A 72,089-nucleotide genomic window follows, 5' to 3' on the forward strand; every position below is an offset into this window, starting at 1 on the left:
TTGACCCCACTGAGGAGGAGACCCTCTTGTTGACCCCACTGAGGAGGAGACCAACTTGTTGACCCCACTGAGGAGGAGACCAACTTGTTGACCCCACTGAGGAGGAGACCAACTTGTTGACCCCACTGAGGAAGAGACCCTCTTGTTGACCCCACTGAGGAGGAGACCAACTTGTTGACCCCACTGAGGAGGAGACCCTCTTGTTGACCCCACTGAGGAGGAGAGCCTCTTGTCTGCAGGCGTGGGAGCTGCACCTGGGAGGAGGAGAGGGAGGCAGATGTGGGTGAGGTGTAATAATGGTGGGAGTCTCTTAATAACACAGCTGCTTTTCAAGGTTAGCGGCCATACCTTCCAATTAGTGGCTCTTACCTGACAACCACTCCGTGACATTTCTATCAGCGCCTGCAAAACGCTGCGGGCTAAAACCATTTGCCGAGGAACACGTGACCCTCCACGAGGGCGATGATACGGGAAGTTAAGAAAAAGTGGCAGAAACTGGCAGCTTACCCGCCAGAATGTTACTGAAAAAATACAAGTGTTACCGTTTTTCTATTTGTTACCGTAATGCACCGGTTTTTAACCTTGATAATAACACTGCCATCCATTTTCTATCAATCAGTCAATGTTCATTTATATAGCCCTAAATCCTGAGTGTCTCAAAGGGCTGCACAAGCCACAACCACATCCACGGTTCAAATCCCACATAAGGGCAAGGAAAAACTCAACCCAGTGGGACGTCGATGTGAATGACTATGAAAAACCTTGGAGAGGACCGCATATGTGGGTGACCCCCCCACCCCCTCTAGGGGAGACCGGATGCAATGGACGTTGAGTGGGTCTGACATAATATTGTGAGAGTCCAGTCCATAGTGGATCTAACATAATAGTGAGAGTCCAGTCCATAGTGGATCTAACATAATAGTGAGAGTCCAGTCCATAGTGGATCTAACATAATAGTGAGAGTCCAGTCCATAGTGGATCTAACATAATAGTGAGAGTCCAGTCCATAGTGGATCTAACATAATAGTGAGAGTCCAGTCCATAGTGGATCTAACATAATAGTGAGAGTCCAGTCCATAGTGGATCTAACATAATAGTGTGAGAGTCCAGTCCATAGTGGATCTAACATAATAGTGAGAGTCCAGTCCATAGTGGATCTAACATAATAGTGAGAGTCCAGTCCATAGTGGATCTAACATAATATTGTGAGAGTCCAGTCCATAGTGGATCTAACATAATAGTGAGAGTCCAGTCCATAGTGGATCTAACATAATAGTGAGAGTCCAGTCCATAGTGGATCTAACGTAATAGTGTGAGAGTCCAGTCCATAGTGGATCTAACATAATAGTGTGAGAGTCCAGTCCATAGTGGATCTAACATAATAGTGAGAGTCCAGTCCATAGTGGATCTAACATAATACTGAGAGAGTCCAGTCCATAGTGGATCTAACATAATAGTGAGAGTCCAGTCCATAGTGGATCTAACATAATAGTGAGAGTCCAGTCCATAGTGGATCTAACATAATAGTGTGAGAGTCCAGTCCATAGTGGATCTAACATAATAGTGAGAGTCCAGTCCATAGTGGATCTAACATAATAGTGAGAGTCCAGTCCATAGTGGATCTAACAAAATAGTGTGAGAGTCCAGTCCATAGTGGATCTAACATAATACTGAGAGAGTCCAGTCCATAGTGGATCTAACATAATAGTGTGAGAGTCCAGTCCATAGTGGATCTAACATAATAGTGTGAGAGTCCAGTCCATAGTGGATCTAACATAATAGTGTGAGAGTCCAGTCCATAGTGGATCTAACATAATAGTGTGAGAGTCCAGTCTATAGTGGATCTAACATAATAGTGAGAGTCCAGTCCATAGTGGATCTAACATAATAGTGAGAGTCCAGTCCATAGTGGATCCAACATAATAGTGAGAGTCCAGTCCATAGTGGATCTAACATAATAGTGTGAGAGTCCAGTCCATAGTGGATCTAACATAATAGTGTGAGAGTCCAGTCCATAGTGGATCTAACATAATAGTGTGAGAGTCCAGTCCATAGTGGATCTAACATAATAGTGAGAGTCCAGTCCATAGTGGATCTAACATAATAGTGAGAGTCCAGTCCATAGTGGATCTAACATAATAGTGAGAGTCCAGTCCATAGTGGATCTAACATAATAGTGAGAGTCCAGTCCATAGTGGATCTAACATAATAGTGAGAGTCCAGTCCATAGTGGATCTAACATAATAGTGTGAGAGTCCAGTCCATAGTGGATCTAACATAATAGTGAGAGTCCAGTCCATAGTGGATCTAACATAATAGTGAGAGTCCAGTCCATAGTGGATCTAACATAATAGTGTGAGAGTCCAGTCCATAGTGGATCTAACATAATAGTGTGAGAGTCCAGTCCATAGTGGATCTAACATAATAGTGTGAGAGTCCAGTCCATAGTGGATCTAACATAATAGTGAGAGTCCAGTCCATAGTGGATCTAACATAATAGTGAGAGTCCAGTCCATAGTGGATCTAACATAATAGTGAGAGTCCAGTCCATAGTGGATCTAACATAATAGTGAGAGTCCAGTCCATAGTGGATCTAACATAATAGTGAGAGTCCAGTCCATAGTGGATCTAACATAATAGTGAGAGTCCAGTCCATAGTGGATCTAACATAATAGTGAGAGTCCAGTCCATAGTGGATCTAACATAATAGTGAGAGTCCAGTCCATAGTGGATCTAACATAATAGTGTGAGAGTCCAGTCCATAGTGGATCTAACATAATAGTGAGAGTCCAGTCCATAGTGGATCTAACATAATAGTGAGAGTCCAGTCCATAGTGGATCTAACATAATATTGTGAGAGTCCAGTCCATAGTGGATCTAACATAATAGTGTGAGAGTCCAGTCCATAGTGGATCTAACATAATAGTGAGAGTCCAGTCCATAGTGGATCTAACATAATAGTGAGAGTCCAGTCCATAGTGGATCTAACATAATAGTGAGAGTCCAGTCCATAGTGGATCTAACATAATAGTGAGAGTCCAGTCCATAGTGGATCTAACATAATAGTGAGAGTCCAGTCCATAGTGGATCTAACATAATAGTGAGAGTCCAGTCCATAGTGGATCTAACATAATAGTGTGAGAGTCCAGTCCATAGTGGATCTAACATAATAGTGAGAGTCCAGTCCATAGTGGATCTAACATAATAGTGAGAGTCCAGTCCATAGTGGATCTAACATAATATTGTGAGAGTCCAGTCCATAGTGGATCTAACATAATAGTGAGAGTCCAGTCCATAGTGGATCTAACATAATAGTGAGAGTCCAGTCCATAGTGGATCTAACGTAATAGTGTGAGAGTCCAGTCCATAGTGGATCTAACATAATAGTGTGAGAGTCCAGTCCATAGTGGATCTAACATAATAGTGAGAGTCCAGTCCATAGTGGATCTAACATAATACTGAGAGAGTCCAGTCCATAGTGGATCTAACATAATAGTGAGAGTCCAGTCCATAGTGGATCTAACATAATAGTGAGAGTCCAGTCCATAGTGGATCTAACATAATAGTGTGAGAGTCCAGTCCATAGTGGATCTAACATAATAGTGAGAGTCCAGTCCATAGTGGATCTAACATAATAGTGAGAGTCCAGTCCATAGTGGATCTAACATAATAGTGTGAGAGTCCAGTCCATAGTGGATCTAACATAATACTGAGAGAGTCCAGTCCATAGTGGATCTAACATAATAGTGTGAGAGTCCAGTCCATAGTGGATCTAACATAATAGTGTGAGAGTCCAGTCCATAGTGGATCTAACATAATAGTGTGAGAGTCCAGTCCATAGTGGATCTAACATAATAGTGTGAGAGTCCAGTCTATAGTGGATCTAACATAATAGTGAGAGTCCAGTCCATAGTGGATCTAACATAATAGTGAGAGTCCAGTCCATAGTGGATCCAACATAATAGTGAGAGTCCAGTCCATAGTGGATCTAACATAATAGTGTGAGAGTCCAGTCCATAGTGGATCTAACATAATAGTGTGAGAGTCCAGTCCATAGTGGATCTAACATAATAGTGTGAGAGTCCAGTCCATAGTGGATCTAACATAATAGTGAGAGTCCAGTCCATAGTGGATCTAACATAATAGTGTGAGAGTCCAGTCCATAGTGGATCTAACATAATAGTGTGAGAGTCCAGTCCATAGTGGATCTAACATAATAGTGAGAGTCCAGTCCATAGTGGATCTAACATAATAGTGAGAGTCCAGTCCATAGTGGATCTAACATAATAGTGAGAGTCCAGTCCATAGTGGATCTAACATAATAGTGTGAGAGTCCAGTCCATAGTGGATCTAACATAATAGTGAGAGTCCAGTCCATAGTGGATCTAACATAATAGTGAGAGTCCAGTCCATAGTGGATCTAACATAATAGTGTGAGAGTCCAGTCCATAGTGGATCTAACATAATAGTGTGAGAGTCCAGTCCATAGTGGATCTAACATAATAGTGAGAGTCCAGTCCATAGTGGATCTAACATAATAGTGAGAGTCCAGTCCATAGTGGATCTAACATAATAGTGAGAGTCCAGTCCATAGTGGATCTAACATAATAGTGTGAGAGTCCAGTCCATAGTGGATCTAACATAATAGTGAGAGTCCAGTCCATAGTGGATCTAACATAATAGTGAGAGTCCAGTCCATAGTGGATCTAACATAATAGTGTGAGAGTCCAGTCCATAGTGGATCTAACATAATAGTGTGAGAGTCCAGTCCATAGTGGATCTAACATAATAGTGTGAGAGTCCAGTCCATAGTGGATCTAACATAATAGTGAGAGTCCAGTCCATAGTGGATCTAACATAATAGTGAGAGTCCAGTCCATAGTGGATCTAACATAATAGTGAGAGTCCAGTCCATAGTGGATCTAACATAATAGTGAGAGTCCAGTCCATAGTGGATCTAACATAATAGTGAGAGTCCAGTCCATAGTGGATCTAACATAATAGTGAGAGTCCAGTCCATAGTGGATCTAACATAATAGTGAGAGTCCAGTCCATAGTGGATCTAACATAATAGTGAGAGTCCAGTCCATAGTGGATCTAACATAATAGTGTGAGAGTCCAGTCCATAGTGGATCTAACATAATAGTGAGAGTCCAGTCCATAGTGGATCTAACATAATAGTGAGAGTCCAGTCCATAGTGGATCTAACATAATATTGTGAGAGTCCAGTCCATAGTGGATCTAACATAATAGTGAGAGTCCAGTCCATAGTGGATCTAACATAATAGTGAGAGTCCAGTCCATAGTGGATCTAACGTAATAGTGTGAGAGTCCAGTCCATAGTGGATCTAACATAATAGTGTGAGAGTCCAGTCCATAGTGGATCTAACATAATAGTGAGAGTCCAGTCCATAGTGGATCTAACATAATACTGAGAGAGTCCAGTCCATAGTGGATCTAACATAATAGTGAGAGTCCAGTCCATAGTGGATCTAACATAATAGTGAGAGTCCAGTCCATAGTGGATCTAACATAATAGTGTGAGAGTCCAGTCCATAGTGGATCTAACATAATAGTGAGAGTCCAGTCCATAGTGGATCTAACATAATAGTGAGAGTCCAGTCCATAGTGGATCTAACATAATAGTGTGAGAGTCCAGTCCATAGTGGATCTAACATAATACTGAGAGAGTCCAGTCCATAGTGGATCTAACATAATAGTGTGAGAGTCCAGTCCATAGTGGATCTAACATAATAGTGTGAGAGTCCAGTCCATAGTGGATCTAACATAATAGTGTGAGAGTCCAGTCCATAGTGGATCTAACATAATAGTGTGAGAGTCCAGTCTATAGTGGATCTAACATAATAGTGAGAGTCCAGTCCATAGTGGATCTAACATAATAGTGAGAGTCCAGTCCATAGTGGATCCAACATAATAGTGAGAGTCCAGTCCATAGTGGATCTAACATAATAGTGTGAGAGTCCAGTCCATAGTGGATCTAACATAATAGTGTGAGAGTCCAGTCCATAGTGGATCTAACATAATAGTGTGAGAGTCCAGTCCATAGTGGATCTAACATAATAGTGAGAGTCCAGTCCATAGTGGATCTAACATAATAGTGAGAGTCCAGTCCATAGTGGATCTAACATAATAGTGAGAGTCCAGTCCATAGTGGATCTAACATAATAGTGAGAGTCCAGTCCATAGTGGATCTAACATAATAGTGAGAGTCCAGTCCATAGTGGATCTAACATAATAGTGTGAGAGTCCAGTCCATAGTGGATCTAACATAATAGTGAGAGTCCAGTCCATAGTGGATCTAACATAATAGTGAGAGTCCAGTCCATAGTGGATCTAACATAATAGTGTGAGAGTCCAGTCCATAGTGGATCTAACATAATAGTGTGAGAGTCCAGTCCATAGTGGATCTAACATAATAGTGTGAGAGTCCAGTCCATAGTGGATCTAACATAATAGTGAGAGTCCAGTCCATAGTGGATCTAACATAATAGTGAGAGTCCAGTCCATAGTGGATCTAACATAATAGTGAGAGTCCAGTCCATAGTGGATCTAACATAATAGTGAGAGTCCAGTCCATAGTGGATCTAACATAATAGTGAGAGTCCAGTCCATAGTGGATCTAACATAATAGTGTGAGAGTCCAGTCCATAGTGGATCTAACATAATAGTGAGAGTCCAGTCCATAGTGGATCTAACATAATAGTGAGAGTCCAGTCCATAGTGGATCTAACATAATAGTGAGAGTCCAGTCCATAGTGGATCTAACATAATAGTGAGAGTCCAGTCCATAGTGGATCTAACATAATAGTGAGAGTCCAGTCCATAGTGGATCTAACATAATAGTGTGAGAGTCCAGTCCATAGTGGATCTAACATAATAGTGTGAGAGTCCAGTCTATAGTGGATCTAACATAATAGTGTGAGTCCAGTCCATAGTGGATCTAACATAATAGTGAGAGTCCAGTCCATAGTGGATCTAACATAATAGTGAGAGTCCAGTCCATAGTGGATCTAACATAATAGTGTGAGAGTCCAGTCCATAGTGGATCTAACATAATAGTGTGAGAGTCCAGTCTATAGTGGATCTAACATAATAGTGTGAGAGTCCAGTCTATAGTGGATCTAACATAATAGTGTGAGAGTCCAGTCCATAGTGGATCTAACATAATAGTGTGAGAGTCCAGTCCATAGTGGATCTAACATAATAGTGAGAGTCCAGTCCATAGTGGATCTAACATAGAAGTGTGGAAATTGATGTATAGGATGGGAAGCGACATGAAGGTGTCGGTTTCTTTGATCTATTGTAATCCACAGGAAGATTTTGTCTCGACCCGAGATCTACAAAGCGGAGAGGAAGCAGGACTTGACCCCCCCTCCAGGCAACCTTTTCTTTGAACTGTTTTGTAACCAAAGACTACAGCTGTTTACGACCCCCCCTTCCTTTAGAAACAGCTGTTGCCATGCAATCAGGGAAAGTCCAAATAAAAGAGGAGGTGTGCAACCTTTTCGTCTGAGCGTGGTGGAAGACTGTCCAAAGAGTACAGCCCAGACGCTTCTCCTCAACGAACTAAATTGAATTCTGTCTCGGTTTAATTCCTTGCTTCTTGTCTTGTTTAATAGATGTCATCAGTGTTTGAACCTGGCAATATGTTACTGCATAGACTAATTAGGAGTCTTTGTTTGTTTACTTACTGATGACATCTATTAACCAGACAAGAAGCAAGGAATCATGCAGAGACAGAGTTCAATTAGCTCATGTTTCAGGCTGTGTTCTAGTTACAGATCCAAACTACGTGCTTCCTCTATTTATTTGGAAGGTCCCTGTTCCATCACTGCAGCTGTCGCTGAGGGAAGGGAGTCATCTCCACAACTCCAGTTAGACACAATATATGATTAGAGAATACATGAAAATGAGTAGACGCTGGTGATATCGCCTTGTCTCTGCTCTGTCTGTGTCACGGCGGTGTTGGGCCTTGGCAGTCAGCAGGCCGAGTCTGGACACAACACTGATAGAGACGGCTGGCAATCTTTTGGATAACAATCTAACTTGAGCACAATAGCTAATAACTATAGCAACGGACTTTAAGCATACTAAAGTTGTGTGATAACTTTACACATAATTATTCTAACACTTACTACTAAAAGACAAGTTGTCTAGTATGTTCACTATTTTATTTAAGGACTAAATTGTTCTTTGATTGCAATAATAAACATATGTTTCATGTACCTTAAGTTTTTTTGGTTAAAATAAGACCAATAAAGTCATTTTTTGTGGTGCCCCTTTTTTAGAAAAATTACCGAAAAGTATCGAAATAAATTTTGGTACCGGTACTACAAACCCCGTTTCCATACGAGTTGGGAAATGGTGTTAGATGTAAATATAAACAGAATACAATGATTTGCAAATCCTTTACAAACCATATTCAGTTGAATATGCTACAAAGACAACATATTTCATGTTCAAACTCATAAACAAATAATAATTAACTTAGAATGTCATGTCTGCAACACGTGCCAAAGTAGTTGTGAAAGGGCATGTTCACCACTGTGTTACATGGCCTTTCCTTTGAACAACACTCAGTTTTGGTTTGGGAAGTGAGGAGACACATTTTTGAAGTGGAATTCTTTCCCATTCTTGCTTGATGTACAGCTTAAGTTGTTCAACAGTCTCCCTTCTCACATTGCAGGTGCCACACATTTTCAATGTCTGGACTACAGGCAGGCCAGTCTAGTACCCGCACTCTTTTACTATGAAGCCACGTTGATGTAACACGTGGCTTGGCATTGTCTTGCTGAAATAAGCAGGGGCGTCCATGATAACGTTGCTTGGATGGCAACATATGTTGCTCCAAAAGCTGTATGTACCTTTCAGCATTATAGGCCTACTGAAAGCCACTACTAGCGACCACGCAGTCTGATAGTTTATATATCAATTATGAAATCTTAACATTATAACACATGCCAATACGGCCGGGTTAACTTATAAAGTGACATTTTAAATTTGCCGCTAAACTTCCGGTTCGAAACGCCTCTGAGGATGACGTATGCGTGTGACGTAGACCGGGGAACACGGGTATGCCTTCCACATTGAAGCCAATACAAAAAAGCTCTGTTTTCATTTCATAATTCCACAGTATTCTGGACATCTGTGTTCGTGAATCTGTTGCAATCATGTTCATTGCATTATGGAGAAGGAAGCTGAGCAAGCAAAGAAGAAAGTTGTCGGTGCGAAATGGACGTATTTTTCGAACAAAGTCAGCAACAACAGAACACAGCCGGCGCTTCTTTGTTTACATTCCCGAAAGATGCAGTCAAGATGGAAGAACTCGGATAACAGAGACTCTAACCAGGAGGACTTTTGACTTGGATACACAGACGCCTGTAGAGAACTGGGACAACACAGACTCTTACCAGGATTACTTTGATTTGGATGACAAAGACGCAGACGTGCTACTGTGAGTATGCAGCTTTGGCTTCTAAACATTTGATCGCTTGACCGTATGTGCGCAACTTTTTTTTGCGTATGTACGTCACTTTTTTAAAATATATAAGCTTTATGAACCTTGGGTTAGGTGAACGGTCTTTTGGGCTGAGTGATTGTGTGTGTTGATCAGGTGTTTGAATTGTATTGGCGTGTTCTATGGAGCTAGGAGCTAGCAGAGGAGCTAGGAGCTAGCATAACAAACACGCAGGTGTTTTTATGCAGGATTAATTTGTGGCATATTAAATATAAGCCTGGTTGTGTTGTGGCTAATAGAGTATATATATGTCTTGTGTTTATTTACTGTTGTAGTCATTCCCAGCTGAATATCAGGTCACCCCCGGCTCTCACAGCATCTTCCCTATCTGAATAGCTTCAACTCCCCACTAGTCCTTCACTTGCACTTTACTCATCCACAAATCTTTCATCCTCGCTCAAATTAATGGGGAAATTGTCGCTTTCTCGGTCCGAATCTCTCTCACTTCATGCGGCCATCATTGTAAACAATAGGGAACTTTGCGTATATGTTCAACTGACTACGTCACGCTACTTCCGGTAGGGGCAAGCCTTTTTTTATCAGATACCAAAAGTTGCGATCTTTATCGTTGTTGTTCTATACTAAATCCTTTCAGCAAAAATATGGCAATATCGCGAAATGATCAAGTATGACACATAGAATAGATCTGCTATCCCCGTTTAAATCAAAAAAATTAATTTCAGTAGGCCTTTAATGGTGCCTTCACAGATGTGTAAGTTACCCATGTCTTGGCCACTAATACACCCCCATACCATCACACATGCTGCCTTTTACACTTGCACCCTAGAACAATCCGGATGGTTCTTTTCCTCTTTGGTCCGGAGGACACGACGTCCACAGTTTCCAAAGACAATTTGAAATGGGGACTCGTCGGACCACAGAACACTTTTCCACTTTGTATCAGTCCATCTTAGATGAGCTCAGGCCCAGCCAAGCCGTTGGCGTTTCTGGGTGTTGTTGATAAACGGTTTTCGCCTTGCATAGCAGAGTTTTAACTTGCACTTACAGATGTAGCGACCAACTGTAGTTACTGACAGTGGGTTTCTGAAGTGTTCCATGTGGTGATATCCTTTACACACCGACGTGGCTTGTTGATGCAGTACAGCCTGAGGGATGGAAGGTCACGGGCTTAGCTGCTTACGTGCAGTGATTTCTCCACATTCTCTTTGATGATATTACGGAGCGTAGATGGTGAAATCCCTCAATTCTAAGGTTGTTCTTAAACTGTTCAACAATTTGCTCAGGCATTTGTTGACAAAGTGGTGACCCTCGCCCCATCCTTGTTTGTGAATGACTGAGCATTTCATGGAATCTACTTTTATACCCAATCATGGCACCCACCTGTTCCCAATGAGCCTGCACACCTGTGGGATGTTCCAAATAAGTGTTTGATGAGCATTCCTCAACTTTATCAGTATTTATTGCCACCTTTCACAACTTCTTTGTCACGTGTTGCTGCCATCAAATTATAAACTTAATGATTATTTGCAAAATCATTTTTTTTAATGAGTTTGAACATGAAATATGTTGTCTTTGTAGCATATTCAACTGAATATGGCTTGAAAAGGATTTGCAAATGATTGTATTCCGTTTATATTTACATCTAACACCATTTCCCAACTCATATGGAAACGGGGTTTGTAAAATATTGTTATCGGGACAACCCTACAACACAATATTGCAGCCAAGCAAAGTATCTTCCTAATCTGTCATGTTGATACATCTGCAGGTCTTTTTTTTTTTTTTAATGAAGTGTTGACTAATCACTGTTGATTTATTGGCTTTATTATGATGCATGGAGATAATTAGCAGGGACTCCATTGCTGTGCAGCTGTATTCATTTACTGCAGCAGGGGGCAGCACAGTGTCATCAACCTGATTCAATCATGTCAACGTGGAAAATGAATAGTCTTTTTGCCATGTGTGTGTGTGTGTGTGTGTGTGTGTGTGTGTGTGTGCGACGACTTACATATTCCTTGCTTTTTCTCCTGCTTCCTTCCCGGTGGTCACAATGGAGATTTTTTTTTTTAATCTTCTCCGAGGCTGCTGGAGGGTCACCTGATCTCATTTTAGATTAAAGCACCTCCACAGGCCAGAAGTGCCACCGGGGCGCTTTGCTCAAGGGCGCCAGGATGATTTGGAGGCACGAGGTGGCGGCGTGGGGTGTTTACTCAGCGTGACTTTCGGAAAAGAAGCAGAGTTGAGAAGAATGAGGCAGCGTGAAGATTTACACGTTTTGTTGAAAGACGGCTTACACACTTCCTGGAAGGCAAGGGTGATTTAAAAAAAACAAAAAAGCAGAGTATGCACACTTCAACGGGTATACCTCACGAGCTTCTTGCCGGTTGGTGAAAAATGAAACCTGCAACACCTGCTTTGTTTGAGCGTGCATGTTTCTTTATTTCACAGCCCAGCCGAGCGCAACAGGACCAATGAACCATGAAATGAGTTTTTCCTCACTTTGAATATGAAGAAAAAAAAGAAGAGCTGGTTAATAATTTGTGATATCAGCATGTTAAGACATCAGTGAAAGTGAAAGTGAAAGTGTCAGATGATCATTGGATAAGACCCTCTTGGTCACACCACTGTCAAAAGTACCACAAAAAAACACATTTCAATATTAAATGACAGATGTGTTGTTATTTCAAAAGCGGGGACAAGCATGGAGGAAACAAAAAGCTATTCATGTGTATCCTGACAGGGGGCAGCAGAGAGCCACACAATAATGATACAATATTTACAACTCCAGATACACCTAATTATTTTAGATGTAGTTACATATTATTTGATCATGATTACACTTCTTTGATGATTGACAGGGAAACCTCACATGTGCAGCGTGCAGCTAAAGCATCTCTGTAAAATTAAGTAATTTATTTCATTAAAATGTAACAATACTTTGTCATTTAATATAAAATAAACAATACACATAAACATCGTTTTAATTAAATTGTATTACATTCATACATATTTGTGATTATCAAAGGTACATCTCTTAAAAAAAACTGTTTTGTATGTGTGTATACTATACATCCACCCTGTACTATAGTTAGATTTGAAAACACAATCTTAAATATTACTATACAATAAAATAAAATAAGTATTTAATTAATATGGATTAAGTAATATTTTAAGTAATGTAAAAACAACAATTAATAAACATAAGTATTGGTTTTAATTATTTTTTTAAGATAGTATTATATTCATATAAAAATTTAATTTTCAAAATTACTTATCTTAAAAAAAAAGTATTATTTTCATAAATAATTACTTGTTTCTTTAAAATAAATAACTTTTTTTGTATAATGTGTGTATATTATACGTCCTCCTTGTACTGTAGTTTGATTTGAGAGCACATAATCTTAAACATTACTATACAATAAAATAAACATTTAATTACGATTGAATAATATTTTTTATTTTATATAAAATAATCAAAACACATATTCTCCTTTAATTAATTTTTAAAAATATTGTATTCATTAAAAGTTATAATTTTCAAACTTATTTATCTTTTTAAAAAAACAACACTTTTTTTGTATGTGTGTATACTATACATCCACCCTGTACTATAGTTTGATTTGAAAACACAATCTTAAATATTACTATACAATAAAATAAAATAAGTATTTAATTAATATGGATTAAGTAATATTTTAAGTAATGTAAAAACAACAATTAATAAACATAAGTATTGGTTTTAATTAATTTTTTAAGATAGTATTATATTCATAAAAAAATTAAATTTTCAAAATTACTTATCTTAAAAAAAAAGTATTATTTTCATAAATAATTACTTGTTTCTTTAAAATAAATAACTTTTTTTGTATAATGTGTGTATATTATATGTCCTCCTTGTACTGTAGTTTGATTTGAGAGCACATAATCTTAAACATTACTATACAATAAAATAAACATTTAATTACAATTGAATATTTTTAATTTTATATAAAATAATCAAAATACATATTCTCCTTTAATTACATTTTTTAAATATTATATTCATAAAAAGTTTTAATTTTCAAACTTATTTATCTTTTTAAAAAAACAACACTTTTTTGTATTTGTGTATACTATACATCCACCCTGTACTATAGTTTGATAGTAGAGCACATAATCTTAATAATTACTATACAATAAAATAAACATGTCATTAATTACAACTATATAAATATTTTGTAATTTGATACAAAATAAACAAGATACATATTCTCCTTAAATTACATTTTCAAATAGTTTTTATGTTCATAAAAAGTTGTAATTTTCAAACTCGTTATCTAAAAAAAACAACACTTTTTGGTATAATGTGTGTATACTATACGCCTACCCTGTACTGTAGTTTGATATGAAAGCACATAATCTTAAACACAATAAAATACAATTAAAATGCATTTAATTAAAATTACACATTATGTAATTTAGTATAAAATAAAAAAGATACATATTCTCTTTTAATTATATTTTTTAAATATTATATATGGATAATGTGTGTGTACTATACATCCTCCCTGTACTGTAGTTTGATTTAGGAGCACATCATCTCAAACATTACTATACAATGTGTGTACAAAGTGAGTCGTTTTAAAAGTGTTGCGTGCCATGAGTGTTGTTTTTATTGTCATTTACAAAGATTAAAAAACAAAAAGACATATTTGTTACTTCCACTTACAGACTGAAGCATGCAGCGAGCCATGTTAGCGTACGTCTGCGCGCTCACTGTGCACGGCCGAGTACATAAATAGGACGCGGGGCTGAGTCATTGTCTTCTCGCCGCAGACCGGCGGCGTCCGTCTCCTCGTCCTCCCACTCGGTCTCTGGGAATGAGGCGCAGCTCTGAGCCGTGTTTGAGGAACACGTTCCCTGCAACACGAGACAAAACCTCCATGAGTCAGTGTGTTAAAAAAAAAGCCAATTAGCGTAAAACTACATTAGTGGAAAAAGTCTTACTTGTGTTTATTTAAGGCTGTAACATGTTATGTTACAGCCTTATAATCAATCAATCAATGTTTATTTATATAGCCCTAAATCACAAGTGTCTCAAAGGGCTGTACAAGCCACAACGACATCCTCGGTACAGAGCCCACATACGGGCAAGGAAAAACTCACCCCAGTGGGACGTCGGTGAATGACTATGAGAAACCTTGGAGAGGACCGCATATGTGGGTAACCCCCCCCCCCTCTAGGGGAGACCGAAAGCAACGGATGTCGAGTGGGTCTGACATAACATTGTGAAAGTCCAGTCCACAGTGGATCCAACACATCAGCGGGAGTCCGGTCCACAGCGGGGCCAACAGGAAACCATCCCGAGCGGAGACGGGTCAGCAGCGCAGAGATGTCCCCAACCGATGCACAGGCTAGTGGTCCACCCGGGGTCCCGGCTCTGGACAGCCAGCACTTCATCCATGGCCACCGGACCTATGCAACTCCCCCTCGCAAGGGACAGGGGAGAAGAGGAGAGAAGAAAAGAAACGGCAGATCAACTGGTCTAAAAAAGGGGGGGTCTATTTAAAGGCTAGATTATACAAATGAGTTTTAAGATGGGACTTAAATGCTTCTACTGAGGTAGCATCTCTAACTGTTACCGGGAGGGCATTCCAGAGTACTGGAGCCCGAATAGAAAACGCTCTATAGCCCGCAGACTTTTTTTTGGCTCTGGGAATCACTAATAAGCCGGAGTTCTTTGAACGCAGATTTCTTGTGGAAATGGAATAAATGCATTGTAGTCCTCACAATTCTACAAACAATTCCCCTTAATGACGATGTGAAAAGGTTTATTTTCAATATTTTTGCAAATGTATTTAAAAAAAAGACAAAAATCAGCATGTACAGAGAAATCTTGATGGAAACCAACACTTCCCATCCAACCTGATTAAGCTAAAAAGGTGCTGCAAAGACGAATGGGCGAAAAATATATGAGGTTGTAACTGCTGCCAAAGGTGCATCAACAAAGTATTGAGCAAAGGCTGTGGATACTTATGTACATGTTAGCTTCTTTTTAGTTTGAATACATTTGCAAATTCTACAACAAAAAAAACATTTTCACATTGTCATTATGGGGTGTTGTGTGTAGAATTTTGAGGGAAAACAATTCCATTATGAAGTAAGGCTGTGACATGAGAGAATGTGGAACAAGTGGAGCGTTGACAATTAGGGATGATACTCGAAACCGGTTTTCCTGGTTGTTTGATAAGAAAAGAACCGAGTCCCCGGACTCAAATCCCTTTTTGAGAACCGGTACCCGTTATCGAGACCACTATAGTAAAGGAAAAGAGTTGATTCTTTATTCGAATCCCGTCCCGACCAGAAATGCTCCGTGGGACATCACAAGAAATGACGTCACGTAGCTCAGTCATTAGGCGCAGATAGCGAAAGCAGGAAAACAATGGACGGGAAAAAGCGCTCCAAGGTGTAATAAAGTTCAAAACAAAAGCTATCATCCATCGAATAACTTTACTGAGAGATTTGAGCAGACTACAAACACATGACCAACACTTTTACCACCAAGCGGAAACATAGCAACCAGGCTAGCAACGCACCTCCTTTACGGCAGCTGTCACAACCTTCTTAAAACAACCGCAGCACATACATATATATACAACACTGCAGCACATACATATATATACAACATATACAACACCGCAGCACATACATATATATACAACACTGCAGCACATACATATATATACAACATATACAACACCGCAGCACATACATATATATACAACACTGCAGCACATACATATATATACAACACTGCAGCACATACATATATATACAACATATACAACACCGCAGCACATACATATATATACAACACTGCAGCACATACATATATATACAACATATACAACACCGCAGCACATACATATATATACAACACTGCAGCACATACATATATATACAACATATACAACACCGCAGCACATACATATATATACAACACTGCAGCACATACATATATATACAACATATACAACACCGCAGCACATACATATATATACAACACTGCAGCACATACATATATATACAACATATACAACACCGCAGCACATACATATATATACAACACTGCAGCACATACATATATATACAACATATACAACACCGCAGCACATACATATATATACAACACTGCAGCACATACATTTATATACAACATATACAACAGCGCAGCACATACATATATATACACAACACCGCAGCACATACATATATATACAACACTGCAGCACATACATATATATACAACATATACAACACCGCAGCACATACATATATATACAACACTGCAGCACATACATATATATACAACATATACAACACCGCAGCACATACATATATATACAACACTGCAGCACATACATTTATATACAACATATACAACAGCGCAGCACATACATATATATACACAACACCGCAGCACATACATATATATACAACATATCTCCCTTTTTGAACTTTTGTTTTTCTTTCCTTGTAAACGTTACAAAATCACACTGTAGATGTGTTGTCTGTCTAATTATAAATAATGCAGACGAGGCGTGTTGGCTGAGTTCTTGACGTTTACTTTCACAGCGTGGCAACATGCAACACTTTTCGGGGCTACTGCGCATGCTCGTCACTCCCGTTGCATGCTGGGTAGTGTAGTTGTTATATTCTCTAGCTCATAACATTTTTCCCCCATAAAGAAATAATGTTAACTCAATAAAGTGTATTTCTTTTTTTAGCTTTAACTTTTCATTTTTTAGCATTGTAACCACATTTGCAAACAACTTTTCTCTTCATAGAATTTTCTTTCAATAAAGAAATAAAGTGCAAAAATGTCAAAGCATCATAACAAACAGTTATGTTCCAATAGCAGCAGAAGTGCACTTTTTGGAGAGCTGTATTATTTTCACTTTTGTGCCCAAGGGACTGATTTTATTTAACACTATATTATTATTTATACACCTATAGTGATCACAGAGACATCTTGTTTTTGTGTTACTGTATATATTTGTTTCTCTGAAAAATCCCACTTAATATACTTTGGGTAACAACAGTCAATATTTATTTATTTTATTTTATTTTTTTAGGTGGGTAACAGTCAATATTTATTTATTTATTAGATTTTATTTTTTTCTTATATAATAAAAGTGAGCTTTTGTTAAACCAAATATTGTGTGTTTTTTTCCATATACAACAACCTATCTGGACTCCATAAGAGAATCCATAAGGAATCGGTTCGAAAAGAGGATTCGATAATAGGCTCAAACTCGATCATTTCTTATCAAACATCATCCCTATTGAGAATACTGTACGCAGCAGATCTGGAAGGACTGCCGCTGGCCGTGGTGCTGAAGTAGCACTTTCTGCCTTCCAGAACTAAACCACAAGCTGACACCACGTCTTCTGATAGAAACTCTGATCTCGGATAGTCGAAAGCTTTCAGACTTGCTAGAACAAAGTGCGTCATTGAAAAAGTTTTGGACATTTCAAAAGGCGAAGACAAGAGGCCAGGGTTGACTATGGTAACATATTTGCGTGAGTATTGGTCAGACATTGATTATTTATTTCAAGTTTCATTCATTCAGACATTTTTTTTTATACAAATAGTCTGAAATGGAAGAGGCAGAAGCTGAAGTTTATTACACCTATCACAACTACTCATGTCTTCTGCATGCAGTTGTGCATTTTTTTGTAAAGTTTTCCGTACATCACCAAGAAACTCATGAAAAAGCTCCATCCTGTTCATTTGACATCCATTGTGAATATATTTTTTTACAATTGATTTCTTCAAAATTATTTTAAATTGAATTAAAGCTCTTATTCCATAAATCAATCCCAACACAATGCTTGTTCTCGCGTATGTCTTTTTTTTAAACATTTCTTTATTTGGGGAATTATAGTCTGTATTTATCTGATATAAGTGCATGACGTCAGCCTCGTAATAAAACAATCAAAAAGGTATACATGCTTTGTTTATTGTCTTACTCAGGCCTAATAATGCAGGGGCCGTACTTATCAAGCTTCTTAGAATGACTCCTAAGAAGTCTGCTAAGAGTTGACTTAAGAGTAAATAAATTCTTGGCTGAAAGCTGCACTTAAAAGTTAGTTATCAAGCGTCTTACTCACACTTTCAGCCAAGTGTAGGACTGAATCTTAAGTGTCACACTCAGAGCTGAATGACGACATTACTATGTGCCGTAAACGCAGTTTTAGGTGACGTCATTTCTGTGTCCATAGAAATGACCAATCACGGAAGGGAATCCCTTGTCTAAGAATAAAGAAATATCTTGGAAATATTGAAGTGGACAATGGGAGTGTATATTTTGACAATAAACTACAAAATAATACAAAACAAACTAGTCCCCGCCGGCACTCACGCTACCGCTCCCTCTCTTCTCTCGCCCACACACTCACTGACGTCACTCACCTCACGGCCACACACATACGCTACTCTCATAACATTTTCTTTCCAATTCATTAATTAGGCAACTAATTTGAAACTGGTGTGGGTGGCTCTATATATACTAGCCCACTGCAGACACATGCAGAAATCAACAAGGAATCGAAAAGTATTAAATCTGTGACAAAAATAATACCCGCTCTGTCTAAACCAGGGGTGGGCAATTAATTTTTACCGGGGGCCGCATGAGCAACCCGAGCACTGCTGGAGGGCCACATCGACAATATTTCAATTAAATTTTGCTCAATATTATTTTTGATATATACCGTAAGATAAATAATAATAATAATAATAATAATTAATAATAATAGTAATACTTCAACATAGTGTGTGTAACAGCATTCCATGACTAATATAAATAAATTAACATTAATAATAAATGACAGTAAAATAAGCACACGTATGACTGAGGAGTCATAGTGTAACTTTGTGTGGTGTTTGAGTTGTCCGACTTTTTGTGTGGCCTTAAACGCAGCAGTGGTTTAGTGCTATGCGTGTTGGTGACAGATGACAAGTTGGTTTTGGCCTGGTTTGTACGGCAGAAAATGACTAGTTTTTCGAGATAGAATTGTTTTACTCATATTTTTGGTGTGGTTATGTCCGAATATAAACAGTTTTGCTCAATAAAGTGATCGATATAATTCCTGTCCTCGAAGCATCTCGATAGACGTTACAATAATTGAACGGTGTTCAATTGAACGGTGTTGACGAACACCGTTAGGGCCGCTTGTTGTCACTGTCACTCAAAGTTGCATTGCAAAATTACATAGAATAAATATGTTTATTTTGTTTAGAATTCAGATGGGATTTGATTTGGTGCGCGGCATATATTTGCTGTGCGCAGCGGACGCCTGAGCAGTGCGCAATTGCGCAGGCGCGCACCTTAGAGGGAACGTTGCATGGCAGTCCATGTCTTGTTGAAAACATGCCATTCTTCATCAACTTTTCTCTTTTTAGCGTCTCGGGTGTAAAGCGTGCATCCCTTGTCGCTGCATGTGCACCTTCACTCACAGGTTACACACGGACACACGCCCATAAATAATACTTTTCAAAATAAAAGCAGCACAGTTGTATTGCGCGCACGACATAGATGTTTTTTCAACTTTATTTTGTAATTAATGATTGCAGCTGTTCACATTCACTCACAATCACGCACACGCATACGTCCACACGGAAGTAATACAAATAACGATTTTCAAAACAAAAGCAGCACCGTTGTATTGCACACTCGACATAGATACTTTTTAAAATTTATTTTGTAATTTATAATTGGCCTCACGCGGGCCGGACAGGGACGCACAAAGGGCCGGATGCGGCCCGTGGGCCGCAGAATGCCCAGGTCTGGTCTAAACGATACCGTTTGATCAGCTGCTCGTCATCAAACAAATCCAGGACATCGTTCCGCTCCCTGAACGTTGGCGCACGTCTCTCTCGCCTCAGTGCCATCCCCCGCTGGCAACTCCTAACCACCTTTGAAGGTCTCTTAAATATGGTGGAGAGTAGGAGTGATTCTTAGACTTAAGAACGTTGATAAAAAGCTTTTATTCTTAAGTTTGAGAGTAGGACTAAATTTCGCAAATTCTCAGGACTTAAGTGTAAAATGGCACTCTAAGAAGCTTGATAAGTACGGCCCCTGGTCTTTAATAATGATTAGTAAAATAAAGCACAATTCTGAAAAGTATGTGAATCTTGATCTTGTTGGTCAGAACTGAGATTCTCTGGGAGAACATTTGAGCTCATATGTTCAATAAATTATTATAATATTTTTTTTGGAATGTAGTTGGACTCCTCCCGGCCTCGTTGTGCTTGAAAAGGAACGTCCAATGGTCTTTTTCTGTCCTGGAATGACCTTCATTCTTCTAATAATTATGTCTCACAATCAATGTTATGAATTATTGACCTGTTTAAGGCTCCAATATTTCCCTTTTGAATTTTTTAATTTTTTTTTTGGGGTGGGGGGTGGGGTGGGGGGTGGGGGGGGGGTGCGGCGGCATATCTTTTCTTGACAAAAAGGGTATAAAATAGAGATGTCCGATAATATCAGACTGCCGATATTATCGGCCGATAAATGCTTTAAAATGTAATATCGGAAAGTAAAATGTATGACTTTTTAAAAGGCCGCTGTACGGAGTGGTACACGGACGTAGAGCAGTTGCTCTCCCAGTCATACTTGCCAACCCTCCCGACTTTCCCGGTACACTCCCCAATTTCAGTGCCCCTCCCGAAAATCTCCCGGGGCAACCATTCTCCTGAACTTCTCCCCATTTCCACACAGACAACAATATTGGGGGCGTGCCTTAAAAGCAAATCACATAAAATGGACGGCTTTTCACACACACAAGTGAATGCCACGCATACTTGGTCAACAGCCATACAGGTCACACTGAGAGTGGGCGTATAAACAAGTTTAACACTGTTACAAATATGTGTGAACCCACACCAAACAAGAATGACAAACACATTTCGGGAGAACATCCGCACCGTAACACAACATAAACACAACACAACAAATACCCAGAACCCCTTGCAGCACTAACTCTTCCGGGACGCTACAATATACACCCCCCGCTAGCCCCTACCCCCCCAACCCCGCCCACCTCAACCTCCTCATGCTCTCTCAGGGAGAGCATGTCCCAAATTCCAAGCTGCTGTTTTGAGGCATGTTCAAAACAATAATGCACTTTGTGACTTCAATAATAAATATGGCAGTGCCATGTTGGCATTTTTTTTCCATAACTTGAGTTGATTCATTTTGTAAAACCTTGTTACGTTGTTTAATGCATCCAGCGCGGCATCACAACAAAATGAGGCACAATAATGTGTTCATTCCACCACTATATATATTGGTATCGCTTGATATCGGAATCGGTAATTAAGAGTTGGACAATATGGGAATATCGGCCATCTCTATAAGTCCCCATGTTGCTTGTGTTGTGTTGTGTAGTGCAGGCTGAAAGCAGAACACTCACCTGCAGTTTGTGCGGGGTTGATTCCTATACCGTCTGCAAGGAAAGAACGCCAGTCAAACGTGCGCACAAACGACAAACATCATTGCTATGTAACGAGAAGCAAACATAAAGGAGACATCGGTGACACAACCACACACCTGCCTTGGATTTACCTTGTGGTGCACACTGGCGGGCCACAGCATTAGGCACACCTTTCAGTCCAATGAGATTAGACTTGGACAAACTTTATGGATCCTCAAGGGACATTGTTCCACACAGTAGCTCAGTTACAAATGATGGAAAGGACAATGCAGATATAAAATGAGATGCCGAAGATCACTCATTTATATTGTATTTGTCTTTTGGTCAAAAGGTTACTCTCTAAATTGTTTTTTTTGTGTGATTGATACTGTATTACTGCCTCACCCAATATTTAACACAAAAAAATAGAAAAAAAACAGGCCACTTCTCACCAACCCCTCTACTCTCTTCTTACATTCCCAAGGCGGATACAAAGATCAGGGGCCGTACTTATCAAGCTTCTTAGAATGACTCCTAAGAAGTCTGCTAAGAGTTGACTTAAGAGTAAATAAATTATTGGCTGAAAGCTGCACTTAAAAGTTAGTTATCAAGCGTCTTACTCACACTTTTAGCGAAGTGTAGGACTGAATCTTAAGTGTCACACTCAGAGCTGAATGACGACATTACTATGTGCCGTAAACGCAATTTTAGGTGACGTCATTTCTGTGTCCATAGAAATGACCAATCACGGAAGGGAATCCGTTGTCTAAGAATAAAGAAATATCTTGGAAATATTGAAGTGGACAATGGGAGTGTATATTTTGACAATAAACTACAAAATAATACAAAACAAACTAGTCCCACGCTACCGCTCCCTCTCTTCTCTCGCCCACACACTCACTGACGTCACTCACCTCACGGCCACACACATACGCTACTGTCATAACATTTTCTTTCCAATTCATTAATTAGGCAACTAATTTGAAACTGGTGTGGGTGGCTCTATATATACTAGCCCACTGCAGACACATGCAGAAATCAACAAGGAATCGAAAAGTATTAAATCTGTGACAAAAATAATACCTGCTCTGTCTAAACGATACCGTTTGATCAGCTGCTCGTCATCAAAAAAACAACAACATTGTTCCGTTCCCTGAACATTTGCGCACGTCTCTCTCGCCTCAGTGCCATCCCCTGCTGGCAACTCCTAACCACTTAAGACACCTCTGAAGGTCTCTTAAATATCGTGGAGAGTAGGAGTGATTCTTAGACTTAAGAACGTTGATAAAAAGCTTTTATTCTTAAGTTTGAGAGTAGGACTACATTTCGCAAATTCTCAGGACTTAAGTGTAAAATGGCACTCTAAGAAGCTTGATAAGTACGGCCCCTGGAAGTTTCTTTGTCTTGCTCTTTTTTTCCCCCCTTCCTCTAAGCAGCATAGACTTGTTTCTCTGCAAACTGATGTTATTTTAGATTAGGGCTGCAACCAACCCTTATTTTCAAAGTCGATTAGTCAACGACTATCTTAACGATACTACGTTATATCTACTAATCAGATAATAAAGTGTACGTGTATTTAATGGCTCAAATTTTTCCATCCACCTTTAAAACCTCTAAAGGCTTAGTGGCCACATCCGTGGACATCACCTTTTAGCTCTTATTTCCAAAATTGTTTACACTACTGAATTGGGGTCTTATGGCCACTTATGTGGACACTTATACTGCCATCTGGTGGTGTCAGAAGAGTATACCATACAATGGAATTTGGGGGGGGAAAAAGTGTAAAAATAAGATTTAGCATGTCATTAAACATCAAGTACACGTTTGTGTACTTATGGACTAAGTACATTATATCAAAAGATGATTCTTACTTTTTATTTTAATTAGGGTCTAATAAGCCCAAATAGCAAAGATAAATAAAATAAAAAAGCATGTAAACAAACAGCTTGAGCCTTAAGAGGTTAAATGCAGCTGAAGTTATTTTAGACTTGTGCTTACGAACAACAAAGATGACTAATTCATTCAATTCAATTCAAATATTTATTTATACTGCTCATTCAGCTGTTACAATGATTATCAAATTGTTTCCATTAAAAAGAAAGTGAAGGCAAAGTGCTAAAAAATTATTTTTTTTACCTTGTTTATTAGACTTCGACTTCCTTTTTATTGTCATTCAAATTTGAACTTTGCAGTACAGATAAGAACAACATTTGGTTGCATTAGCTCATGGTAGTGCGGGATAAAAAAATCAATAAGGTGCAGATATAAATTAAATAGATTACTGTACAGATAAATATATGGCACTTTTGCATATGCATCCACGTTTATGGATGTATGTTATATTGTCTTTATATGCCAGCCAGTTTATACATTTTTGGGGGGAATTGAGGGGATTATTTATGTATTATGTATTAAAAACTGTTAAAATAGCAGCAATGAAAACAAACAACAAAATCTAACTTCCTCTAAAAGAGAAGCATTGTGTGATGTTTCAAAAGCTGCACACTGATATATTGACTATTGATTAACTATTGGCAATTGACGCTGCTTTGAAACGCACTTAAAATTGATGTAGACAAAGTCTAGCTGGCTGATTTAAGCTAAAAAGAGAGTTATTTTTCACACACCGAGGTTGAGAGGCGTCTTCCCTTCAGAAAAAAAAACAAGGTCTGCTTTGCAAAATGAGCAAGAGATTGATGTTTTTAGCATGAATAGGAAGAAATGTTAATGTTATCACTGGGGTGGACCCACCTCCTGCCTGGAAAAACGAGTGACTATTGTCAAATCAAATTGGGCGGCAAATGTTATTGTCGACTAATCGTTGCACCCCAAATACTTAAAAGGCCATAGCTTCCTCTGGACATGTCTTTATTGAATAGGAAACATTCCAAAACACTCACCATTGGTGATGATGGCGCTGGTGGCTGGGGGCACTTTGAACTGCGGGGAAGTCAAGCAGAGAATGAACGCAAAATACGAATATATTTAAAATTGATCTCGAAATGTTAGCGTTCAAAGTATATGACAAAAAATAATAATAATAATTACTTGAAACACTTTTGAGTGGGACCCTTGAGGGTCGAAGGGATGTTATTAACAATGTGGATTGTTAATAAAAATGGACAATGCTAAAAAATGATTAAGAATGAAAATAAATGTTATGAATTATTGACCTTTTTAAAGCTCAAATAACTTCACATCAAATACTTGACTTTTGAATTTTTTGGGAAGGAATATTGCATATTTTTTTGGACAAAAAGGCCAAAATTGGTATACAACATTTAAAAAAAAAAAAAAAAAAAAAAAAAAAATAATTAAATTCAACAAATATATTTTAAATTGATCTAGAAATTTTTTACTTCAATATATATATATATATATATATATATATATATATATATATATATATATATATATATATATATATATATATATATATATATATATATATATATATATATATATATATATATAATTTATGAATTAAATACTTTTGAGTGGGACCCTTGAGGGTGGAATGGACCTACAATGTGGATTTTTAATAAAAACAGTCAATGCTCAAAAAATAGTTAAGAATTAAAATCAATGTTATGAACTATTGACCTGTTTAAGGTTCAAATAACTTCACATTAAATATTTGACAAATTAATTTTTGGGGGAGGAATATTGCATATTTTTTTGACAAAAAGGACAAAATTGCTATAAAAATACAAATAAAAAAAAACCTACTTAAAATCAACAAATATATTTAAAATTGATCTAGAAATTTTTGAGTTCAATGCCATCCATCCATCCATTTTCTACCGCTTATTCCCTTCGGGGTCGCGGGGGGCGCTGGAGCCTATCTCAGCTACAATCGGGCGGAAGGCGGGGTACACCCTGGACAAGTCGCCACCTCATCGCAGGGCCAACACAGATAGACAGACAACATTCACACACTAGGGACCATTTAGTGTTGCCAATCAACCTATCCCCAGGTGCATGTCTTTGGAGGTGGGAGGGGCCTATCCCCAGGTGCATGTCTTTGGAGGTGGGAGGGGCCTATCCCCAGGTGCATGTCTTTGGAGGTGGGAGGGGCCTATCCCCAGGTGCATGTCTTTGAAGGTGGGAGGAAGCCGGAGTAGAACCCACGCAGTCACGGGGAGGACATGCAAACTCCACACAGAAAGATCCCGAGCCGGGATTGAACTCACGACTACTCAGGACCTTCATATTGTGAGGCAGACGCACTAACCCCTCTGTCACCGTGCTGCCCTTCAATGTATATAAAAGAATATATATATATGAATTAAACACTTTTGAGTGGGACCCTTGAGGGTGGAATGGACCTATAATGTGGATTCTTAATAAAAACAGTTAATGCTCAAAAAATAATTAAGAATTAAAATCAATGTTATGAATTATTGACCTGTCTAAGGCTCAAATAACGTCACATTAAATATTTGACAAATTAATTTTTGGGGGAGGAATATTGCATATTTTTTTGACAAAAAGGACAAAATTGCTATACAACATTCAAAAAACAAAACAAAAAAAACCTACTTAAAATCAACAAATATATTTAAAATTTATCTAGCAATGTTAGAGTTAAATGTATAAATATATATATATGAATTAAATACTTTTGAGTGGGACCCTTGAGGGTGGAATGGACCTGTAATGGGGATTATTTTATTCTTTTTTAAAACAGTCAATGTTCAAAAAATCATAAAGAATTTAAATCAAACGATTAACTATTGACCTGTTTAGGGTTCAAATAACTTCACATCGAATATTTGACTAATTATTTTTTTGGGGAGGAATATTGCATAATGTTTGACAAAATTGGTATACAACATTGAAAAAAAAAAAAAAAAAAAAACTTAAAATCAACAAATATATTTACAATTCATTTACAAATGTTAAAAAAAATAGTTATATAAAAATAGTCAATGCTCAAAAATAATTAAGAATTAAAATCAATGTTGTTATGAATTATTGACCTGTTTAAGGCTCAGATAACTTCACATCAAATATTGAATAATTTAACTTTTGGGGAGGAATATTGCATATTTTTTGGACAAAAAGGCCAAAGTTGCTGTACAACATTCACTTTTTTTTTTTTTAATTACTTAAAATCAACAAATATATATATATATATATATATATGTATGTATGTATGTATGTATGTATGTATGTATGTATGTATACACACACACACACACACACACACACACACACACACACACACACACACACACACACACACATATATATATATATATATATATATATATATATATATATATATATATATATATATATATATATATATATATATATATATATATATATATATATATATATATATATATATATATATATATACACACACATTAGGGTAGCAACAACTAATCGATTAAATCGATTAAAATCGATTATTAAAATAGTTGCCGATTAATTTAGTCATCGATTCGTTGGATCTATGCTATGCGCATGCGCAGAGGTTTTTTTTTTTTTAATAAAAAAAAATAAATATATATATACATATTTTTTTACTAAACCTTTATTTATAAACTGCAACATTTACAAACAGCTGAGAAACAATAATCAAAATAAGTATGGTGCCAGTATGCTGTTTTTTTTCAATAAAATACTGGATAGGATAGAAATGTAGTTTGTCTCTTTTATCCGATTATTAATCGATTAATCGAAGTAATAATCGACATATTAATCGATTATCAAATTAATCGTTAGTTGCAGCCCTAATATATATATATATATATATATATACACATTTTATTTTATTTTTTATGTAACCTTTCTCTGATTATATGCCCTCAGCTATCAAGGCAGAAAGGAAATGTCAACACAAGCATGGAAAACAAACAATGTAAACAACATTGAAGACTTAACAATACGATCTTAAAATAGGGAATGTGTAAGAAATGCTTCATAAAGTATAAGAAAATAGTGCAAAGTGTCAAAATGTAAACAGAGAAACCTGAGAAGAACTATTTTCTGCTGATTTAGTGGCAGGAAATAACGTCTGTGTAACATGATTTTGCCGTTATTCTTATTTAACTATGAAAAGGAATTTTTGTTATGCAGTAATTATTTAAATTGTATTGTTATTATATCGGTCAATATCAATTATTATTGATATTTCTTATGACCTATGGAAAATAAGAAGGAGGATAAAATATTTTTATTTGAAATGTAACTTGCTCTGATTATAATGCCCTCAGCTATCAAGGCAGAAAGGAAACACAAACATGGAAAACACTCAATGTCAACAAAATAGTAAAATCCCATTGAAGACTTAACAATAAGCTCTTAAAATAAGGAATATGTAAGAAATGCTTCATAAAGTGTAAGAAAATAGTGCAAAGTGTGAACATGTAAAAATAGAGAAACCTGAGAAGAACTATTTTCTGCTGGTTTAGTGGCAGGAAATAACGACTGTGTAACATGATTTTGCCCTGTTATTTTTATTTAACTATTAAAATTATTTTTTGTTATGCAGTAATTATTTAAATTGTATTATTATATCGGTCAATATCAATAATTATTGATATTTTTTATGACCTATGGAAAATAAGAAGAAGGAGAATAAAATATTCTAGATTTGTATTTAAAATGTAACTTTCCTCTGATTGTAATGCCCTCAGCTATCAAGGCAGAAAGGAAACAAACAATGTCAACAAAATAGTAAAATCACATTGAAGACTTAGCAATAAGATCTTAAAATAAGGAATATGTAAGAAAATATTTATAAAGTGTAAGAAAATAGTGCAAAGTGTGAAAATGTAAGCATAGAGACACCTGAGAAGAACTATTTTCTGCAGGTTTAGTGGCAGGAAGCTACAGTTGTGCTCTAAAGCAGTGGTCCCCAACCACTGGTCCGGGGACCGGTACCGGTCTGTGACGCATTTGCTACCGGGCCGCACAGAAACATTATTATTTTAGAAACTACCGCATTTTCTCCGACTTAAATTTCGCCTCTCCCACTAAACACACCAATAAGTTTGTTAATAGATATATATTACAACTCCTTTGTTATAGTACATTGGACAACGCACATTATTTGACATATAAGATGTTAATGTGCCAGATTGTAACCAAAGGCTCATTTTTTTTGCTGTTTTTATCTGCCACACGTAGAAAGCTGGTCCGTGAAAATAATGCATACATTAAACCGGTCCCTGGTGGAAAAAAGGTTGGGGAACCCTGCTCTACAGGGTGAGCGCGGCTAAGGTAGTGTGGTATCAGCAGGTCTTGCCTTGCATCACGTACAGACCACATTGGTCTGACTACGGTCCCTTTAAAAACTATCCAAAAACCTGTCCGGGTGACTTTTCCTCTTTTATCTACATTTTTTTCATTGTGACTTTCTCTTCTCACTCCATGCAAAGAATCAACCAAACAAACGTGATAGTCGATACTGTCACCTGATTGGCTGTCAGCGTGTCACACTTCACTTCCTGAGAGCGAGTGCCTTTTGTTCATGCAACCAACCTTGCTACCGTCAGACGGAAAATAAAACATGTTTTATTGGTATCGAGCACGTGTCCATCAGGATATATTTTGATATTGTTTTATCGCCCAGCCCTATGTTACATTGCTACACAAGTGCAGTGGGGATGAGATCCAGATGAGCAGTTTGTCATCATCAGTGCATTCAGCCACAATGTATTGTAAGAACCAAGGAATAGACACACGCTATATTATCTCACAGTATTATTCATTCATAATTCTTATTATTCTTACCTCCTCAGCAGCAAACTTTAGAACTGCTGTGAATGGTGTGCTGTCAGGGACACTCAGTCTGCAACAAAACAACATTTAAAACATAAATACTCCATCTTTGATGCCATGATGTCCATTAATTGCAACTCTATGGCGTTTACTAGTGTTTTCAAAGTGACATTTCATCTGTCTTTTATTTCATTTACACTCCTGGATAGACACATCAAATCAAAACATGCAGGGGCCATTTTGATATTTTTCATTTTCACAACTAATACAATATATAGATTTTTTTTTTAACCTTTCGGGCTCTCCTCAAGTTCGGTCCCAAGGACCTGGAAGGGTCAAAATCAAGGCCCGGGGGCCAGATGCGGCCACTTCATTTTATTTGGCCTTCAAAACCCTGGAAATAACATGCATCAATAAAGTACTGTAACTTTTCTCACTAAATGTATTCTTTCTTTCTATTTTGGGAGGGGAAAAACAATACATGTACTCCATGTAACCGCAAATGATGTTAACTTAAATATTGTCTAATTATGCAAAAATATATTATCAAACCTTCAAACCATTTTTTTAAAAACGGAAATAAATACTAATAATAATGATTTCAAAGCAAGCTATCCATCTAATTGTGCAATGTAAAAGTAGCAATAGATTTCATGGTAAAATTGTGAAATTTACTTTGGTTTTTACAGCATTTTTCTAGCAATGAAAAAAACTGTACTTTTTTTACTGCAATAAACTGTGGTGCCGTTTTGGCATTTACAGTAATACACCCAAAAAGCTACAGTTATTGATTTGCGGTAAAACAAAAAACAACAACTGGCAGCTCAGGTGCCAAAATATTACTTTAAAATTGCATTTTTTTTTATTTACAGTAAAAAAAAACTCATGTACATTTTTCTGGCAACATAGCTGCCTTTTCTTTATTTATCATAAAACGATAGTACTGTTTTTCCATTTACAGTAATACACTAAATTTTGAGGTGAAACTATTGCAACTTACCCTATTTTTTTTTTTACATATTTACTTTTTTTTTTTAAAAACTACTAATAAAATGAATTAAAAATTGGTGTAATAATACTACTCACTGTTAGAAGCGGGCCTCTGGGGCCAAACATAACTGCAATGTGGCCCTCAGTGAAAACATCTTTGACACCTCTGGTCTAAGTCATGGTTTTTTTTCTAAATAAGTCATATATTTTTATTCAAAAAAATATAACTTCAGGTCTATCTGTCTATATAAAGTTGTTTTATTCTTATGTTGTATCCCCTTTTTGTCAAAACCCTATTTTTGTGGTAAAAAAACACAAAATATGCAATATTTCCCACGTATGATACAGTAGGTAAGGTTGTGTTTTTGCCTCATCCTGGTGAGAATCCTGCGTGTGCCTAAAGCATTAAGGAGGGGGACTATATATGCATTCTTTACGCTTTCTTCACTCACGCTTTAAGTGAGAGCTGAGGCTTAAGTGCAACCTTACTTACTTATTTGAAGTAATTGGAGCCTTAAATAGGTCAATAATTCATAACATTGGTTTGAATTAATTATTCTTTTTTGAGCAATGAGTTTTTATGAATAAATCCCACTAATATTATTGGGGATCCTAAAGGGTCCAAGTAATAAAAGTGTTAAAAATAAGGCACACATTTTTTAATTATTTTTACTTTTAACACTTAAATCTCTAGATCACCTTCAGGTCTAAGTTTTTATTATTATTTTTTTTATCTTTTTGTTGTATGCCCTAAATTTGTAAAAAAAATAAAAATAAATAATAACACACAAATTACGCAATATTTTCACCAAAAAATATTTAAAAGTGGAATATTGGATGTGAAGTAAACAGCATTGAATAGGTCAATATTTCCAAACAATATTGACTTTAAAAAACAAAAACCGCCTGCATAGCAGCTTTGTTATTAGGGTCAACATTGCAACTTTTTCTCGTTATACCTTTTTGCTCTTTTATTCCACTTTTTATGTTTTGTTTTTTAATAGTATGTGTAGAATGTTAATTTAAAAAAAACACTTAAATCTCTAGTTAACTTTCAGGTCTAAGTTTTTGTTAATTGTTCATGTTTTTGCTGTATGCTCTTTTTTGTCAAAGAAAACAAACACACATAATACGCAATATTTTCACCAACAAATATTGCAAAAAAGTGGAATATCTGATGTGAAGTAAACAGCATTGAATAGGTCAATATTTCAAAACAATATTGACTTACATTTTTTTTTTTTAAATTTAAACTGCCTGCATGGCAGCTTTGTTATTTGGGTCAACATTGCAACTTTTTCTCGTTACATTTTACCTTTTTGTTCATTTATTCCACTTTTTTTATGTTTTAAAAAAAAATAAAATATTTTAATAGTATTTGTAGACTGTGCCGCAAATGGCCCCCGGGCCACGCGTTTGACACACTGATTGAAAGTATCGCGAGAGTTCGCATATGCTAGCACAAATGCTAAAATAATACAAATGTATGGACGAGTTGTTTACATCTAAAACCAGGACGTAAAACAACCTTTTCAGCGTATAATAAAGATGCCAGGAGATTATTAATAAAATAAACATATGTTGCTGAGCTGTCAGTGTAATACTCACACTTTGAACGGGAGCCGGGGGTCCGACGTCAGTGTGATTTTAAACGTAACTTTGGACCTGGACAAGCCGACACAAAGAGCAGGTTTCATTGCGTCTGTTTTAACAACACAATTCTCACATTTCAGAGGAAAAAGTGAACGATTAGAGAGAAGAAACTTACATATTTCAGGCGAGGCGACGCTGGTTTGTGAGCTGTTTACACACACCCGGAAGTCCGAAGGACCCCTTCATACACGTCATCAATTTATTTGTGTTTTTTTATTAATTTTTTTTACACATAATTACACTCATTTGATGTTTTATAAAAACACGAATTTTTGGTGTGATTGAATATATATTATTTTACAGGAGAAAACACTGAAAGTGCGGTAACGTTTTAAAACAGGCAGTCTTGCCGGTCTACTAACATTACCGTAAATGACAACAGTGAGGCGCACTGACATAATGACGGTGGAAAGTGTTGGACTGGCCTCACATTTGTTTTTATTTTTTCCTTTTTAAAAAAAAAATATTAATGCATTCTGACAGTGAATGTTGAACAATTGTAAACCTAAACACATACATAATTATAACTTTATGAACAGATGTGGCATTACTCTTTTCGAAAAACAGCGCAGATGCAAAATTGCAATAGAAAAATGGGAGCATTAACAAAAAAATAAAAATAAATAAAAATAACAAATAAATTAGATTATATCTAAATAACCAAGAGACAAGAGGAGAACATACTAGAATATAGGTGTATTGCTAAGTACAGGACTGTACAGGTACATTGGAATTTGTGTGAGTTTCTACCTGAGTCAGCTTCTACCAAAAAACAAAAAAATTAAAAAAAAAATATTAATAAAAAAAAAAAAGATGAATGGCATTGTAAGAGAAAGGGAAATAAAAAGGGGTACAAAAAGTTTAAAGTAAAAAATATAAGTTGCATTAACAACTAAGCAAATAAACTGTAAATGTTTTTACTGTAATAAACTGTGGTGCCGTTTTTGGCATTTACAGTAATACACCGAAAAATCTACAGTTGTTGATTTGCGGTAAAAAACAAACAAACTGGCAGCTCAGGTGCCAAAATGTTACTGTAAAATTGCAAAAAAATTTATTTACAGTAAAAAAACTAATGAAAATTTTCTGGCAACATAGCTGCCTTTTTTAAATTTATCATAAAAACGATTGTACTATCTTTCCATTTACAGTAATGCAGTACATTTTGAGGTGAAATTATTGCAACTTACCCTATTTTTTATTTTATTTTATTTAAAAAAAAATCGACTAATAAAATGCATTAAAAAATGGTGTAATAATAGTATTCACTGTTAGAAGCGGCCCTCTGGGGCCAAACATAACTGCGATGTGGCCCTCAGTGAAAACCTCTTTGACACCTCTGGTCTAAGTTATGTAGAAGTCATATATTTTTATTCCAAAAAATATAACTTCAGGTCTATCTGTCTATATAAAGTTGTTTTATTCTTATGTTGTATCCCCTTTTTGTCAAAACCCTATTTTGGTGGTAAAAAAAACACAAAATATGCAATATTTCCCACGTATGATACAGTAGGTAAGTTTGTGTTTTTTTTAAATAACCAAGAGACAAGAAGAGAACATACTAGAATATAGGTGTATTGCTAAGTACAGGACTGTACAGGTACATTGGAATTTGTGTGCGTTTCTACCTGAGTCAGCTTCTACAAAAACAAAACAAAAAAACAAAAAAATAGAAGGCATTGTAAGAGAGAGGGGAAAAAAAGGGGTACAAAAAGTTTAAAGTAAAAAAATATAAGTTGCATTAACAACTAAGCAAATAAACTGTACTTTTTTTACTGTAATAAACTGTGGTGCCGTTTTGGCATTTACAGTAATACACCGAAAAATATACAGTTGTTGATTTGCGGTAAAAAGCAAAGTGCAACATAGGTGCCAAAATGTTACTATAAAATTGCAATTTTTTTTTGTTTACAGTAAAAAAACTAATGTAAATTTTCTGGCAACATAGCTGCCTTTTTTAATTGATCATAAAAACGATAGTACTATTTTTCCATTTACAATAATGCACTAAATTTTGAGGTGAAATTATTGCAACTTACCCTATTTTTTTTTTTTTACATTTTAGTTTAAAAAAAATCTACTAATAAAATGCATTAAAAAATGGTGTAATAATAGTATTCACTGTTAGAAGCGGCCCTCTGGGCCCAAACATAACTGCGATGTGGCCCTCAGTGAAAACCTCTTTAACACCTCTGGTCTAAGTTATGTAGAAGTCATATATTTTTATTCCAAAAAATATAACTTCATGTCTATCTGTCTATATAAAGTTGTTTTATTCTTATGTTGTATCCCCTTTTTGTCAAAACCCTATTTTGGTGGTAAAAAAAACACAAAATATGCAATATTTCCCACGTATGATACAGTAGGTAAGTTTGTGTTTTTTTTAAATAACCAAGAGACAAGAAGAGAACATACTAGAATATAGGTGTATTGCTAAGTACAGGACTGTACAGGTACATTGGAATTTGTGTGCGTTTCTACCTGAGTCAGCTTCTACAAAAACAAAACAAAAAACAAAAAAAATAGAAGGCATTGTAAGAGAGAGGGGAAAAAAAGGGGTACAAAAAGTTTAAAGTAAAAAAATATAAGTTGCATTAACAACTAAGCAAATAAACTGTACTTTTTTTACTGTAATAAACTGTGGTGCCGTTTTGGCATTTACAGTAATACACCGAAAAATATACAGTTGTTGATTTGCGGTAAAAAGCAAACTGCAACATAGGTGCCAAAATGTTACTATAAAATTGCAATTTTTTTTTGTTTACAGTAAAAAAACTAATGTAAATTTTCTGGCAACATAGCTGCCTTTTTTAATTGATCATAAAAACGATAGTACTATTTTTCCATTTACAATAATGCACTAAATTTTGAGGTGAAATTATTGCAACTTACCCTATTTTTTTTTTTTTTACATTTTAGTTTAAAAAAAATCTACTAATAAAATGCATTAAAAAATGGTGTAATAATAGTATTCACTGTTAGAAGCGGCCCTCTGGGGCCAAACATAACTGCGATGTGGCCCTCAGTGAAAACCTCTTTGACACCTCTGGTCTAAGTTATGTAGAAGTCATATATTTTTATTCCAAAAAATATAACTTCATGACTATCTGTCTATATGAAGTTGTTTTATTCTTATGTTGTATCCCCTTTTTGTCAAAACCCTATTTTGGTGGTAAAAAAACACAAAATATGCAATATTTCCCACGTATGATACAGTAGGTAAGTTTGTGTTTTTTTTAAATAACCAAGAGACAAGAGGAGAACATACTAGAATATAGATGTATTGCTAAGTACAGGACTGTACAGGTACATTGGAATTTGTGTGAGTTTCTACCTGAATCAGCTTCTACAAAAAAATAAAATAAAATAAAAATAGAATGCATTGTAAGAGAGAGGGGAAAAAAAGGGGTACAAAAAGTTTAAAGTCAAAAATATAAGTTGCATTAACAACTAAGCAAATAAACTGTAATTGTTTTTACTGTAATAAACTGTGGTGCCGTTTTGGCATTTACAGTAATACACCGAAAAATATACAGTTGTTGATTTGCGGTAAAAAACAAACTGCAACATAGGTGCCAAAATGTTACTATAAAATTGCAATTTTTTTTTGTTTACAGTAAAAAAACTAATGTCAATTTTCTGGCAACATAGCTACCTTTTTTAATTTATCATAAAAACGATAGTAATATTTTTCCATTTACAGTAATGCACTAAATTTTGAGGTGAAATTATTACAACTTACCCATGTTTTGTTTTTTTCTCTAAATAAGTCATATATTTTTATTCCAAAAAATATAACTTCAGGTCTATCTGTCTATATAAAGTTGTTTTATTCTTATGTTGTATCGCCTTTTTGTCAAAACCCTATTTTTGGGGTAAAAAACCCCCACAAAATATGCAATATTTCCCACGTATGATACAGTAGGTAAGTTTGTGTTTTTTTTTAAATAACCAAGAGACAAGAAGAGAACATACTAGAATATAGGTGTATTGCTAAGTACAGGACTGTACAGGAGTCAGCTTCTACCAAAAAAATACAAAAAAATAAAATAGAATTGTAGGAGATAGGGAAAAAAAAGGGTACAAAAAGTTTAAAGTAAAAAATATAAGTTGCATTAACAACTAAGCAAAAAACAAAAAGACCTGCTAATACAACTTATCTATTTTTACTTAAAATTAATTTTGATTTAACAGATACAACAAAAGCTATTTTACCAAAATAAATTGACAAAATGAGTAAAAACTTCAAGGGATTTTAAGATACAAATTAAAACAGTTTTTAAAAGCAAGTATGTTTGGGAAAGTTTTTTGCGAGGCATAATGAAATGCAACATGAGAGTTCTTTTTTTTTTTTTTTGGGGTGGGGGAGAAGATTGGACCAAATAAAATGTCGCTGAAGCATACATTTGTAAACAATGATTGAAAAACAGCTTTTAACCAAATATAAACAAAAGTGACTCAACGTTGGTGAATTAAAACAAGTTTATATGTCATTACAACACAACTTACAAATGACATCATTTTCTTGATGTTACCTAATTAGGTGTGATTAGTTTGAATCACACCAGAAGTGTGTGACACTATCTACAGAAGTGTGTGACACTATCTACAGAAGTGTGTGACACTATCTACAGAAGTGTGTGACACTATCTACAGAAGTGTGTGACACTATCTACAGAAGTGTGTGACACTATCTACAGAAGTGTGTGACACTATCTACAGAAGTGTGTGACACTATCTACAGAAGTGTGTGACACTATCTACAGAAGTGTGTGACACTATCTACAGAAGTGTGTGACACTATCTACAGAAGTGTGTGACACTATCTACAGAAGTGTGTGACACTATCTACAGAAGTGTGTGACACTATCTACAGAAGTGTGTGACACTATCTACAGAAGTGTGTGACACTATCTACAGAAGTGTGTGACACTATCTACACGCCTTTGCACAAATGAAACATGCTTCACCATTTGGGGACCGGGATGAGCTAATAGAAGAAAGGTACACAAAATATGAAGCATCCACAAAAGCCAAAAGCAGTGAAGTTGTCACGTTGTGTAAATGCTAAATAAAAAGAGAATACAACAAATCCTTTTCAACTTATATTCAATTGAATATGCTACAAAGACAACATATTTCATGTTCAAACTCATTATTTTTGCAAATAATAATGAACTTAGAATGTCATGGCTGCAACACGTGCCAAAGTAGTTGTGAAAGGGCATGTTCACCACTGTGTTACATGGCCTTTCCTTTGAACAACACTCAGTTTTGGTTTGTGAAGTGAGGAGACACATTTTTGAAGTGGAATTCTTTCCCATTCTTGCTTGATGTACAGCTTAAGTTGTTCAACAGTCTCCCTTCTCACATTGCAGCTGCCACACATTTTCAATGTCTGGACTACAGGCAGGCCAGTCTAGTACCCGCACTCTTTTACTATGAAGCCACCTTGATGTAACACGTGGCTTGGCATTGTCTTGCTGAAATAAGCAGGGGCGTCCATGATAACAACATATGTTGCTCCAAAAGCTGTATGTACCTTTCAGCATTAATGGTGCCTTCACAGATGTGTAAGTTACCCATGTCTTGGCCACTAATACACCCCCATACCATCACACATGCTGCCTTTTACACTTTCACCCTAGAACAATCCGGATGGTTCTTTTCCTCTTTGGTCCGGAGGACACCACGTCCACAGTTTCCAAAAACAATTTGAAATGTGGACTCGTCAGACCACAGAACACTTTTCCACTTTGTATCAGTCCATCTTAGATGAGCTCGGGCCCAGCCAAGCCGGCGGCGTTTCTGGGTGTTGTTGATAAACGGTTTTTGCCTTGCGTAGGAGAGTTTTAACTTGCACTTACAGATGTAGCGACCAACTATAGTTACTGACAGTGGCTTTCTGAAGTGTTCCATGTGGTGATATCCTTTACACACTGATGTGGCTTGTTGATGCAGTACAGCCTGAGGGATGGAAGGTCACGGGCTTAGCTGCTTACCTACAGTGATTTCTCCACATTCTCTTTGATGATATTACGGAGCGTAGATGGTGAAATCCCTCAATTCCTTGCAATAGCTGCTTGAGAAAGGTTGTTCTTAAACTGTTCAACAATTTGCTCAGGCATTTGTTGACAAAGTGGTGACCCTCGCCCCATCCTTGTTTGTGAATGACTGAGTATTTCATGGAATCTACTTTTATAGCCAATCATGGCACCCACCTGTTCCCAATTAGCCTGCACACCTGTGGGATGTTCCAAATAAGTGTTTGATGAGCATTCCTCAACTTTATCAGTATTTATTGCCACCTTTCACAACTTCTTTGTCACGTGTTGCTGCTATCAAATTATAAAGTTCATGATTATTTGCAAAAATAAAAATGTTGATGAGTTTGAACATGAAATATGTTGTCTTTGTAGCATATTCAACTGAATATGGCTTGAAAAGGATTTGCAAATGATTGTATTCCATTTATATTTACATCTAACACCATTTCCCAACTCATATGGAAACGGGGTTTGTAGCGTTTACACAACGTGACAACTTCACTGCTTTTGGGTTTTGTATGATCCAAGACCAAAATGGTGTTAGGGCCACACAAAATGTTAGGTAACATAGATGGAAGTCTGCTCTTGGCACTGCACTATAAATAGAGATATATGACTCAAGAAGCACTATAAATAGAGATTGGTGACTCAAGAAGTACATTTCTGCAGGGCTTCTGGCCCACAAAAAGCATCCGTGTGAAAGTTGAAGGAACAGGTTTTAAAAAAACAACAACAATAAGGCGTGCATCAATGAAATGCAAGTAAGAAAAGATGAAGCTTCCCTTGTGAGGATCCAATCAGGGTGCAGAATATGGCGGCCGCACACAATGGATGAAAAGAGCTCATTAACATAGAAAAAGGGTGAATATCCCCGTCTGTAATCACCAGTAATGCTGCAGCACAAAGCATGAAGTGCATTAGATCTACAACTCATGTGGACATCATTGCTTAGTCACGTCCTTCCCCGAAAGGGCGCAGCTGCCAAATAATAACAAACGAGCGCACTTTGTGTACAACAAGCAGCCGTGCGTCTATATTTACCCCCGCAATCCCTACGCTCACTTTTCAGTCAGAGGATTTGGGGTTTGTTTTTTTGTGTGTCTCTCCAGGCGACAACTGCATGGGCATCACAGTGAAATATATCCCAGTGCTTCAAACGTCGGCCCTCACGGCCGGGTAATTCATGCTAAACCAGGGAGCTCGTTACCTCGCTGCTGTAGAAGCAGGGGTTGCAGTTCATGCTGGAGTCCAAAGTCCCTGACAGATAAAAGCCGCATCAGCACATAAAAGTGGAAGTCGTTTGACTTGGAAAACAGAGAAATACGAGTAGAAACGTTGTTGTTGTTGTTGTTGTTGTTGTTGTTGTTGTTGTTGTTGTTGTTGTTGTTGTTGTTGTTGTTGTTGTTGCGACGTTATGATAAGAATAGATGACCATGTAATGGTAGTGATGGGTGCCGTTCATGTGATGCACTGAGAGCTGTCACATAATCCTGTTGCGCAATGTCCTACTCAGTCTTTCGTGCTCCCCCTTACAGTTTTTCCCGCTCCTACTATATTGCAAAAAAAGTGTCTTCCTGTTGTACTCATGTGATTTCTCTTAACGCAGTGGTGCCCAACCACCGGGCTGCGATTGGTAAGAAATAAAAAAATAATTTAAAAAAAAAAAAGTATTTTTTATTTTTTTGATTAAATCCACATAAAAAACACACTTACAATTAGTGCACCAACCCACAAAACCTCCCTCCCCCATTCACACTCATTCACACAAAAGGGTTGTGCAAATGAGTGTTTGTTAAAGTCAATTTGTTTTTCTCAATAAATTGCTACTTTTTCCTGTAAAATTACAACATTTTCCCTGTAAAATTACAACCTTTTTTTCTGTAAAATTACTTTTTTTTCCTAAAATTATGATTTATTTTCTTGTAAAATATTAACAGTATTCTGTAAAATAAACATTTGCCCGAAATATTCCGGTGCTTTTGTATAAAATTGAAACATTTTGTCCTCCAAATTTTTACTTTTTTTCGTCAAAGTGCAACTACTTTTTTTGGAAATCTCCACTTTCATCTTCTAACTTTTTTCTCTTACACTAAGTTCCAACTTTTCTCTCTACTACAGGATTTTAAAGATCTTTTTTTTTTTTCCTCTTTCATTTTTTTTTTACCTTTTTCCTCATAATTCAATCCTCATAGAATGGCAATATTTTGTCATTAAATGATTACTTTTTATTGTAAAATTAAAAAAAAAATATTGTAAAATTACAACTTTTTTCCTGTGAAATTACAACTTTTTTTGTAAAATTACAATTTATTTTCTTTTAAAATATTAATATTATACTGTAAAAGTAAATTTGCACGAAATATTCCGGTGCTTTTGTATAAAATTTAAACATTTTGTCCTCCAAATTTTTACTTTTCTTTGTCAAAGTGCAACTACTTTTCTTGGAAATTCTCCACTTTCATCTTCTAACTTATGTCTCGTACACTCAGTTTGCCCAAAATATTTTTTGTATAAAATTGAAACATTTTGTCCTCCAAATTTTTACTTTTTTTCTTCAAAGTGCAACTACTTTTTTTGGAAATTCTCCACTTTCATCTTCTAACTTATTTCTCTTACACTAAGTTCCGACTTTTCTCTCTACTAAAGGATTTTAAAGATCTTTTTTTTTTTCCTCTTTCATTTTTTTTTTACCTTTTTCCTCATAATTCAATCCTCGTAAAATGGCAATATTTTGTCATTAAATGATTACTTTTTATTGTAAAATTAAAAAAAAATTATTGTAAAATTACCACTTTTTTCCTGTGAAATTACAACTTTTTTTTGTAAAATTACAATTTATTTTCTTGTAAAATATTAATATTATACTGTAAAAGTAAATTTGCCCGAAATATTCCGGTGCTTTTGTATAAAATTGAAACATTTTGTCCTCCAAATTATTACTTTTTTTCATCAAAGTGCAACTACTTTTCTTGGAAATTCTCCACTTTCATCTTCTAACTTATGTCTCGTACACTAAGTTCCGACTTCTTTTTCCGCCTTCATTTTTTTTACCTTTTTGTCATAATCTCAATTCTCGTAGAATGGCAATATTTTGTCATTAAATGATTACTTTTTATTGTAAAATTACAATTTTTTTCTTGTAAAATTACAACTTTTTTCCTGTAAAATTACAACTTTTTTTGTAAAATTAAAATGTATTTTCTTGTAAAATATTAATATTATACTGTAAAAGTAAATTTGCCCGAAATATTCCGGTGCTTTTGTATAAAATTTAAACATTTTGTCCTCCAAATTTTTACTTTTCTTTGTCAAAGTGCAACTACTTTTCTTGGAAATTCTCCACTTTCATCTTCTAACTTATGTCTCGTACACTAAGTTCCGACTTCTTTTTCCGCCTTCATTTTTTTTACCTTTTTGTCATAATCTCAATTCTCGTAGAATGGCAATATTTTGTCATTAAATGATTACTTTTTATTGTAAAATTACAATTTTTTTCTTGTAAAATTACAACTTTTTTCCTGTAAAATTACAACTTTTTTTGTAAAATTACAATTTATTTTCTTATAAAATATCAATAGTATACTGTAAAAGTAAATTTGCCCGAACTATTCCGGTGCTTTTTTGTGTGTCTCCAGGCGACAACTGCATGGGCGCCGATCCGTGGCATCACAGTGAAATATATCCCAGTGCTTCAAAAATTCCAACGTCGGCCCTCACGGCCGGGTAATTACTTTTATGTGCATCAGCACATAAAAGTGGAAGTCGTTGGACTTGGAAAACAGAGAAATACGAGTAGAAACGTTGTTGTTGTTGTTGTTGTTGTTGTTGTTGTTGTTGCGACGTTATGATAAGAATAGATGACCATGTAATGGTAGTGATGGGTGCCGTTCATGTGATGCACTGAGAGCTGTCACATAATCCTGTTGCGCAATGTCCTACTCAGTCTTTCGTGCTCCCCCTTACAGTTTTTCCCGCTCCTACTATATTGCAAAAAAAGTGTCTTCCTGTTGTACTCATGTGATTTCTCTTAACGCAGTGGTGCCCAACCACCAGGCTGCGATTGGTAAGAAATAAAAAAATTTAAAAAATTTAAAAAAGTATTTTTTTATTTTTTTGATTAAATCCACATAGTTAACCCACTTACAATTAGTGCACCAACCCACAAAACCTCCCTCCCCCATTCACACTCATTCGCACAAAAGGGTTGTGCAAATGAGTGTTTGTTAAAGTCAATTTGTTTTTCTCAATAAATTGTTACTTTTTCCTGTAAAATGACAACTTTTTTCCTTGTAAAACTACAACATTTTTCCTGTAAAATTACAACTTTTTCCCTGTAAAATTACAACCTTTTTTTCTGTAAAATTACTTTTTTTTTTCTAAAATTATGATTTATTTTCTTGTAAAATATTAACAGTATTCTGTAAAATAAACATTTTCCCGAAATATTCCGGTGCTTTTGTATAAAATTGAAACATTTTGTCCTCCAAATTTTTACTTTTTTTCGTCAAAGTGCAACTACTTTTTTTGGAAATTCTCCACTTTCATCTTCTAACTTATTTCTCTTACACTAAGTTCCAACTTTTCTCTCTACTAAAGGATTTTAAAGATCTTTTTTTTTTTTCCTCTTTCATTTTTTTTTTACCTTTTTCCTCATAATTCAATCCTCGTAGAATGGCAATATTTTGTCATTAAATGATTACTTTTTATTGTAAAATTTAAAAAAAATTATTGTAAAATTACAACTTTTTTCCTGTGAAATTACAACTTTTTTTGTAAAATTACAATTTATTTTCTTTTAAAATATTAATATTATACTGTAAAAGTAAATTTGCCCGAAATATTCTGGTGCTTTTGTATAAAATTGAAACATTCTGTCCTCCAAATTTTTACTTTTTTTTGTCAAAGTGCAACACATTTTCTTGGAAATTCTCCACTTTCATCTTCTAACTTATTTCTCTTACACTAAGTTCCAACTTTTCTCTCTACTAAAGGATATTAAAGATCTTTTTTCTTTTTCCGCCTTCATTTTTTTTTTACCTTTTTCCCAAATTCGCAATTCTCGTTGAATGTCAATATTTTGTTAAGTTAAGTAAAGATTTGTATTACTTTACTGAAGATAATCCTGTACAAAGAGTATACAAAAAGACTAACGCTAGAGCAGACAGAGGCAAAAATCATTCATTAAAGGAAATCACATGAGTACAACAGGAAGACGCTTTTATGCAATATAGTAGGAGCGGGAAGAACTGTAAGGGGGAGCATAAAAGACTGAATAAGGTTTATGTAGGTTAGATATCATTATTCAATACCATTAAAAACCAGAGTAAGACTATAAAATATACCGGTACTGAGTATACATCCCTAATCGCTAGCCATGATTCCTGCGACCCAAAGTCTGCATTTGTTCACCACATGAACACTTCCTGTCCATGTAGTACATCAAAGCCCTAGACACAACTTTGTCCAGACTGTTTAGTGCACGGTTTGTGTAGCGTGAGGCTAAGAACTAAATAAGAACAGTCCGGAGAATTTATGATTAGTTGGCGAGGCGTCGCACATTTAGTTACACCCTCCTCCATCACCCCGCGGCTTCTCTTCAGCATCCCCCGCGCGCACCATTCCTCATCCGGCGTGGCCGTGTCATCCTCTGCCTCCCTCGGAAATGACAATCAAATGCGGCGCGGTGGAGTGCCGCCACTTGCTCCTCTTCTTAGTCATTAAAGGTCAAGAGGCGCAACACTACACACACATTTCAAGTGTGTGTGTGTGTGTGTTCTTGTATTCCTAGCCTTCTGCAGACATGAAGAAGGAAAAGTATCTTCCATATGAGGAGGTGTGAACAAGTGATGACATAAACAATAACATTGCATCTAATAGACAATGTCTCATTTGTGGTGACATCCATCAAAACGAGGGTGCTCCCAAAAAGGAGGGATTTTTCACATGGACTGTGTGTCGCTTTTAAAAGTGCTCCCCCTCTGGTCAACATATGAAATAACAAGTGTAAGACATTGAAATGCGCCCCCTTTGGTCAAAATGTTGTTTTTTTAAATAAATAATAATGTATAAAGAGACATACTGTAATAACTTGAAGTAAATAATGAAAATTAAAAACCAATTACGAACAAAAGATTCCAAAAAAAAAAAGAAAGAACTAAAAGCAGTCTTTTTCTCACAATATGTCGACTTTTTTCTTATAAAATTGGGAACAATTTCTCATATTCTTTCTGTTTCTGTAATGTCGCAATATTTTCTCGTAAAATGTTTCCTTTTTTTGAGGAAAAATTATTCCTTTTTTTTTTTAGGAAAAATTATTCCTTTTTTTTTTTAAGGAAAAATTATTCCTTTTTTTTTTAGGAAAAATTATTACCTTTTTTTAGGAAAAAATATTACTTTTTTAAAGAAAAATTATAACTTTTTTTTAGGAAAAAATATCACTTTTTTTAGGAAAAATATTACCTTTTTTTTAGGAAAAATTATTACTTTTTTTAGGAAAAATTATTACTTTTTTAAAGGAAAAATTATTACTTTTTTTAGGAAAAATTATTATTTTTTTTAGGTAAAATTATTACTTTTTTTTAGGAAAAAACATTACTTTTTTAAATTAAAAATTATTACTTTTTTAAAGGAAAAATTATTACTTTTTTTTAGGAAAAAATATTACTTTTTTTTAGGAAAAAATATTAAAAATTTTTAGGAAAAATTATTACTTTTTTTAGGAAAAATTATTACTTTTTTTTAGGAAAAAATATTACTTTTTTTTAGGAAAAATTATTACTTTTTAATGCAAAATGGCGACATTTGTCATATAAAACTCAGACTTTTATCACAATATTGCCAATTTTTTTGTTGCTCTTGTAAGACGGTGACATTTTTTGAGTAAAATGATGACTTTTGTCATAATTTTGCCAAGTAAAATTCAGATAATTGTTATAACATTGCCAAACATTTGAAAGTTCTCTTGTGAAATTGTGACTTTTGTGGAGTAAAATCACGACTCTTTTCATGAAATCGCAGAAATTTTAAGCTTTTCTTGTAGAATTGCAACTGTTATTGAGTAAAATTCCAATTTGTGTCATAATATTGCACAAATATTCCGTTTTTCTTGTAAAATTTTGACTTGCGTTGAGAAAAATTACAACTTTCATTATAATACTGACAAAATTCAAAGTTTTTCTTGTGAAATTCCGACTAATTTTTCACAACAAGCTTTTTTATATGTGCATAGTATGTATATATTATTAATGTTGTAAATACACTTCTTTATATATCTAGAAAGGCTGGTCCTAAAGAGGGAGGCAATTTTCTCACGTCTCAAGAAGGTAACAAATACATAAATGTGTGTGTGTTTGTGTGTGTTTTTCTTTTTTTAGCCTTCTTGAGACATGAAGAAGGAAAAGTATCTTTCATATGAGGAGGTGTGAACAAGTGATGACATAAACAATAACATTGCATCTAATAGACAATGTCTCATTTGTGGTGACATCCATCAAAATGAGGGTGCTCCCAAAAAGGAGGCATTTTGTGTGGGTTTTAAAAGTGCTCCCCCTCTGGTCAACATATGAAATAACAAGTGTGTCTAAAAAATTTGAAGTGCTCTCCCTCTGGTCAACATATGAAATGACAAGTGTGTGTAAGAAATTGAAATGCGCCCCCTTTGGTCAAAATATATATATTTTAAATAAATAATAATGTATAAAGAGACATACTGTAATAACTTGAAGTAAATAATGAAAATTAAAAACCAATTACGAACAAAGGATTCCAAAAAAATAAATGAACTAAAAGCAGTCTTTTTTCTCACAATGTGTCGACTTTTTTCTTATAAAATTGGGAACAATTTCTCATATTCTTTCTGTTTCTGTAATGTCGCAATATTTTCTCGTAAAATTATTACTTTTTTTGAGGAAAAATTATTCCTTTTTTTTTTAGGAAAAATTATTACTTTTTTTTTTTTTAGGAAAAATTATACCTTTTTTTTAGGAAAAATTATAACTTTTTTTTAGGAAAAACTATTTCTTTTTTTTTAGGAAAAAAATAATACTTTTTTTAGGAAAAATTACTACGTTTTTTTTAGGAAAAATTATTACTTTTTTTTTAGGAAAAAATATCACTTTTTTTAGGAAAAAATATTACTTTTTTTTAGGAAAAATTATTTTTTAGGAAAAATTATTACTTTTTTTTAGGAAAAATTATTACTTTTTTAAAGGAAAAATTATTACTTTTTTTAGGAAAAATTATTAATTTTTTTAGGTAAAATTATTACTTTTTTTAGGAAAAAATATTACTTTTTTTAATGAAAAATTATTACTTTTTTTAAGGAAAAAAATATTACTTTTTTTTAGGAAAAATTATTACTTTTTTTTAGGAAAAATTATTACTTTTTTAGGAAAAATCATTACTTTTTTTAGGAAAAATTATTACTTTTTTTAGGAAAAATTATTAATTTTTAATGCAAAATGGCGACATTTGTCATATAAAATTCGGACTTTTATAAAATTCGGACTTTTATCACAATATTGCCAATTTTTTTGTTGTTCTTGTAAAATGGTGACATTTTTTCAGTAAAATTATGACTTTTGTCATAATTTTTCCAAGGAAAATTCAGATTATTATTACAACGTTGCCAAAATTTGAAAGTTCTCTTACGCAATGGTGACTTTTGTGGAGTAAAATGACGACTCTTTTCATGAAATCGCCAACATTTTAAGCTTTTCTTGTCAAATTGCGACTGTTATTGAGTAAAACTCCAACTTTTATCATAATATTGCCCAAATGTTCCGTTTTTCTTGTAAAAATTTTGACTTGCGTTGAGAAAAAATACAACTTTTATTATAATACTGCCAAAATTTGAAGTTTTTCTAGTGAAATTCCAACTAATTTTTTACAACAAGCTTTTTTATATTTGCATAATATGTATATATTATTAATGTTGTAAATACACTTCTTTATATATCTAGAAAGGCTGGTCCTAAAGAGGGAGGCTTTTTTCTCAGCTCTCAAGAAGGTAACAAATACATAAATGTATGTGTGCGTGTGTGTGTTTGTATTTCTTGCCTTCTTGAGACATGAAGAAGGAAAAGTATCTTCCATATGAGGAGGTGTGAACAAGTGATGACATAAACAATAACATTGCATCTAATAGACAATGTCTCATTTGTGGTGACATCCATCAAAATGAGGGTGCTCCCAAAAAGGAGGGATTTTGTGTGGGTTTTAAAAGTGTTCCCCCTCTGGTCAACATATGAAATAACAAGTGTGTCTAAAAAATTTTAAGTGCTCTCCCTCTGGTCAACATATGAAATGACAAGTGTGTGTAAGAAATTGAAATGCGCCCCCTTTCGTCAAAATATATATATTTTAAATGAATAAAAAATGTATAAAGAGACATACTGTAATAACTTGAAGTAAATAATGAAAATTAAAAACCAATTACGAACAAAAGATTCCAAAAAAATATATGAACTAAAAGCAGTCTTTTTCTCACAATGTGTCGACTTTTTTCTTATAAAATTGGGAACAATTTCTCATATTCTTTCTGTTTCTGTAATGTCGCAATATTTTCTCGTAAAATTATTACTTTTTTTGAGGAAAAATTATTCCTTTTTTTTTTAGGAAAAACTATTCCTTTTTTTTTAGGAAAAAATAATACTTTTTTAAAGAAAAATTATTACTTTTTTTTTAGGAAAAAATAATACTTTTTAAAAAAAAAATTATTACTTTTTTTTAGGAAAAATTACTACGTTTTTTTTAGGAAAAATTATTACTTTTTTTTTTAGGAAAAAATATCATTTTTTTTAGGAAAAAATATTAATTTTCTTTAGGAAAAATTATTACTTTTTTAAGGAAAAATTATTCCTTTTTTTTTAGGAAAAATTATTAATTTTTTTAGATACAGTTATTACTTTTTTTTAGGAAAAAATATTACTTTTTTTTAGGAAAAATTATTACTTTTTTTTAGGAAAAAATATTACTTTTTTTAGGAAAAATTATTACTTTTTTTAGGAACAATTATTACTTTTTTTAAGGAAAAATTATTAATTTTTTAGTAAAAATTATTACTTTTTTTTAGGAAAAAATATTACTTTTTTTTAGGAAAAATTATTACTTTTTTTTAGGAAAAATTATTACTTTTTTTTAGGAAAAAATATTACTTTTTTTTAGGAAAAATTATTACTTTTTTTAAGGAAAAATTATTACTTTTTTTAGGAAAAATTATTACTTTTTTTTAGGAAAAAATATAAATTTTTAATGCAAAGTGGCGACATTTGTCATATAAAATTTGGACTTTTATCACAATATTGCCAATTTTTTTGTTGTTCTTGTAAAATGGTGAAATTTTTTCAGTAAAATTATGACTTTTGTCATAATATTGCACAAATGTTCCATTTTTCTTGTAAAAATTTTGACTTGCGTTGAGAAAAAATACAACTTTTATTATAATACTGCCAAAATTTGAAGTTTTTCTAGTGAAATTCCAACTCATTTTTCACAACAAGCTTTTTTATATTTGCATAGTATGTATATATTATTAATGTTGTAAATACACTTCTTTATATATCTAGAAAGGCTGGTCCTAAAGAGGGAGGCTTTTTTCTCACGTCTCAAGAAGGTAACAAATACACGAATGTGTGTGTGTGTGTGTGTGTGTGTGTGTGTGTGTGTGTGTGTGTGTGTGTGTGTGTGTGTGTGTAAGCCGCACAGCAGAGCAGACGAGGCCCACAACAGCAATCAGCTGGCCTGTGACTCCGCTGTCAAGCAGCCGCGTGTTTGCCACATCTGCACGCTCCTGTCTGACGCTCATCTTGACCGCCAACGCCGTCTTCCCCGGCCAGGTGGCGTCCTCAAGAAGGTTCTTGACACCAATGAAAGACGCAGGCTGTTTTCCAAACACCGTCGTCGCGATGCTGGTGTTTTTAGACGGCTGATAATGTTTGATGTGTTGAAGCACGATGGGTTTTTTTCCCCCTGCCCGTGAAATGTTTGGGATGGAACGGAACTTTAACGTCGTTGCTGTTAGGAATGCTCTTCATAGTGGAGGTCGTGACCTCAAAAGGCACACGACATTGATAGAACGTTGATTATACGTACTTTCATGCAAGGTTGAAGAAATAGTTGTATTTGTAAATTGACACAACGTTGATGTCCGACGTTGGATCAACGTTGTTGGTTGGGAAATGACCCAATTTCAAAGGTCAAATCAACATCAGAACCCAACATTGATTATAGGTTGTCAAAAAGCATGTTGTTTCAACGTTATGTTTGAGTTGCGCAACATCAGGACCTAATTCAACAACTTTTCAACGTTGTTTCAATGTCTTGTGCCTGCTAGGGGAGAGTTTAATGTCCAAAAATGTAAAACCCAAGGTACACTGTAAAAAAAAAAAGTCACATTTTTATGGTTAATTTACTCTAAATTACTACTGTAATTTCTCTATTTTTTAAAAATAGTCTATAAAATTGTAGAATTGAAGACATTATCTGTAAATAAACAATCCGCCTGTTATTTGAAGTAATATGCCAGTAATGACAAACTATGTATATTTCTATTTTTTTTTACAGAAAAATACCAAATTAATTATACATAGCATTTTCTGTTTTCTTAAATTACTTTCATATTCATGTAAAATGACAGTAATTATCTTTCATCAAATATGTAGCTTGTTATATAAAAGTCTATGTCCATACTAACAATCTAAAATAAAGGTATTTTTCTGCAGAACTGTTTGCATCGTCACTTTATTAAAGATCTTAATAATTTAGTAAAAATCTGTAAAATTACGATATTTTTCCGCAAAATTCATGAACATTTCTGTAAATATAATGTTTTTGATCATTATTTGGTTTACAATGTTTTACTTTAATTTTATGTTTTTTTCGTTTGGCAGCCGCAGCTGCCAGTAGATGACCGTTTTTTTTACAGAATTTTTTTTTACAGTGTAGCGTGCAGCAGGGATGAGCACAAAACAATCACAGGGAAACTGTGCATGGGAAAAAAAATTGTAAAAAACAAAGAAATGCAAAACAAAAAGTCAAAAATGCTAGGAACCGTGAAAGTTCCTCCGACAAATAAAACACTCAACTTTTGCATTTCTTTGTTGTTTACTATTTTTTCATGCACAGTTTCCTTGTGTTCGTTTTGTGCATATTCATAATAATAATAACAATAATAGATTGTATTTGTAAAAAGCACTTTGCATTGAGTAAACAACCTCAAAGTGCTACAGTGTATTAAAAAAAAAAAAAATAAATAAAAAAATAAATAAAATAAAATAAAATAAAATAAGATAAAAAATTTAAAGATAATAAAAAATTAATTAAAATAAAAACGAACAGCCAAATAGCTAAAACTAGTATGCATATATCTTAAAAAAGGCTTTTTTTTAATTTTTAAAAGAAGGGTTTTTAAGCCTTTTTTTTTAAAAGCATGCACAGTCTGTGGTGCCCTCAGGTGGTCAGGGAGAGCGTTCCACAGACTGGGAGCGGCGGAGCAGAAAGCCCGGTCTCCCATTGTTCGTAGCTTTGTCCTCGGAGGTTGGAGGAGGTTAGCCTGTCCGGAGCGGAGGTGTCGTGTGGGGAATTGATTGATTGATTGATTGATTGATTGATTGATTGATTAAACTGCAAGCTTCCTGCTGTCTTCTGCCTTTCGAGGTCGCGGCCTCCACTGAGAAGAGCATTACTAACAGAATGAGCACGAGTCTGCGCTGTCCAAAGGGAAAGACAAATAAAGCGAGAGAAAAACAAAATAGAACATTCCAGATCTTTACATCAGCCTTGGGAATGTGAGGTGAGAAAGGAGGAAATGGGGCAAAGTGGCTCCTTTTTCGGGATGGGTGGGGCAAGATGAGCAGAAACAGACTCTTATTGTTAACAGGAATGTTTTGGTTAAACGTTGGGGGGGGGGAAGGCAGTAATACAGCATCAATCACAAAAGAACCCCATTTGGAGGGTAACCTTTCGAAAAAAGACAAATAAAATATAAATAGGAGATCTTGGGATGTGTGGGAGATCATGTAACAACAAAACTAGCGAAGTTATCTCCGCACGGCCCATGGAATTTAGCGGGGTTGGCTACAAAAGAGTTGTGTCTTTAAAACACAGCACAAGCAATTGCAGTGAAGAGAAGCAACACAACATAAATCCCATGAGGACTTTTACAATGTTGTTGGACAAGCAATGTTTCATTGTGCCACAACACCCATTAAACGTAGTGGCAAAGACTACTTCCTGAAACTTGCAAATGATACTCACAAGTGTGATAAAACAAGATAACAACAACAACTGGTCAGCAAAGTTCCATATAATCATCAGCTCGAAGTGTTACATAACACAATGAGATTGTACCGTACCACGTGAACACACACCAAAGTACCACGTGAACACACACCAAAGTACCACGTGAACACACACCAAAGTACCACATGAACACACACCAAAGTACCACATGAACACACACCAAAGTACCACATGAACACACACCCAAGTACCACATGAACACACACCAAAGTACCACATGAACACACACCAAAGTACCACATGAACACACACCAAAGTACCACGTGAACACACACCAAAGTACCACGTGAACACACACCAAAGTACCACATGAACACACACCAAAGTAGCACATGAACACACACCAAAGTACCACATGAACACACACCAAAGTACCACATGAACACACACCAAAGTACCACATGAACACACACCAAAGTACCACATGGACACACACCAAAGTACCACATGAACACACACCAAAGTACCACATGGACACACACCAAAGTGACAGATGGTACCGTTGAGTCCCACGGGTACCGGGAAATGGTACCGTATCGGTTCCAATGTCATCAATCAATCAATGTTTATTTATATAGCCCTAAGTCACGAGTGTCTCAAAGGGCTGCACAAGCCACAACCACATCCTCGGTTCAGATCCCACATCAGGGCAAGGAAAAACTCAACCCAGTGGGATGACAATGAGAAACCTTGGAGAGTCCAGTCCATAGTGGATCTAACATAATAGTGAGAGTCCAGTCCATAGTGGATCTAACATAATAGTGAGAGTCCAGTCCATAATGGATCTAACATAATAGTGTGAGAGTCCAGTCCATAGTGGATCTAACATAATAGTGTGAGAGTCCAGTCCATAGTGGATGTAACATAATAGTGAGAGTCCAGTCCATAGTGGATCTAACATAATAGTGAGAGTCCAGTCCATAGTGGATCTAACATAATAGTGTGAGAGTCCAGTCCATAGTGGATCTAACATAATAGTGAGAGTCCAGTCCATAGTGGATCTAACATAATAGTGTGAGAGTCCAGTCCATAGTGGATCTAACATAATAGTGTGAGAGTCCAGTCCATAGTGGATCTAACATAATAGTGTGAGAGTCCAGTCCATAGTGGATCTAACATAATAGTGAGAGTCCAGTCCATAGTGGATCTAACATAATAGTGAGAGTCCAGTCCATAGTGGGGCCAGCAGAAGACCATCCCGAGCGGAGACGGGTCAGCAGCACAGAGATGTCCCCAACTGATGCACAGGCAAGCGGTCCACTCTGGGTCCCAACTCTTGACAGCTAGCACTTAATCCTGGACCACCGAATGTGGAACGTTAGGGGGCTTGAAGCACTGAGCGGATCTGATTGGATGACTACTTTGAGCTCACAGGAGCCTCTTAGTTCCAGGGACCATAGTTACCAGGAACTCAATGTTCCGGGACTTTTGGTGTAAAAGGAGCTTCATTTGTGCGCGGGTCTGTGGTCTTTGGAGGGATCAAGTACTCCCTCAATCCAATCAGCAGGAACCAAATACTTCTTCTGCTCCGGACGTTGGAGATCTGAGCATCGCCGCGGCCCGCTGGCGTGGTGCTTTCAGGAAGCTCTGATAAAGTTAGTCCGGGCTAGACCAGCTGCAGTCCAAAGACTGAGGGCTGCACCTCCGAGATCCTCCTGCACTTTTCAAAGCAATCCTGGACATCGATAGTGCAGCAAAGTTAGTTTTTTGGCTGGCACTGAAGCGGATGAACGTGATGTGGAATCAATAAGAGCTGTGGGCGTTTTGTTGGCCGCCCCTCACAGACCTCAGCTTCTCACACACAGCTGCGCTCCGCTCGCTCACGGCTGCCCCGAGAGAAGCCTGATTAATAAGTTTCAAGTCAGGAAAGACTCTTCAAGCGTGTTCCATTAAAAAAACGATGATTCATTCATTTTCCCGCTAGCATGGGAGTTTACACTCCATCATGGACACCTTGGTGGTTTGCTGGTAGCTTTTCTTTGTCCCAGCCAGACCCTCTCAGACCTTAAACTTTGTGAGACAACCCCAGTCCAGCCAGACCCTCTCAGACCTTAAACTTTGTGAGACAACCCCAGTTCAGCCAGACCCTCTCAGACCTTAAACTTTGTGAGACAACCCCAGTTCAGCCAGACCCTCTCAGACCTTAAACTTTGTGAGACAACCCCAGTTCAGCCAGACCCTCTCAGACCTTAAACTTTGTGAGACAACCCCAGTTCAGCCAGACCCTCTCAGACCTTAAACTTTGTGAGACAACCCCAGTTCAGCCAGACCCTCTCAGACCTTAAACTTTGTGAGACAACCCCAGTTCAGCCAGACCCTCTCAGACCTTAAACTTTGTGAGACAACCCCAGTTCAGCCAGACCCTCTCAGACCTTAAACTTTGTGAGACAACCCCAGTTCAGCCAGACCCTCTCAGACCTTAAACTTTGTGAGACAACCCCAGTTCAGCCAGACCCTCTCAGACCTTAAACTTTGTGAGACAACCCCAGTTCAGCCAGACCCTCTCAGACCTTAAACTTTGTGAGACAACCCCAGTTCAGCCAGACCCTCTCAGACCTTAAACTTTGTGAGACAACCCCAGTTCAGCCAGACCCTCTCAGACCTTAAACTTTGTGAGACAACCCCAGTTCAGCCAGACCCTCTCAGTCCTTAAACTTTGTGAGACAACCCCAGTTCAGCCAGACCCTCTCAGACCTCAAACTTTGTGAGACAACCCCAGTTCAGCCAGACCCTCTCAGACCTTAAACTTTGTGAGACAACCCCAGTTCAGCCAGACCCTCTCAGACCTCAAACTTTGTGAGACAACCCCAGTTCAGCCAGACCCTCTCAGACCTCAAACTTTGTGAGACAACCCCAGTTCAGCCAGAAACTCTCAGACCTTAAACTTTGTGAGACAACCCCAGTTCTACCCTGATCAACGTGGACCTCATCAAACCTTCCTGTAAGACATATTATATGTTTTGCAGATATCCTTAGTCCTCCTGAGTCTTATTCAGACCTCCTCTGCTGCCCTTCAGACCCCCTATTAGAAATCTACGCATGTCGCATATTTCACTAAATTCCGGATTTTCATGAATTTACGAAATTACCAGGAAATTCCTTTTGGAAATGAATGGTGGTTTTCCAAGTTCAACAAACCCCCACATTTCTTACTCCATTTGAACCGTTCTACCATCCAAACAATCCACTCACCCTGGACTTTTGAGCCAGCTTGTTTCCCGGATCCGGAAATTCCCGCATTACCCGGCATTACCAGGAATTTTCCCCCTTTAAAAATGAATGGGCAATATACAAACTTCTACACACACCACATTTCTCCATGGATTTGAACGGTTCCAAAGACGAAATGTTCCTTGCGCTTGTTACTCAACTGCTAGAATGCTACCATTAGCATGCTAACTTTTTCCAGCTAAGATTACACATTTTTTGCTTATTTCGCAGCCATACACCTTAGACTCATATACCTCGGTATGTGACACATGCTAACTATTAGCATGCTAACTTTGGCATGATAGGGGGGGCGGTATAGCTCGGTTGGTAGAGCAGCCGTGCCAGCAACTTGAGGGTTGCAGGTTCGATCCCCGCTTCCGCCATCCTAGTCACTGCCGTTGTGTCCTTGGGCAAGACACTTTACCCACCTGCTCCCAGTGCCACCCACACTGGTTTAAATGTAACTTAGATATTGGGTTTCACTATGTAAAGCGCTTTGAGTCACTTGAGAAAAAGCGCTATATAAATGTAATTCACTTCACTTCACTTCACTTCACTTCACATAGCATGCCAACATTAGCATGTTAACATTTCTGAAGCGTTTACCCCAGAATCATACAACTTCATAGTTGACACATGTTAACTGTTAACGTGCTAAAATTAGCAAGTTATCATGTTGAAGTTAGTATGCAATCATACGAGTTCCTTCTTGACATATGCTAACTGTTAACATGCTAACATTAGCAAGTTATCATGTTGAAGTTAGTATGCAATCATACGAGTTCCTTCTTGACATATGCTAACTGTTAGCATGCTAACTTTTTTTTTTGCCATTTTCGCAGAAGTACACCTTCGACTCATTTATTTTGGTACCTGACACATGCTAACTGTTTGTATGCTATAGTGAGCATGCTAACATTAGCATGCTCACTTTTTTTTTAGCTAATTTTGCAACCTTTTACCCCAGAGTCATACAATTTCCTTCTTGACATTTGCTAACGTGTTACTTTATTTGCCATTTTGACTCATTAAAATTTGAGCCCGACACATGCTAACTGTTAGCCTGCTAACGTAAGCATTTCAGTTCGACTCGCGCGTATCGGCGGCTCGCGTGTTTCCAGGGTGGCATAAACAGTTTCCGTTAATTTGCCGCCATCGGTGAATTTTGTGTCCTTGCCGCAATCTTTTTACGTTGTTAAAATCCATCCATCCATCTTCTTCCGCTTATCCGAGGTTGGGTTGCGGGGGCAGCAGCCTAAGCAGGGAAGCCCAGACTTCTCTCTCCCCAGCCACGTCGTCCAACTCTTCCCGGGGGATCCCGAGGCGTTCCCAGGCCAGCCGCGAGACATAGTCTTCCCAACGTGTCCTGGGTCTTCCCCGTGGCCTCCTACTAGTTGTTAAAATCCAATGTTGGCAATGTCTTGGGTCTCCAGCCACCTGGAAAAAGACTAAGGGACACCTTGCAGGGCCTTTTTTTTAAATTAGCGTCAAAGGAGTTTTATACTATCCACAAAGGTTGACTGGAGGCAACTGGACTTTTCTTGTTTACGATGGTTCAGTTTCTGCCATTCGACATTTGTGGAGTAAATGCAGCTGAGATAGGCTCCAGCGCCCCCTGCGACCCTGAAGGGAATAAGCGGTAGAAAATGGATGGATTGATGGACTCCAACCAGAATTGAATTAAATCTGCAGATTTTGGATTCATATGAATACATGGGAAGACAATTGTCCAATTTTTTTTTTGTGTGCAAAATTACTAAAATAATAATAAAATGCTCAGCCATTCACAAACAAGGATGGGGCGAGGGTCACCACTTTGTCAACAAATGCCTGAGCAAATTGTTGAACAGTTTAAGAACAACCTTTCTCAAGCAGCTATTGCAAGGAATTGAGGGATTTCACCATCTACGCTCCGTAATATCATCAAAGAGAATGTGGAGAAATCACTGCAGGTAAGCAGCTAAGCCCGTGACCTTCCATCCCTCAGGCTGTACTGCATCAACAAGCCACATCGGTGTGTAAAGGATATCACCACATGGAACACTTCAGAAACCCACTGTCAGTAACTACAGTCGGTCGCTACATCTGTAAGTGCAAGTTAAAACTCTCCTATGCAAGGTGAAAACCGTTTATCAACAACACCCAGAAACGCCGTCTGCTTCGCTGGGCCTGAGCTCATCTAAGATGGACTGATACAAAGTGGAAACGTGTTCTGTGGTCTGACGAGTCCACATTTCTAATTGTTTTTGGAAACTGTGGACGTGGTGTCCTCCGGACCAAAGAGGAAAAGAACCATCCGGATTGTTCTAGGCGCAAAGTGTAAAAGGCAGCATGTGTGATGGTATGGGGGTGTATTAGTGGCCAAGACATGGGTAACTTACACATCTGTGAAGGCGCCATTAATGCTGAAAGGTACATACAGCTTTTGGAGCAACATATGTTGTTATCATGGACGCCCCTGCTTATTTCAGCAAGACGATGCCAAGCCACGTGTTACATCAACGTGGCTTCATAGTAAAAGAGTGTGGGTACTAGACTGGCCTGCCTGTAGTCCAGACATTGAAAATGTGTGGCACCTGCAATGTGAGAAGGGAGACTGTTGAACAACTTAAGCTGTACATCAAGCAAGAATGGGAAAGAATTCCACTTCAAAAATGTGTCTCCTCACTTCCCAAACCAAAACTGAGTGTTGTTCAAAGGAAAGGCCATGTAACACAGTGGTGAACATGCCCTTTCACAACTACTTTGGCACGTGTTGCAGCCATGACATTCTAAGTTAATTATTATTTGCAACAAAAAGATAAAGTTTATGAGTTTGAACATGAAATATGTTGTCTTTGTAGCATATTCAACTGAATATGGCCTAGAAAAGGATTTGCAAATCATTGTATTCCGTTTATATTTACATCTAACTCATATGGAAACGGGGTTTTTATAACCCATTTACCATTACCATTTACTGCCAATCACTGGTACACGAAGCATAAAGTTTGTCGTGAAAAAGTGCGCACGGCAGGTTTTTCAACCTCCATAATGGATGTCCTCTCTCATTGGCCGCGTTATTGTTTGCAACCTCTGCACATTAGTTGTCTGCACCATGATGGATCTGGAAGTGTTGCAGTGAAATGTCGGCCCCGCGAGACTCTCGCCGAAAAAGTCCGGTGACGTGTAACGAGGAAAAAGACGGCAAAAGGTCATCCCAGCGAGGCTACACGCCAAAGTGCTCTCCGCTCCCGCGATAGAATGAACAAAAGAATCCTATTTGACGCTTCATTTAACCGGAGGCGAGAGAGGCGAGAGAGGGGCGTTCCACGCGTGGACATCAGGACTCACTCGGCCCGAGCGCGTAAATAAAAGTCCTAATCATCTAGCAGGCGCTGCAAGGAAAACATCCCGGTGGTTGAAATGTCTTCTGACTCGGCCACACGGGAGTCACGTCACCACGCAAGCTGAGAGCGTGTCTCACCATCCTGTCCTCATTTCCTGTCGCTTACAGTTCAAAGGCGCCGTGCTGGGATGGACAACTAATCTAATTGCCGGACTCTGGGACACCAACGGGTTGTCAGTCAGGGGGGGGGGGGGGGGGGGGGGGCGGGGGCGTTAATGGTGGTAGCGAACACTCCCGATCACATGTGTCCTTCCCAGCGTAAATAACAAACAACAACAAGGGGCCACACGTGTAAACACAGTCGACAACAATGAAGGACGTCGTATCCCGCCAGGACCAAATAAGGACTTCCTACATAGTGAAAAAGTCAGTGATCCGGATCAGCCCCGAAATGTAATCACTTGCTTTTCCATGTCGGATTGTAAGACTGAAAATGTGAACATAAAAGTAAACATTGCAAAAGCATAGCGTCCATTGTGTATTTTACATGCATTAAAAGGGACAAGCGGTAAAAAAAAAAAAACATTACATCAAACATTGCACACAATGACTGTGACTCATCACAATTAAACCTAAGTTGCAGCATTATCGCCCTCTACAAAAAATACAAAAGGCATCACAAAGTCAGCCATTTCAACACAAAACAAACAATTATATTTTCTACTTACAAAGAGTGTCGTGATGAGTGTCACTTAAAAGGTTCCCCCAGGAAACAATGACTTTCTTACTTTGCTGTCCAGTCATTGTTAAAAGTTCCATTTTTGCAATTTATTTAGATTTTTTCCCCCAGGTTTGAATGCATCATCTTCTTCTACTCCTGTGACACATATGCCTCGCTGTTGCCCCTGCAGGGTGGCGGGAGTACTGCATGCATGATCAACCCTGGTTTAAATGGTTTCATCAAGCCTATTTGGGTGATGTTTGGCCAGTTGGATAGACTGCCAAAAATACATGAAAAACATTCACATAAAACCCTCATCGGAGCACCCCTACTTCCTTGTCTTCTTCCCATCCTGGAAGCGGCCATTCTCTGTCCACCAATCGAGACGCTGCATCGTGTCTAGCCCCGCCCCCTTGACTTTCCCTTCAATTGCGCAGAAAGATGGCAAAAAGTGTTCCAGAGTTATTTGGTGCTGTTGTGCAACGTTGAACAATGAACGCCCTCGTACTTCCTTCCACTTGTCCTACAATTATCTGGCGGGGGGGCGGAGAAGTTACTAATGAGGGAAAATGATAGCCCAACTGTCATTAGAGCCGTTGCCACGGTGACGTGACTTTCAAGGGCTCGGGTTTTTTGAGCGTCGGGTTTGAGCACATTTTATTTGGGCTCCTAAAAGCTTCAAAACTGCAAGGCGGCGTGACGGAAAAGCTCTTGCATAATAACTTTATTCAATTATTGACAAAAGTCATTCTCTCGGCCTGGTTTTAATCACAACATTGGAGGGAAGTGGACACGGTGGATTCTTTCACCCACGCCAAGACTTTCATCTTTTCTGGGGAAATATGAAACCTGACAATAATTCAATGTGGATTTCTAGCGCCTTATGAAGAAGGACTGAAACAGCGTGTTGATTCAGATCCAGCGTGGCCGCAGCAGCGGACCTCGAGCCAGCAAAAACATCCATCCATCCATCTTCTTCTGCTTATCCGAGGTCGGGTCGCGGGGGCAGCAGCCTAAGCAGAGAAGCCCAGACTCCCCTCCCCCCAGCCACTTCGCCCAGCTCCTCCCGGGGGATCCCGAGGCGTTCCCAGGCCACATTGGGGAGACATAGTCTCTACAACGTGGCCTGGGTCTTGTTGCGTTTGACCAGTGTTCCCTCTCAGGGAATGAAAGTCACTGGTCGATCCCAAGTTCTCTCAGATGACATATATGCAGAGTAAGAAGGACCATCAAGACAGAATAGGAATATTATCAAGTTTTACTAAAGCTTCAGGAGACCAGCCCACACCAATACATTCATACCGGCTTCTCGGATTGGTCTAACATTCAAACAGGAAGAGACAACTTCTTGAATACGCAAACAACCCCCACAAGTTCTCAAACATTTTCTGAGTTCAAAATAAATTCCAGGAATTCCCAGTTTTTCAAAGCCCTATTTTCACCTCTTCCTGGAAAGTTTTCAAAGTCCACATTTTTTGAACCGATCCAACTATTCCACCTTCAAAACATAGATGGGACAGCTATTTTGTGTGTGTACAAATTCACGGTTTTCCCGAAATTCCAGGAATTCTGTAAATGCCAATTATGTCAAAATTTTTCCAATCGATTTGCAAAAATTCCAACACCAACCCATTCATATCTTCTAGGAGATGTTTTCAAAAATTCCTGGTTTTTCCAAAAAGTCCTACATTTCCAGGAAATTCCCATTGAATAAATGGACATAGTCAAAGTTATACAGTGCCCAAAATTCTAAAAATGTTGGGCCACTTTTTACCCGATTCCGACCTTTCAACCATCCACACACTCTTCCGAGATCTCAAAGGCAAAACATGTTTTCTCTTTCCCAAAATTCCCGTTTTTTTTTCCAGGAATTGATCCCCATTGACAATAAATGGGCAATTAAACCTCTACATATCCCGCATTTCTCACCCGATTTGAACCGTTCCACCATCCCCACACTCCACTCACCTTGGACATTTAAACTAACATTTCCCGAGTTCAAAATAAATCCCAGGAATTCCCAGTTTTTCAGAGCCCTATTTCCACCTCTTCCTGGAAGGTTTTGAAAGTCCACTTTTTTTGAACCAATCCAACCATTCCACCTTCAAAACATAGTTGGGACAACTATTTTTTGTGTGTACAAATTCACGGTTTTCCCGAAGTTCCAGGAATTCTGAAATGCCAATTATGTCAAAATTTTTCTATCGATTTTCAAAAGTTCCTACACCAACCCATTCATATGTTCTAGGACATATTTCACAAACTCATGGTTTTTCCAAAAAGTCCTAAATTTCCAGGAAATTCCCATTGAATAAATGGACATAGTCAAAGTTATACAATGCCCAAAATTAAAAAAAAAATTTGCGCCACCTTTTACCCGATTCCGACCTTTCAACCATCCACACACTCTTCTGAGTTCTCGAAGGCAAAACACGTTTTATTTTTCCCAAAATTCCCGTTTTTTCCAGGAATGTATCCCCATTGACAATAAATGAAGTGTGAAGTGAAGTGAATTACATTTATATAGCGCTTTTTCTCAAGTGACTCAAAGCGCTTTACATAGTGAAACCCAATATCTAAGTTACATTCAAACCAGTGTGGGTGGCACTGGGAGCAGGTGGGTAAAGTGTCTTGCCCAAGGACACAACGGCAGTGACTAGGATGGCGGAAGCGGGGATCGAACCTGCAACCCTCAAGTTGCTGGCACGGCCGCTCTATTGATTCCGACCTTTCAACCATCCACACACTCTTCCGAGATCTCGAAGGCAAAACATGTTTTCTCTTTCCCAAAATTCCCGTTTTTTCCAGGAATGTATCCCAATTGACAATAAATGGGCAATTAAACCTCTACATATCCCGCATTTCTCACCCGATTTGAACCATTCCACCATCCCCACACTCCACTCACCTTGGACATTTAAACTAACATTTTCCGAGTTCAAAATAAATTCCAGGATTTCCCAGTTTTTCAGAGCCCTATTTTCACCTCTTCCTGGAAAGTTTTCAAAGTCCACTTTTTTTGAACCAATCCAACTATTCCACCTTCAAAACATAGTTAGGACAACTATTTTGTGTGTGTACAAATTCACGGTTTTCCCGAAATTCCAGGAATTCTGTAAATGCCAATTATGTCAAAATTTTTCCAATCGATTTGCAAAAATTCCAACACCAACCCATTCATATCTTCTAGGACATGTTTTCAAAAATTCCTGGTTTTTCCAAAAAGTCCTACATTTCCAGGAAATTCCCATTAAATAAATGGACATAGTCAAAGTTATACAGTGCCCAAAATTCTAAAAATGTTGGGCCACTTTTTACTAACAACTAGGGACCGGTGTCTCCTGATCAGCAACCAGGGATATGTGTCTCCTGATTGGCAACAAGGGACACATCTTTTTCCTGATTTGCAACCGGGGAAAAGTGTGTCTCTTGATTGACAACCAGGGACCGGTGTGCCTCCTGATTGACAACCAGGCACAGGAGTCTCCCGAATGTGACCAAGGACATGTGGGTACCCTGATTGACAACCAGGGATAGGTGTTCATCCTGATTGGCAACCAGGGACACGTGCTTCTCCTGATTGTCAACCAGAGACAGGTGTGTCCCCTGACTGACAACCAGGGACAGGTGTCTCCTGATCAGCAACCAGGGATATGTGTCTCCTGATTGGCAACAAGGGACACATCTTTTTCCTGATTTGCAACCGGGGAAAAAGCGTGTCTCCTGATTTGACAACCAGGGACCGGTGTGCCTCCTGATTGACACCCAGGCGCAGGAGTCTCCTGAATGTGACCAAGGACATGTGGGTATCCTGATTGACAACCAGGGATAGGGTGTTTCTCCTGATTGTCAACCAGGGACACGTGCTTCTCCTGATTGGCAAAAAGGTACCTGTGTCCGCTGACTGTCAACCAGAGACAGCAACCAGGGATATGTGTCTCCTGATTTGACAACCAGGGACCGGTGTGCCTCCTGATTGACAACCAGGCACAGGAGTCTCCCAAATGTGACCAAGGACACGTGGGTGTCCTGATTGACAACCAGGTATAGGTGTTTCTCCTGGTTGGCAACCAGGGACACATGCTTTTCCTGATTGGCAACAAGGTACGTGTGTCCGCTGACTGTCAACCGGAGACAGGTGTGTCCCCTGACTGACAACCAGGGACAGGTGTCTCCTGATCGACAACCAGAGATATGTGTCTCCTGATCGACAACCAGAGATATGTGTCTCCTGATTGGCAACAAGGTACGTGTGTCCGTTTACTGTCAACCAGAGACAGGTGAGTCTCCTGACTGACAACTAGGGACAGGTGTCTCCTGATCGACAACCAGAGATATGTGTCTCCTGATCGACAACCAGAGATATGTGTCTCCTGATTGGCAACAAGGTACGTGTGTCCGCTTACTGTCAACCAGAGACAGGTGAGTCTCCTGACTGACAACTAGGGACAGGTGTCCCCTGATTGGCAACCAGGGATATGTGTCTCTTGATTGACAACCAGGTACATGTGTCTCTTGATTGACAACCAGGTAGATGTGTCTCTTGATTGACAACCAGGTAGATGTGTCTCTTGATTGACAACCAGGTAGATGTGTCTCTTGATTGACAACCAGGTAGATGTGTCTCTTGATTGACAACCAGGTAGACATGTCTCTTGATTGACAACCAGGTAGATGTATCTCTTGATTGACAACCAGGTAGATGTGTCTCTTGATTGACAACCAGGTAGATGTGTCTCTTGATTGACAACCAGGGATATGTCTCTCTTGATTGACAACCAGGTACAAGTGTGTCTCTTGATTGACAACCAGGTACATGTGTCTCTTGATTGACAACCAGGTAGATGTGTCTCTTGATTGACAACCAGGTAGATGTGTCTCTTGATTGACAACCAGGTAGATGTGTCTCTTAATTGACAACCAGGTAGATGTGTCTCTTGATTGACAACCAGGTAGATGTGTCTCTTGATTGACAACCAGGGATATGTCTCTCTTGATTGACAACCAGGTGCAAGTGTGTCTCTTGATTGACAACCAGGTAGATGTGTCTCTTGATTGGCAACCAGGGACACATGCTTCTCCTGATTGGCAACAAGGTACGTGTGTCCGCTGACTGTCAACCAGAGACAGGTGTCTCCTGACTCACAACTAGGGACCGGTGTCTCCTGATCGGCAACCGGGGATATGTGTCTCCTGAGTGGCAACACGGTACGTGTGTCCACTGACTGTCAACCAGAGACAGGTGTCTCCTGACTGACAACTAGGGACCGGTGTCTCCTGATCGGCAACCGGGGATATGTGTCTCCTGAGTGGCAACAAGTGTGTCCACTGACTGTCAACCAGAGACAGGTGTGTCTCCTGACTGACAACCAGGTACATGTGTCTCCTGATTGACAACCAGGTAGATGTGTCTCTTGATTGGCAACCAGGGACACGTGCTTCTCCTGATTGGCAACACGGTACATGTGTCCACTGACTGTCAACCAGAGACAGGTGTCTCCTGACTGACAACTAGGGACCGGTGTCTCCTGATCGGCAACCGGGGATTTGTGTCTCCTGAGTGGCAACAAGGTACGTGTGTCCGCTGACTGTCAACCAGAGACAGGTGTGTCTCCTGACTGACAACCAGGTACATGTGTCTCCTGATTGACAACCAGGGACACGTGCTTCTCCTGATTGGCAACAAGGTACGTGTGTCCGCTGACTGTCAACCAGAGACAGGTGTCTCCTGACTGACAACTAGGGACTGGTGTCTCCTGATCGGCAACCAGGGATTTGTGTCTCCTGAGTGGCAACACGGTACGTGTGTCCGCTGACTGTCAACCAGAGACAGGTGAGTCTCCTGACTGACAGCCAGGGACAGGTGTCTCCTGATTGGCAACCAGGTACATGTGTCTCTCGATTGACAACCAGGGCTGTGTGTCTCCTGATTGACAACCGGAGACAAGTGTGTCTCCTGATTGTCAATCAGGAACAGGGGAGGGAACCAGGGCTCAGACCAAAGGTGAAATGCAGCAAATTGAAGTGCACAGGAAGTGGAAACAAAAACCAGAGCCCTGGACAGGAAGTAAAACCAAACCCGGGAAAACAATCAGTCCAATCCGTCATCTAAGTGCTCGGTCAGTACACTTAGATGAGCACACTTAGTGCGCTGTGTACTTACTTCCTTAGTGTGGGAGTTTTGCCATTTTTGTCCAGAGATGGACCCCCCCACCCCCCTGCACACCCTCAGTCCCCCGCGGTGTGCGGTCACGTAGCAACATAAACAGCCATCAGGAAACAATTGTCACCCGACGCACGCGCGGCTGTCGTTTCTTATTCATGGCGTGTGTTGTTTACCTTCATGTAAGACGGCGTGCTTATTATCTCCGTGTGCAATGCACGCGCACTCATGTGCCACCGACGCCACGCGGGGGCGGTGAGGACCAAGACGAATGAAAAGGTGCAGATGGTTTGTTTGATGGCCCTCAGACTCTGCAGCCTCCAGCCTGCGTCTAATCGCCCGTCAGGGGGTGGACATAATCAATGCATTTACAAGCTAATTGGCTAATTGGATTCCAACCTTTTGTAGCCTGAGGCTGAAAGAGGGAAAACAGACATTTCTTCTACCGCTGTTCTGGTCTTACATGTATTTACATCCTTGATTGGATCGCCTGTCGGATAAGACGCGAGGTCCATGCCGGGGGTAATGACCTGCGGGTGTGCAGGTGTGCCGGGCACTGACAACTAACCACGTGCACGTGGACACCATTAATCGGATTAAAAGCCTAACTGGGATAAAAATGCGTCATGTGAACACGCCAATCGGAATACGTCATATAGTTCAGATCCGAGTTTCTATGTGGTTTCTGCCGAGGGTCGTTCAGGAAAACAACCCAAGTTTGGGTCAAAGTTGTCGTCACTGCGCATGTCTGTATGTGACGTCAGCTATACTTTGCCCATCAGAACTGTTCGTCTCGACCAGGGAATGGTGAGCTCTCCAAAAAAGATTCTTAAAAATATCCCAGATTACCCAGAATCCTTGGTTTTCCCGGGACATTTTGCCAATTGAAAATGAATGGGCGATTTCTCAACCTTGCACAAATCCGTTCCACCATCCCCAAACTCCACCTTGGACATTTCAACTAACATTTTCCCAGTTCAAAATATATTCCAGGATTTCCCAGTTTTCTAAGTCCACATTTTTTGAACCAATCCAACCATTCCACCTTCAAAACATAGTTGGGACAACTATTTCTTTTCTGTACAAATTCACAGTTTTCCCAAAATTCCAGGAATTCTGAAATGCCAATTGTGTTACTATGTCAACATTTTTCAACCGATTTGAAAAATTCCAACACCATTCCAATTCCTGGTTTTTCCAAAAAGTCCTACATTTCCAGGAAATTCCCATTAAATAAATCGACATTATCGAAGTTACACAATGCCCAAAATTCTAAAAATGTTGCGCCACTTTTTACCCGATTCCGACCTTTCAACCATCCACACACTCTTCCGAGATCTCAAAGGCAAAACATGTTTTCTCTTTCCCAAAATTCCCGTTTTTTTCCAGGAATTTATCACCATTGACAATAAATGGTCAATTAAACCTCTACATATCCCACATTTCTCACCCGATTTGAACCATTCCACCATACCCACACTCCACTCACCTTGGACATTCAAACTAACATTTTCCGAGTTCAAAATAAATTCCAGGATTTCCCAGTTTTTCAAAGCCCTATTTTCACCTCTTCCTGGAAAGTTTTCAAAGTCCACATTTTTTGAACCAATCCAACCATTCCACCTTCAAAACATAGTTGGGACAACTATTTCTTTTGTGTACAAATTCACAGTTTTCCCAAAATTCCAGGATTTCTGAAATGCCAATTATGTTACTATGTCAACGTTTTTCAACCGATTTGAACAATTCCAACAACATTCCAATTCCTAGTTTTTCCCAAAAGTCCTACACTTCCAGGAAATACCCATTAAATAAATGGACATAGTCGAAGTTACACAATGCCCAAAATTCTAGAAATGTTGGCCCCTTTTTACCCGATTCCGACCTTTCAACCATCCACACACTCTTCCGAGATCTCAAAGGCAAAACAGGTTTTCTCTTTCCCAAAATTCCCGTTTTTTTTCAAAATAAATCCCAGGATTTCCCAGTTTTTCAATGCCCCATTTTCACCTCTTCCTGGAAAGTTTTTAAAGTCCACATTTTTTTTAACCAATCCAACCATTCCACCTTCAAAACATAGATGGGACAACTATTTCTTTTCTGTACAAATTCACAGTTTTCCCAAAATTCCAGGAATTCTGAAATGCCAATTATGTTACTATGTCAACATTTTTCAACCGATTTGAACAATTCCAACACCAACCCATTCATATCTTCTCGGACATATTTTAAAAAATTCCTGTTTTTTCCAAATAAGTCCTAAATTTCCAGGAAATTCCCATTAAATAAATGGACATAGTCAAAGTTATACAATGCCATAAATTCCAAAAAATTTGCGCCACTTTTTACCCGATTCCGACCTTTCAACCATCCACACACTCTTCCAAGATCTCAAAGGCAAAACATGTTTTCTCTTTCTCAAAATTCCCGTTTTTTCCAGGAATGTATCCCCATTGACAATAAATGGGCAATTAAACCTCTACATATCCCACATTTCTCACCCGATTTGAACCGTTCCACCATCCCCACACTCCACTCATCTTGGACATTTAAACTACCATTTTCCAAGTTCAAAACAAATTCCAGGAATTCCCAGTTTTCCAAAGCCCTATTTTCACCTCTTCCTGGAAAGTTTTCACAGTCCACTTTTTTGAACCAATCCAACCATTCCACCTTCAAAACATTCATTTTAGTTGGGACAACTTTTTTTTCCGTACAAATTCCCGGTTTTCCCGAAATTCCAGGATTTCCAAAATACCAATTTTGTTACCATGTCAAAAATGTTCAACCGATTAAAAAAATTCCAACACCAACTCATTCATATCTTCTAGGATATTAGTATTCATATTTTCAAAAATTCCCTGTTTCTCCAAAATTTCCAGGAAATTTCTATTAAATAAAATGGACATAGTCAAAATTCAACAATGCCCAAAATTCTAAAAAATTTGCACCACTTTTTACCTGATTCCGATCTTTCAACCATTCACACACACACACACACACACACACACACACACACACACACACACACACACACACACACACACACACACACACACACACACACACACACACACACACACACACACACACACACACACACACACACACACACACACACACACACACACACACACACACACACACACACACACACACACACACACACACACACACACACACACACACACACACACACACACACACACACACACACACACACACACACACACACACACACACACACACACACACACACACACACACACACACACACACACACACACACACACACACACACACACACACACACACACACACACACACACACACACGCACACACACACACTCTTCCGAGATTCCGAAGGCAAAACACGTTTTCTCTTTCCCAAAATTTGTGGTTTTCCCTTAATTTCCATGAATTTATCCCCATTGACAATGAATGGGCAATTAAATCTCTTCATGTCCCACATTTCTCATCCGATTTGAAACATTCCAACACCAACCCGTTTATATCTTCGAGGACGCGAGCAACAACATTTTCAAAAATTCCTGACTTTTCTGAAATTCCTAAATTTTCAGGAAATTCCCATTCCAATAAATGGACACAGTCAAAGTTCCACAATGCCCAAAATTCAAAAAATGTTGCGCCACTTTTTACCCAATTCCGACCTTTCAACCATTCACACACTTGCGAGATCTCGAAGGCAAAACAGTTTTTTTCTTTCCCCAAATTCCCGGTTTTTCCAGAATTTCCAGGAAATTCTCCCCATTGACAATATACCAACTTCTGCATATCCCACATTTCTCATCCGATTTGAACCATTCCAACATCCACATATTCCACTCACCCTGTACATTCAAGCCAGAATGTTTCCCGGTTTCAAAAAATCCTTGATTACCAGGAATTACCAAGGATTTCCTCTCTTTGAATATGAATGGGCAATATACAAATCTCTCTACATCCCACATACCTCAAACGATTCAAAGCGTTCCATCATCCGCACACACCACTCACCCTGGACATTCCAGCCAGCATGTTTCCCAATTCCGAAAATTCCCTGCTAAACTAGTAAGTGACTTTTGATGCTCAAATCAAGATGATAATGCTAATGTTAGCTATCGGAATTTTGCATGGTAGCAATAAATAGCCACCATAATGTGCAACGTGTGGGAACTACTTAGTACTGAGTACTGAAACTGGGTTCTTTATGTGCATGGTAGTAATCATGTTAAAGAGGTTCATTTAGCCTACTAATGTGTATTTATAAATGGTTGATTTATATAGGCTAGTAAGGTAAAGTTTTGTACCTGACAAGTTTGGGCTATCTTGCTTCTGCAGCCTTCAAGGAAGGAAGGCTGCAGAAGCAAGATAGCCCAAACTTGTCAGGTACAAAACTTTACCTTACTAGCCTATATAAATCAACCATTTATAAATGGTAGTAATCAGAGCGGAAATAAAAAGTAGCTACCAGTTCTAAGAATGCATTGACGCATTAACGCAAAATTCAATAGTCGTTTTTGACTCGTCATTTGATACAACACCTCACACATGTTGCCGCAGTCGGCACAAACCAAACAACACAAACCTTCCTCGCTGTGCACCGGTTCCGAATTCCTTAATCCCGAACCAAGAGCAGTCAGAATCCGTGATGAAGTCACTGCAAGACAAAACCAAAAGAGGAAGTGGAACAAAAGTAAGAGCGCGAGACAGGAAGAAACACAAAACACAAGAAAAACAATCAAACTTCGTAAGTAGTGTGGAGAATGCATATATGTTTAAGAGTTCTTTCTTTATTCATAGTCATGTTTGGAGCAGCTAGTATCTTTCCATTTATACTTTGTATACTTGTTTCTCTTTGTCTGCAGATGTCTGTGTAGTGTTTTAGGCATTGGAATGTGGCAGAGATGCATCCCCGTCCTTATCTTATCAGTGTTGGAGAAGGGGGAGGCATTCCTTTCTGGACAGGGTGGGGGCTGTTTTCATATTCAAGAAGTTGTCTTTTTCCGTTTGAACGTTAGACCAATTCGAGATGCCGGTATGACTGTGTTAGTGTGGGCTGGTCTCCTAAAGCTTTAGGAAAACTTGATAATATTCCTATTCTGTCTTGATGGTCCTTCTTACTCTGCATATATGTCATCTAAAGAACTTGGGATTGACCAGTGACTTTCATTCCCTGAGAGGAAGACTGGTCAGACGCAACAATTGCGAGAGTTTATGTTTTCATTTGTCGATTACCCTCACTAATCAAACATTTTAAAATAGGTGTCACAACAAGAAGAATGCACAAAAAGCCGAATAAAATGTAAAAGGCAGAGCTGGGATCTTGCGGGGTACTTTGTCTCTCTGGTGCTTCAGTGTTGTAAACAAGTCTTGTCAGAGGTGGTCTCTGAAGTTGAATAGAATGTCCTTGATGTTCCAGGATCATCTGTACAGAAGACAAGAGACTGACAAGCTGCAGTGAGTTCAGTAGTTTCACTGCGTCTAAAAGAAGAAGACATGTTTACTTCTTCTGGTTCTTAGTAGAAGTGTTGATGCTGCTCCTGACAAAGTCTGCACTTGTTGATTTATTCCCAGGACTTTCTTTTTAGACTCTGAACCACCAAAGAGGTTTTTACACACTCTTAAAACAGCACACCGTTGTGGTTCTTGAAGGAAGTAAGCAAGAAACACACCTGCATCTTGGTAACTGGACCATTTAGAGCAGGTACGCGAAATGTCATGAGTTTAAATAAGGAACCTTGCCTGCAGTAAGACTGCATTTGTTATAAAAGACTGGTCTTTATGCGGTCTTTTTTGACAGTGTGGGCAATTTACATGAATAAACTTCAATTATACTCTGCAAATGTTTTGTGTGCAGCATTTACTTATATGACCCAATGCAGACAACCTTCCCTAGTAATGGTGGAAAAAAATAAAATAATAATAATAAATCCAACCAACACAAAATGTAACACACATGGTCACATATAACACCACCTGCTTGCTCAACTTTGTGGAAATTATACAAAAATGTCTATGCACCATTTAAAAAAAAAAAATCCATTACAAAGCATGGTAAGAAAAATGCAAAATACTCTCTCTACACTTATCCATGTTTGGCACAATTTAGCTGCTTGAGATTTCTGATTGATTACAAAACTTTAAGGAGGTCGTTACGGAAGTAAACAAAGTAGGAGTCGAACTTTCACATACTCTTAATATCCAACTGTATTAATTATTAATTGTATATCCTTTATATTAATATAATATGTACACATATGTGTATAGACATATATATATATATATATATATATATATATATATATATATATATATATATATATATATATATATATATATATATATATATATATATATATATATATATATATATATATATATATATATATATATATATATATATATATATATATATACTACCGTTCAAAAGTTTGGGGTCACCCAAACGGTTTTGTGGAATAGCCTTCATTTCTAAGAACAAGAATAGACTGGTTTCTCATAGTCATTCACCGACGTCCCACTGGGGTGAGTTTTTCCTTGCCCGTATGTGGGCTCTGTACCGAGGATGTCGTTGTGGCTTGTGCAGCCCTTTGAGACACTTGTGATTTAGGGCTATACAAATAAACATTGATTGATTGACTGTCGAGTTTCAGATGAAAGTTCTCTTTTTCTGGCCAATTTGAGCATTTAATTGAGCCCACAAATGTGATGCTCCAGAAAGTCAATCTGCTCAAAGGAAGGTCAGTTTTGTAGCTTCTGTAAGGAGCTAAAGTGTTTTCAGATGTGTGAACATGATTGCACAAGGGTTTTCTAATCATCAATTATCCTTCTGAGCCAATGAGCAAACACATTGTACCATTAGAACACTGGAGTGATAGTTGCTGGATATGGGCCTCTATACACCTATGTAGATATTGCACCAAAAAGCAGACATTTGCAGCTAGAATAGTCATTTACCACATTAGCAAAGTATAGAGTGTAT

The 72,089-nt window shown here is 37.5% G+C and overlaps 1 protein-coding gene across 1 annotated transcript; it reads right to left on the reverse strand.

The window, feature by feature from the left end:
- Positions 1 to 14,128: 14,128 nt before the first annotated feature.
- On the reverse strand, positions 14,129 to 32,550 carry LOC133649536 (ubiquitin-fold modifier 1). Its single transcript, XM_062046126.1, has 6 exons — positions 32,451 to 32,550; positions 32,291 to 32,347; positions 29,705 to 29,762; positions 24,856 to 24,895; positions 21,956 to 21,988; positions 14,129 to 14,398 (listed from the first exon to the last, which is right to left on the reverse strand). Coding segments are annotated over exons 1-6 (294 nt in total). The 5' UTR covers positions 32,453 to 32,550; the 3' UTR covers positions 14,129 to 14,294.
- Between the last annotated feature and the right edge of the window lie 39,539 nt (positions 32,551 to 72,089).

The sequence above is a fragment of the Entelurus aequoreus genome, linkage group LG05 (assembly GCF_033978785.1).
Source record: "Entelurus aequoreus isolate RoL-2023_Sb linkage group LG05, RoL_Eaeq_v1.1, whole genome shotgun sequence".
Lineage (NCBI taxonomy): Eukaryota > Metazoa > Chordata > Actinopteri > Syngnathiformes > Syngnathidae > Entelurus > Entelurus aequoreus.

What these genes read in the sequence shown, in the direction of transcription:
- LOC133649536 (XM_062046126.1), bottom strand. An exon ending in CCCCGGCTCCCGTTCAAAGT is followed by an intron (nt 29,763 to 32,290) that starts GTGAGTATTACA and finishes GTTTTGTTGCAG; the next exon opens with ACTGAGTGTCCCTGACAGCA. An exon ending in CAGCGCCATCATCACCAATG is followed by an intron (nt 21,989 to 24,855) that starts GTGAGTGTTTTG and finishes CTTTCCTTGCAG; the next exon opens with ACGGTATAGGAATCAACCCC.